The sequence below is a fragment of the Dasypus novemcinctus genome, chromosome 11 (assembly GCF_030445035.2).
Source record: "Dasypus novemcinctus isolate mDasNov1 chromosome 11, mDasNov1.1.hap2, whole genome shotgun sequence".
NCBI lineage: Eukaryota > Metazoa > Chordata > Mammalia > Cingulata > Dasypodidae > Dasypus > Dasypus novemcinctus.
In genome coordinates this window covers 88,731,707-88,803,795 of record NC_080683.1, presented here as the reverse complement: position 1 = coordinate 88,803,795, position 72,089 = coordinate 88,731,707, and the positions used below count along the sequence as shown (strand labels likewise).

The following is a 72,089-nucleotide window of genomic DNA, read 5'->3' as shown; positions in this document are numbered from 1 at the left end:
GGAAAATGTCATTATATATTAATAAAAGGGGCAATTGTTCAAGAAAAAATAACCATAATAAAATGTTATGCACCTAATCCAGGTGCCTCAACATACATGAAGCACACACTTGCAAAACTGAAGGGAGATTTAGACATCACTATAAAAAATAGTTGGAGACTTTAATACATCACTCTTGGCTTTGGATAGAACATCTGGACAAAGTATAAATAAGGAAACAGAGAGCTTGTATAGAATGATGAATGAAATAGACCAGCAGACATTTATAGAGCATTATGCCCCAAAAGAGCAGGATATATGTTCTTTTCAAGTGCTCATGGATCCTTGTAATATGTAATATGTTGCATTTTAAAAGATTGAAATTATACAAAGCACTTTCTTGATCATAATGGAATGAAGTTGGAAATGAGTAACAGATAGAAAAAGGAAAAATTCACAAATACGTGCAGAATAAATACTCTCTTTTTTTACTCAGTGGGTTAAAGAAGAAATTGCAAGAGAAATAAGCTAATAACTCTAGAGGAATGAAAACTAGAACACAACAAATAAAAAGCTATGGGATATAGCAAAGGCAGTCCTGAAAAGGAAATTTCTAGTCCCCTTCAATGTTTATATTAAAAAGAAGAAAGAGTTAAAATTGAAGATCCCTGCACACCTTGAAGGTCTAGAAATAAAACAGGAAACTAATACCAAACCCAAGCAGAAGGAAATAAAAATAAAGATCAGAGTCAAAATAAAGGAAATTGAGAACAACAACAACAAAACCAATAGAAAGAAACCACAAAACCAAAAGTTGATTCTTTGAGTAGGTCAAGAAAATTAACAAACCCTTAGCTAGACTGTCAATGAAGAAAATAGAGAATATACAAGTAAATAAAATCAGAAATGAGAAGTGGACATTACCACTAATCCTGCAGAAATAAGAGCAATCATAAAAGGATACTATGAAGAACTGTACACCAACAACTAGACAACTTAGAAACACACAAACAATATACATTGAAATATACACTGGCACTTAAAGAAATAAATGACCTCAATAAACCAATCACTAGTAAAGTACATGCAACCAATCATTCAAAGATGATCTAATACTAATCTTGCTCATGCTCTTCCAAAAAATTGAGCAGGAAGGAATGCTCTCCAAACTCATTTCATGAAACCACAATCACCCTAGTACAAAAACCAGATAAAGATATTATTAAAAAAGAAAATTACAGGTGAAATTCTCTAATGGATATCAAAGCAAAAATCCTGAACAAAATACTTGCAAACTGAATCCAAAAGCACATTAAAAGAATTATATGCCATGATCAAGTAGATTTTATCCCGGGTATGCAAGGGTGGTTCAACAAAAGAAAATCAGTTTGTGTAATAAACCACATTAATAAACTGAAGAAGAATAATTACATGATTCTCTCAATTGATGCAGAAAAGGCATTTGACAAAATGCATCATCCTTCCTGATTAAAAAACTACAGAAGGTAGGAATAGAAGGAAGATTTCTAAACATGGTAATATGCTTTTATATGAAACACTGACAGTTAACATTGTACTCAATGGTGAAAGACTGAACACTTTCTTACTGAGATTGAGAACAAGACAAGGAAGCCCACTATCACCACAGCTATTCAATATTGTGCTGGAAGTTCTAGCTAGAACAATTAGTCAAGAAAAAGAAGTAAAAGGTACCTAAATAGGAAAGGAATAAGTAAAACTTTCATTATTCACTGATGATATAATCCTACATCTAGAAAATTCACAACAAAGCTATTAGAACTAATAAGCAAGCTCAACAAAGTGCTGGGATACAAGATTACTATGCAAATATCAGTAGCATTTCTGTGCACTACTGATGAACAATCTGAGGAGGAAGTGAAAAAAAATTCCATTTATAACAGCCACTAAAACAATAAAATATTTCAGAATAAACTTAACCAAGGACATAAGGGCCTATATTGAGAAAATTATAATACAGTGCTAAAAGAAATCAATGAAAATATAAATAAATGGAATGACATTCCATGTTCATGGATTGGAAGACTAAATATCCTTAAGATGTCAATGCTACCCAAACTGCTTTACAGAGTCAATACAGTCCCAATAAAAACCACAACAGCCATTTTACAGAAATGGAAAAGCCAATTATCAAATTTATTTGGAAGGGTAGGGAGCTGCAAATAGCAAAGAAATGCCTTTTAAAAGAAGAACAAAGCTGTAGGACTCTCACTTCCTGACTTTAAAGCCTATTATTTAGCTCCAGTGGTTAAAAAAAATTTTTAATACAAATAAATAAATAAACCCACCTGGACCAGAATGCTCTATTCAACAAATGGTTCTGGGAGATCTGTATATCTATAGCCAAAAGAAATAAGTAAGACCCTTATCTCATACTTTATACAACAATTAATTCAATATGGATCAAGGAGCCAAATATAAAACCTACAACCTTAAAAGTCCTAGAAGGAAATATAGGGAAACATCTTCAAGAATCTTGTGGTAGACTGTAGTTTCTTAAAGCTTATACCACAAATATGATTAACAAAGAAAAAATAGATATAGGATCACATCAAAATTAAATACTTTTGTTCTTCAAAAAACATCATCAAGAAACTAAAAAGGTAGTCTACTCAATCAGGGAAAATATTTGGAAACCACATATCCAATAAGGGTTTTGATATCCATGTTATATAAAGAGATCATAACACTCAACAATAAAAAGACATGCAAACCAATTTTAAAATGGAAAAAAGACTTCAACAGACATATTTCCAAAGAGGAAATACAAATAACCAAAAAACACTTGAAAAACTGTTCATCACTACCATCTATTAGGGAAATTCAGACAAGAACCATAATGAGATAACATTTTACATCTTATAGGATGGTCATTATTAAAAAACAAACAGAAAAACACAAGTGCTGCAGAGGACGAGGAGAAATAGGAACACTCCTTCACTGTTGGTAGAAGAGAAAATGCTGCAGTCTCTGTAGAGGACAGTTTGGTGGTACCTCAAGAAGCTGATTATAGAACTACTATATGATACAGCAATCCCATTTCTAGTAATAAATTCAGAAGAACTGGAAGCAAGGATGAAAACCACCTTTTTCACACCATTGCTCATAGCAGCATTATTCACAATTGCTAAAATATGGAAAGAACTCAAGTGTCTATCAACTGATGAATGGATAAACAAAACGTGGTATATACATACACTGGAATACTATTCAGCTGTTAAGAAGACATGAAATCGGGATGAATATGACAAAATGGACGAACCTTGCGGACACTGTTTCGTGAAATAAGCCAGACACAAAGAGGGAAATAGTGTATGGTCTCACTAATATGAACCAAATACAATGAGTAAATTCAGGGAGGTAAACTCTAGTATATAGGTTCCTAGGAGATAGAATGTGGATTGAGAATGTGAGCTGTTCCTTAATGTCATAGGTTTTTAAAATAGTGTTTACTGTAAAAGTGTGGAAATAAATAAAGTTGATGGTAATGCATTATAATGAGTATAGTTAACACTGATGATTTATAAATGTGACTGTGGCTGAAGGAATATTCTAGGGACATAAATATCATTGAAAGAAGTGAGAGGATAATCTAGGGACTGTATAACGGTGGTTTCAGTGGTGGATGAAGATTGTGGTTAATAATATAAATATAAAAAGGTTCTTTTACCAAGTGTTAAGAAAATGGTAATATATGGGAAAATTACAACTATTATAAAGTATGGACAATAATTAGCAGTAATATTGTAATAATTGCAGCATTGGCAAAGAAGAATTTACATCAATTCTAAGAGACAAAAATCGGGGGGAATAAAGGGGTTATTTTTCCTTTTGGAGTAATGAAAATGTTCTGAAATTTACTGAAATGATGACAGCACAACTCTGTGATGAAAATGAAAGACACTGAGTATACACTTTGAATGGATTTTAAAAGGTATGGGTCTATATAAAATGAGGAATCCTGTAGTGGAAGATGGACTGTGGTTAACAGAACATATATAAGAACATTCTGTCATGAACTATAACAAATCTATAATACTAATATGGGGTTTTAATAATTGGATGGGCTGGGGGAAAAACACCAAATGTAAGATATGGGCTATAATTAGTAGTAATAACTTGGCAATATTCTTTCACAGTTTGTAGCAAACGTTTCCCAACAATGAAGGTGTTGGTCGTTGGGTGATGTATCAGAGCTCTGAAATATGATAGGCATATTTTTTTGTAAGGTCACCACTTTTACTATACACATATAGTTTATGTATGTTCCTGTTTGAATGATATACTTCAATACAATTTTAATGAAAAAAAAAATGGAATGAAAAATAAGTAGTGGTATATGGATGTAATAGTGCACTATTCAGTTTTACTCTTCAATGATACTCTTCAGTAGCGACTCTTAACTATGCACAATTTAGATAAATCTCCCAAATCTAATTCCAAGTGAAAGAAGTCAGATACAAAAGAGTAAATGATTTCATGTACATCAATTCTTGATTCTTTCTTGATTAGAGTGTTAGTTTACATGGATGTGCTCATTTTGGAAAAAAAATTCACCAAACTTTACACTTACAATTTATGCACTTCTCAGTATGCATGTTAGATTTCAATCTAAACCTTAAGAAAAAAAGCCTCTTCCACCTGCAGAGTACCTATATTCTTAGCAGAACATTTTAACACTTTGCTGAGTCATATTATATAACATCATCGCTATCCAAAAAAAAAAGGTGACCGTTCGTGCATATATATGTATGTTTGGGTGTGTAGTTGCCTTTTTGTGGGTCTCAGCATAAGCCACAAAGGAGCGATTATCCTCAATTCATATCGCTGATGCAAGTGAATCAAATATTTAAACTATTTTTATCTGCCTTCATTATATCTTCAGAGTTAAAAAGCTAACGTCATTGGCAAGTTAGTCTTTTTTTTTTTTTTTCCACTCTGCTATAACAGTTCTTCCACTTTACATTGACTTGATTTGAAACTTGGTGCAGAAAACCACTTTAGGATGTGAGTTTATAAAAACTAATATGGGGAAACGGACTTTGGCCCAGTGGTTAGGGCATCCGTCTACCATATGGGAGGTCCGCGGTTCAAACCCCGGGCCTCCTTGACCCGTGTGGAGCTGGCCATGCGCAAGCGCGCGAGGAGTGCCCTGCCACGCAAAGGTGTCCCCCGCGTGGGGGAGCCCCACTCGCAAGGAGTGCGCCCGTGAGGAAAGCCGCCCAGCCTGAAAAGAAAGAGCAGCCTGCCCAGGAATGGCGCCGCCCACACTTCCCATGCCGCTGACGACAACAGAAGCGGACAAAGAAACAAGACACAGCAAATAGACACCAAGAACAGACAACCAGGGGAGGGGGGGGGGGGGAAATTAAATAAATAAATAAATCTTTAAAAATAAATAAATAAATAAAATAAAAATAAAAACAAATATGTTTTTAAAGTCACAATATTTTCAAATTTGAGAAATTTAACCCTGGCCTTACATTTTTCCCATCCAGGAATCTTAGCAATGAATTTACTATTCCCTGACCACAACAATTTAGTCATTCATTTTCTGTTAAGATTTTCATACTTTAAATTACCTCTGTCCCATACACTTTTTAAACCTGCCCCAAAATAAGTAAAACTAATTCACAAGCTCTGATTATCATGAAAATTTCTGGAACTTTCTGAAAGGCAAGAGAGACTGTTGCCTCTAAGGAAGCATAGATTCCTGAGGAAACAAGGTGCATTTGTGCACCCTCCACAAAAGCTTAGCCAAAGTTCCCCAAGCCTGATCAAATTTGGTCAAGTTATATAAACTATGTGAGCTGTTCCATTTCTACACCATCTCCTCAGGGATAAATTGGCAATAATGGTACTCCTTTCAGCATAGCTCTTAGAATATAAATTAAGAGGCAAAGCTTCTTCCATTGAGTAAATGCTCCACAAATGACACCTATTACTTATCCACTAGAGTGTACACTCAAGGCAGGTACCATGCATTATTCTATTTTATCTTCAATGACTGAGAAAATTCCTGGCAATTGTAAGTTCTCAATAAATATTTTTAAATCAATAATTTACAGAGTTAATGAGTTCTTTAAAAATATTATCTTAATGGATGAAAAGTATTCCTTTTTTAAAAAAACCTAGTTAGTTTTAACATTCTCTACCAGAGTACACAGACGTACCCACATTATAAGCTCAGAGAGTTGTCTGCTCTGAGGCCAAATACCATGCTATGGGGCTTTCTAAAAAGGGTCATTTTATTATCTCCTGAGTGATGAGAGGGAGTCAGCTGTGTGAAGAAGAGTAAGATGAAGCCCTGATGAGAATGCACAGAGTGCGTTTGAGGAATTTCCTTTAGAACCTGCATTTTGCAGTGCACTCAGATTTTCCTAATACTAGAGAAATTATATCCCATCATCTTTGGTCCTCCTCCCTACATTTCCAACATACATACACCACAATTTAATATAACCATCCCTTAATTTGTGTCAATAAACTCCGTTATAAATGGCTGCAAACATTCACCTTATTTTCCTTGGCTCAGGTGGAGTTTATCCTAGTGATAATTCCTAACCCACTTTCTTCAGAGTCGCTGGGGATTCTTGCCTAAAATGCTACATTCCCATCCCCTATTTAGAACTAGTGAACCAGAGCCCTGTGCTTGGGGCCTGCAAATGTGTGGCAGCCTTCCCATGTAAGACTAATGCACACAGGGCAGAGAATCACCATGGTGAACCTCCTTGCCTGCATCCCTAACTTAGCATTCTGTGGTTAATGAAGCTGCAGCTTGCCAGCAAGTATATAAAATGTCACAATAACATTCAAATTCATCCAAAAATATCCCATTGGAGTGAAAAGCAATCAGTCTGTATGAAAATGTCCAAACAAAGGCAAAACACATGATTCATCTTGTCATTCTGTTTTCAAAGGGATAATATTAAAAATCACATTTACAACAATTACCTTTAGTCTAATTTCTTTCACTTAGTGTGTGTGTGTGTGTATATATATATATATATATATATATATTATCTTTAATGGAAGATTATTAATGTGTTATTATACACTACTGTCCAAATTTTGCTTTGGTTGTATTTTTGCCTGATAGTAAGGTCTTATAATATTGACATACATTTGCTCAGTTATAAAGAAAAATAGTGTTATATATGCAATATTACCCACATTCATACTTAACATGACATTTTGCTATGCATAGCCCCATGTTACATTTTTTAGCTTTTCTTCTAGTAATATGCATATCGTTTTACTCTATCAATGCAAAATATACATACAAATAAATAAGAAGAATGGAAACAAAATAGTATGACAGAGGTAATGTAGAAAGATTGTGAGGTGATTATTAAGTGGTAGAACTATTTTGTTTGTTTTTCAGTTATTATTATTATTAGAAAAATGTAAATGCTCTAATAATGATTGCAGTGATAAATTCACAACTATGTTATTATACCAGTTACCACTGATTATATACTCTGGATGGATCATATACTTTGGATGGTATATTAGTCAGCCAAAGGGGTGCTGATGCAAAATACCAGAAATCAGTTGGATTTTATAAAGAGTTTTTATTTGGGGTAAGAGCTTACAGTTACCAGGCGATAAATTATGTTCCTTCCCTCACCAAATCTTTTGCCTGTGTTGGAGCAATGTGTGCAAGGCTTTAGGCTTCCTGGGTTCCTTCTTCCTGGGTCTTGCTTCTCTTTCCTTTGTGTGCTTACTTCTTGGGGCTCCAGCTTAAAACTTCAGCATCAAACTAAAACATCAAAACTCCAATGTTAAAACCCTCAACTCTCTTCTTTTGCCATGTCTTTTATCTGTGAGTTCCCACCCACCAAGGGGTAGGGACTCAATACCCTATTGATATGACCCAATCAAATTCCTAATCATAATTTAATCATGCCCAGGTACAGACAAGTTTATAGACATAATCCAATATCTATTTTTGGAATTCATAACTATATCAAACTGCTACACTCCACCCTCTGAATTTCAAAAAGACATTATAGTATTCAAAAAAAAAAAAACACATTAAATCAGTAACAATGCAAGTACTAAATCATATCAATCAATTTAAAGAAATACAGTTTGTCTTGGTGCAAAGTCCTGTCTGTTATAGACCTCTGAAACTTACAAAACAATTTATCAGTTTCCAATATACAAATGGACAGGAAAAGGATAAAGATTTTCATTACAATAAGGAGAAATTGGGAGGGAAACATGAGTTATGGGTCCTCTACAGTTCAGTAAACCTGCAGGGCATCATCCATTTGATTTCAAATTCTGAGAGTCATTTCTAAGATGATGGTTTCTTCTCCTTGGTGCCTTATGGGAACCCACCCTTTCCACAGGCTTGCCCAATTGCCGTTTTCTTGGTTCCACCGTCATCCAGCATCTGGGTGTTGACCAAGCTCCAGATCTCACCCTCTGAGAGCACTGGGATGGTTGCCACACCTTACCTAATCTTCAGGTTAGAGTCTTAACCCCCCTAGTACAATGACATGAAGACAACATTCCCCCTAACCTTTGGCATACAGGCTCAACCCTCTCAGAGCAACAAGTTGACCACCTGGCCTTCCCTAATCCACGGGAAACAGGTCCACCCCTCTCAGAACTGTGGGGTGCTGACTTTAAATGCCCTAATCCTTGTGGAATGTGCTCTATCCTTTCTGTATCCTGGGGCAGCAAAACTCTCCCAGAACATTGGGTGGGAACATCCACCCTCTTCAAGTGCTGGGGTAAACTCACCCTCTCTGTACATGTGGGTAGGGTTCCTCTCAGCCCAAAGTGATGTCTTAATTCAATACCTCAGCTTCCATGATTTTCCCCTTGAAGTTGTTTCCCCTTCAGTCTCTCCTTTCCATGTCCCTTGTAGTCCAAGCTGGCAGTGGTTTTGTTCATACAGCTCTCTCAAAACGTCTGTTGGTTTAGCGTACAGGAAGCAGGGATCCAAGCCATCAGATAGTAATACTTTCCACAAGTCTTTCCTACATAACTGCATCTTCAATCCTGATTTACAAGTTCCAAATTTAGTTAAGTCCTCCAAGGGGGCACTTCCGTCTGGGAGCTTGATTTCCAGAGGCTTAGAATTTCCAAAATCAGTTTCTGTTTTCTTTGTGCCTGACAGTTCAGTCCTCTGTATATCACTCTCGTCTAGCATTTTTGCTACATGCTGCAAGCAGAAGTCAAGTCACATTCTCTGGGTTTACTTTGGAAATTTCTTCAGCTAAATGCCCAGGCTCACCATTTTCAAATTCTTCCTTCCATAAAACACCAAGAGTTAATCTTGCTAAGTTCTCTGCCACTTTAAAACATGGATCACCTTTCCTCCGGTTTCCAACAATAGTTTCATCATTTACTTCTAAGGCACCATAAAAAGTCTCTTTAACATCCATATTGCTATCAACAGTCTCCTTAAAGCACTGTAGGTCTTCTCTTTCAAGCATATCACAATTCCTCCAAAAAATACCCCTTACCCATTTATAAAACTTTTCCAGCATTTTGGCAATTGCAAAAGCACTTCCTGACTCCTTGGTACCAAATTCTGTATTAGATCGCCAAAGAGTTGCTGATGCAAAATAACAGAAATCAGTCGGTTTTTAGAAAGGGTATTTATCTATGGTAGGAACTTATAGTTGCCAGGCCATAAATCATGTTACTTCCCTCACCAAAGTCTTTTGCCTGTGTTGGAGGAAGATGGCTGTTGACGTCTACGAGGATTCAGTCTTCCTGGATACCTCTCCTTCTGGGTCTTGCTTCTCTTTCCTCTGTGTGCTTACTTTCCAGGTCTCCAGCTTAAGACATCAGCATCTAACTCCAACATCAAAACTCCAACACTTAAACTCTCAACTCCCTTCTTTTGCCATGTCTTTTATCTGTGAGTTCCCACCCACCAAGGGGTGGGGATTCAGTGACCTACTATGTGGTCCAATCAAAGCCTTAATGATAATTTAACCATGACCAGATACAGATCAGTTTACAAACATAATCAAAAATCTATTTTTGGAATTCTTAACTATATCAAATGGCTACAGATGGATTGTATGCTTTATTAATACGTATCAATAAAATTGATTTTAAAAATCACATTTACAAACTATGAAAGAGCATCTTCAAGTTTGTAACAACTATTTCACAATAATGCAAGGTGTTGGTGATGGAGTAATATATGGGAGACCTGTATGATGATATGCATGTTTGTTTCATAAGTTCAAAATTTATACTGTACACTTACTGTTTTTTGTTTTAAGATTTTTTAAAAATTTCTCCCCCCACCCATTGTCTGCTCTCTGTGTCCTTTCACTGTGTGTTCTTCTGCATCTGTTTGCATTATCTGGTGGCACTGGGAAACTGCGTCAATTTTTGTTGCATCATCTTGCTGTGTCAGCTCTCTGTGAGCGGTGCCACTCCTGGGCAGGCTGCACTTTTTTCTTGTGGGGCAGCTCTCCTTACAGGGCACACTCCTTGTGCATGGGGCACCCCTATGGGAGGGCGCCCCTGCATGGCATGGTAGTTCTTGCGCACGGCAGCACTACGCATGGACCAGCTCACCACACAGGTCAGGTGGCCCTGGGTATCAAACCTGGACCCTCCATATGGTAGGCAGACACGCTATCAGTTGAGCCACGCCTGCTTCCCATATACACTTATTGTTTATGGATGTTCATACATGAATAATAAACTTCAATAGAACAAAAACCCTTTTAAAAAAATCATATTTACAGCTCTCAACTTTACCAGCCACCCTGTAGTATGTTTCTCCCTCTAACCTACAGAGAAGAGTTGGGTGAATTTTTAATACAGTCTAACAAAATTTCTACTTTTTTGCGTCTGTGGGGCTGCTGATGAACTTCTAAGGATCTTTGATTAGAAAGAAACTCTGGTTGTCTCCATTTCTGAGCACTCTGCCTTTTCATTATTCCTATCTCCTGCACACTGCCTCTGTATATGGAGCAAAGTCATAGAAAATGACCTTCACACAAAAGTTCTTTTAAAAATTACCACATCTGATTTATATAAATATTTGGTGCTTTGAAATTATAATCTAATTATAATAATATATGTATATAATAATATACTCTATAGCACAGAATTCTTTTTATTCTTGCATTTTGCTTTAAGAACAAACCAAATAAATTACAATGCATGCAGAGGCAAAATTTTTTCAAAATATCTAAATTCAATCTTGTCAATCTTATTTGAGAGGCTTGTGTTAACCCTGTGTTTAATGATTTCAAAAATAACAAAATTGCTGGCAGTCCCATCAGAAATATTAAACAAACACAAAGAGAAAAGGCCTTCCCTAATTTCAAACTATAAATTAACATTCCAAATCAAGTAATTCAATTACGTATGTTAGAAGTATCATTTCTAACAATTTATATTAGTTTTGATATGCTAGAACACTGCTTTTCCTCCCAATTCATTTCAATTAATCCACATATATCACCCTTTTTAGCACATTTTCAAAAGAATATTCATTATTAAAAATTAATAAATAAAAAGGAACAGTCTGTACTAGTACTGGCATTTAGAATATTATTCCTCTTACTGTCATTTTTACCGATTGCACTTCCCATCTCATTTCATGGAAATATGCTCTCATTCCACAGTCCTCCAGAAGTTAATTGAGAGTGAGGTCAGTGGAGACAAAAATCACAGCAAAATTCCTGCTAGCTTTCCAAGACCTGACCAACTCTATGTGCCAGGTGATTTGGGTCTAATCAGAATTACGATATTTTTTGTAAACTCACATTCACGGTTTTTCTCACATTCTTGCATTTCACTGCCATGAGGCCCAGAATCTCCTACTCTTCTCTGAGAGAAAAGTCTCCCTAAGCCTCTCCTTATTGTCCTAACACTGATGAGCCATTGTCATTTCAGGCCTTGAGTTAGTCTTCCAGACCCTGGGTGTTACCAGAAAGACAGTAACCAGTACACCACGGACTAAAGCAATCAAGTGTGTACCATGTTACCCCCATAAACTGACCTAATCCCCACCTGTTTTGCACAATGAAGTCTTTGCAATTTCTTAAAATGTCCACTAGAGAGTGCACTTTCTCTCTGGTTTGTTAAGGATGATGCCCAAGGATATTAAAGGCAATCCCTTCCAACCCTCCTTTCCCAAATGCTCCACCTAAATTAAGTATTCAATTTCAGAGATTAACAAAAATATAAAGTCACATTTAATGAATCTACTGGACTAAAAAAGTAAGTAGCAGCAACTCTCCACCATTAGTTCAAGGGCAGGATAATTTTTTTTTTTTAAGATTTATTTTATTTATTTCTCCCCACCCCCTCATTGTTTGCTCTGTCCATTCATTGTGTGGTCATTTTCCTTTTAGGAGGGACCAGGAACCAAACTGGAGACCTCACAGGGTAATTTCCTAACCTGGGAATTTGAAACCTCAGGATGAATGTGGCTGGCACTGTAAGCATCATGAATTGTCTGTGCTACCTACATGTACACACACACAGTCCCCACTTTTGGCAAGATTCTTGCAGGAAAGTTAGAGGAGTAGAAATGAATTGCAGGGCAGTACTCAAATAGGATAGATATGACAACTGCAACAGCTCTGTTTGACCACAAGAACTCAGCCCTTTTTATGGTAGCCCTTCAGTCTCTTTACTCCTATATATCAGAGCAGGAAGCTTACTCCATGAGCTTGTTACTGCAAAAGCAATCTTCCTTGTCAAGGATGAATCAGTAGTGTAGGCTATTAACTGCTGTGTTTAGTGATTCAGACCACATGTCCATGCAGACTGTGATTTTAATGTTAGGAAATCAGAATGTCCATGACTCCATGCAAACTTTAATAAAGATAGCTGGGGAGGGACAAACTCCAGGGCTGGAGAACTGAGATCGTTGATACTTATTACTAAGAAATTACAATTAGAATTTTTACAATAGTAATTTTTTAATATATTTTCTCCCCTCCCCCACCCTGCTATTTTTGCTGTGTCCATTTACTGTGTGATCTTCTGTATCTGTTTTTCTTTTCTTGTCTTCTTGTTTTTCTCCTCTAGGATTCACCAAGATTTGATCCTGGGGACTTCTGAAGTGGAACGAGGTTCTCTATCAATTGTGCCACCTCACTTACTGGTCTTTGCTGAGCTTCACCTTGACTCTCCCCTTCGTCTCTCGTTTGTTGCATCATCATCTTGCTGTGTGACTCACTTGCATAGGCACTGGCTCACCGCATGGGCACTCGGCTTGCTGCGCAGGCTCTTGGCTCACCACACAGGCATTCATGCAGCACTCAGCTCACCACACAGGCGCTGGCTTGCTGTGCGGGCACTCACGTGGACACTTGACTCACCACATAGGCACTCAGTTTGCCACATAGACACCCACATGGGCACTCGTCTTACCACACAGGCACTTGGCTCACTGCATGGGCACTTGGCGTGCCACGTGGGCACTGGCTCACCACACAGACATGCTTTTTCTTCTTCTTTTTCACCAGGAGGCCCCAGAGATTGAACCCAGGTCCTCCCATATGGTAGGCAGAGGCCTCATCACTTGAGCCACATCCACTTCCCTGCAATAGTAATTTTAGTTTAAGGCTTATAATCTTGTTCAATCTGTATGTTACCTTTTCTTCAACTGAAAATTCATGTGTGTAATACAAATGACTTCCCATACTCTGTGAACACACTCCATGTAACCTATTTAAAAATATATGCATGTACATATATATATATATAAAATCACACACATATATATAATACATAATCACAAAACTAAGGCCCCTGTAGAAATACAACCTGTTTCACTTTATGATATTAATAGATTGTACTTGTCACCACTTGTTCTCCTTCATGGGCTGGTCTCTTGTTACCTCTCAATGCTACCCTAGAAATCTCTGAAAGTATATTACTCCCTATCAACTGAGATTTGCAGACTACTTTGCTTTTCCTTCCCCAGATGTAGTATCAGCCACCCTAGAAGAAAACTTGGTTCATTTTAGAAAAAGATAATACAAATTCCTGAAATCTGGGTCCTAAGCTGCATTTTATGTGACTTCACACCACCACTGACAATAAATTGCCTAATATTAGAAGAGGTAAAAATGATTTCAGTAACACAGGAGGAGACACCCCAAATCAGTATTTCAGGAAGCCAGTACTCCCCAGGATATTCATAGCATGGGTGATTACTAAAATGTACGCTGATCTCCAGTGAAGGGGCTCCCCTGAGTGGTAGTAAAGTGAGTTAAAATCAAAGAAATGAGTTCCATAAAATGGCAGAAAGCCATAATGTGTCAAGATCTACCCATGGTCCAAAATAAGTTTATTTCTAGTTAATTTTGACTATATTTTCAAGGACAAACAGAAAATTTTATTAACCCACCCTGACAAAATATCTTGGCTCTCAGTCTCAGTTAACAAAGAAGGAATCAATAAAATAAAGTCCATTAGTTTCACTGATTTACTAGTCCTGCTCTACAGGATATAACGCAAGTTCCGCACAGGTGGTCAATGTTTGCAAGGGTCCTAGGTATCCCCTGCTTTTCTCTTATTCCTAAATAGAAAAGTTTCTTGCCATTTCCTTATTTACATATTGATTATGCTGCTGGTAGTTACATATGTTACTTTATCCGGAGGTTGCAGAGAAACTTTTTTCTCATAAGTTAAGGTATTTGAGTTATTTCTTTTACTTCTTAGCAAAGTATCTTAATTTTTGAAGGTAGTCTCAAGTAATTACTTACTGTAAAATAAAATATCCTTGTCCTTTTAATAAAGGAAGATAATAGTTGGAGAAGCAGCTACTTTCTGACAAGAGTCTGTAAGAATCAAAATTCATTGACACATTTTCAGTGGGGTACATTGAACATTTTAATTAGTTTCCATGTTTGAGCATTCCCAAAAAGTAGAGAAGTCAAAGGTGGAAAGAGATTAGCCTCAGCTCTGCTCTTCATAGGTCTCTTAACTGAATTATTGATGATAGGAGGAAATCCAAAGTTTTCCCTTTACAGATTCAGTAAAAATAAGTAGATGATTTTATTAGGTAAGCTGGTTTCGGCCAGAAGGAAAGAAACTCAAATGAACTTGCTTTAACAAGAAGCTGAGATTATAGGAAGGACAGTGTGGTCTGTCATGGCAGAAGGAAGAAGCAAGCAAAGTCAGGAAGTAGCTGAGGCTTCTGGGACTTTACAAAATCTGTCTCCCACCTCTGACTCTCACTAAATGCTAATGTTATCTTTCTCACTTGCTGCTGATCAGACTTCTCCATATGTTGGATTTCATAGACATTGTCATCTACAAGGTTTACAATTTACAAATGCAACGAAGATCGAAGTAACCATGGTCTATGCCCAAGGGCTGGATTAACAGTTTGCCCTGTATTTTACAAAACTCTCATTAATTCTGAGACAATTATTTTTTACCATAGGTTTTCAATGTGTGACATATCCTATGCAAGTCTTATTAGGGTCTTTTTTGTTGCCAAGAAACTAAAATGCACTGTTCCCTCATGGAGAGTGGCATGTGTTGTGGAGCAATGGTGCTCAGCAGACATGTAGGTCCCTCCTACCCTTCTAGGGCATCAGCAAGGTCCTCCTTTTCCCAATGAAACATCCATGGGAAGCCAAATATTCTTTACAGATCTCAACCAAGGCAAAAAATTGCAACAGACTGAGCAGAAGCAGATGTGAGGATACTGTGGTTCTCTCTTAATCCAAGAATTAGAGGTTACAAACATGTAAAACAATGGAACTATTTTCACTATCTGCTTTTTGTTTTGGAAAATAAAGTAATTATTCATTTTAAACTATGTTATTTAATATGGAATTTTATTATTATATAAATATCAAATAAATATTTCAAGATTTGGTGTAAATTTTTATTATGGACGGGGGCATTAAAATAAAAAGAAAGTTTTGGTGTCTTCATTTTGAAGTTTGAAAATGGTCCTGAGACAAAATTTAAAACAATTGAGACCTGCTGTTGTGGGGATTTAACGCATGGAACTGGAGACAGCTACCAGGCAAAAACACAGTAAAAACTGTGGTCCAAACCTCATGAAGATGAGATTTAAGAGGTTATTCAGAATGGAGTGTATTCCAGGAGGAAGGGTTTATTGCTGGCTCCCTCAGCAATGGGAATTCTTTGACCTTTTTTGATCATTGTGGTTTAGCCCTTCTCCCTTATGACTGTTACTGTTCTTCTACTTCAATGTAGATACTATGCAATCTATTGTCAAAACTGAGACACTTTGGGGAATAAAAGGGAAGATATCAATAATTACAACAGGACAACATCCTTAAACTGGCAAACATCTTCCTTATTCTAACCAGTAATTACCTCCAAAAGTAGAATTGCTGAGTCAAAGTATATGAAAGCTGGTTTTGATTCTTTTTATGCATAAATACATCAGAGACATCTACAACAATGATACATTAGTCAAGATTTGATGAGGTTTCAACAGTACTTTCCTGTATCTGCAAGGTAAAAACATTTTGTTTTCTAGAGTTATGAAATTGGAGACTCTCATTCATAAGGTTTGTTAACTCAATGAGGAAAACTGTATTCTAAATTTTAAGTGTGCTTATTGCCACCATCATGTGCAAAATGAGTAGAGTCGATTATGTTTTTTTGCTTACATTTAGCACATTTAGTTACACATTACTTTAGGGTGGGGACTGTGACAAATTTTGGGTGTGGTCTGTGTGACTGGCACTTAAAAAGTCCAGTTCATCAGCTCAAGCTCATTCCTGCCAGGAGCAGTATCTGTGCCCCTGAATTTTTTTTTTTTTTTAAGATTTATTTTATTTATTTCTCTCCCCTTCTCCCGCCCCCCCCCACCCCCACCCCCCAGTTGTCTGCTCTCTGTGTCCATTTGCTGCATGTTCTTGTTTTTGTCCGCTTCTGTTGTTGTCAGCAGCACGGTAATCTGTGTTTCTTTTTCGTTGCGTCATCTTGCTGCATCAGCTCTCCGTGTATGAGGCACCATTCTTGAGCAGGCTGCACTTTCACGCTGGGTGGCTCTCCTTATGGGGTGCACTCCTTGCGTGTGAGGCTCCCCTACATGGGGGGCACCCCTGCATGGCATGGCACCGCTTGAGCACATCAGCTGTGCATGGCCAGCTCCACACGCATCAAGGCAACCCGAGGTTTGAACCGCAGACCTCCTATGTGGTAGACAGACGCCCTAATCACTGGGCCAAGTCCACTCCCCCCTGAATTCTGTGAGACCCAGCTCAGCTCAACTTCCACAGAGAGAAGCTATGGACAGCACAGACAAGACTTTAACTGGAAGTCTCCAGACAATATAAACGATGCTCCCTAAAAAAGACAATTTCCACTCTCCTAATATTCTTGTTTCAGGGAACTTAATGAGTCTTTAATAAGAAAACCATTTGGGTTTTCATATTAATTTCAGGTTTTTGACATTTGTATAAGTATTGTTAAATACTATTCATTTACAAGTTGAGGACATCTTAATACCGTAATTTTCATTGTTTCACTAACATTGACTTAAAGCATCCTTTTAAGTTTTATGTAGTTTTCCATTTAACACCTGCATAATATTGCATCATATTGACATAATTTAGTATTAAATTCATTTTTTTGACTAGAAATAATCTTGAAAAGAACATATTTCTTCATATGCATAATATTTTTCTGTTGTTGACTTATTATACTGAGTCAGAATTATGCTCCAATAAAATATGTTAATACTATGGTTTGAATAGGTGACAGCAATGATTACTTTATATTTTATTCACACTTCTCAAGTCTTAATGAGTATTCTAAGAATGTTGTACTTCATTTAATCTTTTATTTTAAAGATTTATTTATTTATTTATTTCTCTCCCCTCCCCACCCCCCACCCCAGTTGTCTGTTTGCTGAGTCTTCTTTTTCCGCTTCTGTTGTTGTCAGCTGCATGGGAATCTGTGTTTCTTTTTGTTGCATCATCTTGTTGTGTCAACTCTTCATGTGTGCAGCACCATTCCTGGGCAGGCTGCACTTTCTTTCATGCTGGGCGGCTCTCCTTACAGGGCACACTCCTTGCACGTGGGGCTCCCCTACTCGGGGACACCCCTGTGTGGCACGGCACTCTTTGCGCGTATCAGCACTGCACATGGGCCAGCTCCACACAGGTCAAGGAGGCCCGGGGTTTGAACTGCAGACCTCCCATGTGGTAGACGGACACCCTAACCATTGGGCCAAGTCCACCACCCTTCATTTAATCTTGAAGACATTTTGTCTATGCAGTTCGGTTTTGTAATAAGGAAATTATCTGTCATTTTACATAGGATTTTTATAATTTTCTCACAGATGTTGACTTTACTAATAATCTCTGTAAACCTGGTATCACTCTCACACATAAGCTACTGAAAGATTTAAATTATTTAATTTTCATATTGGATTTATTCACATTCTGGTTATTGAAGAACAGAAGGATCCAGATCACCTACAGAGACTAATAAAAGGCAATTTCACCTCGATTCTGTCTACTGCAGAGGCGTGACCTTCAGGACCAATGTCTAAAAGCAAGATGACACAAAATGCCATTTTTAGGGATTTTCCCCTCCAATTCTACTTCTCTTTCCTGGGCTCACACCGTCTCTTAATTGCATTGAAATATGAATACTAGAGAGAAGTTGACATTGACCTGCCCTCTGTGTCAAGGAGTAAGTAAGAAACCTCCTATGGAGGAATGACAATTCAAGCATTAACTCTTCTCATCATACAACATGGCGCCCTACTTGAGCTAAGTCTGCACTTAAGTGATGCAATACTGAGGTTCCAAGAGCATGTGACCCTGGATGCTGCCACTGCCAATCCCTTCCTTGTCCTCTCTGATGACCTAAGGGGCACCCAGTGTGGAAAGATCTGCCATGACCTACTGGAAAGTCCTGAGAGAGTCACCTTCATGGCTTGTATCCTGGGCTCCTCCCACTTCTCCTTTTTCTACCATTATTGCGAGGTAGAAGTGGGAGAAGGGAAGGATTGGACTTTTGGTGTCTGCAAGGAGTCTCTGAACAGAAAGAAGATCATTTTATCCTCTGAGCTTGGCTTCTGGGCCATCAGCATGACTAAAAATGCAATCTACCCTAGGTCCCTCTCATCCACTAGAATTTCTGCAAGCCTTGTGCTTGACTATGTGGGAATTTTCCTAGAAAATTGGAAAGAAAAAAAGTGGAGGAAATCAAGTTTTTTGATGTTTAAAATGATGCCCTCATCTTTACACAGAGGGACCTCTCCTCTTTAGAGCCTTTGCATTCTTCCTTCTATCCTGAACAGCCTGGAGACGGTGACAGAGTTGCACCCTTAAGCCTCTGCCCATGAGAATCTCAGCTCTTCATAGATGCTTTCCAGCAGATGAATAAAACTTTGGACCCTGAGAAACATTGCAGTGACTGAGGAAGAGACAACCTGCTACAGCAGAAAGATTTGATAGATTGAGGAGATTTTTGTAGCATTTGTAGACTTGGTAGCTAAATAATTTCAGGTTCTTAGGAGATGGTGTTTGTCTCTTTCTTTGCCTACAAATGGGAATATACAATCAGATAACTGATGATTACAGACACAACTGCACTTTTTTAGTAATTAGCAAGCAGGGATCATGAGGTTGTAAATTTATTAGATTATTAGAGTTTATGGATAGAAACAGTCATTTTAATAACTATATGCTTTTATATAGTATGATACTTTGATGATAGTTGAGAATTACCCTTTGTTCATTTCAATAATTGGCCTTATTGTGGTTGGCAAAGATGGTATAGAAATATAATGGGCAACAAAATTTCAATACACACAGTCAGAGAATGTCAAGTTTCTAGAATGGCTAAAGATCCTGAATGTTCTAGAGTTAGACACAGAAAATGGAAATGACTTCTATGAAGCATGGACCTTGGCCTGCCCATTAGATGCAGTTTTGGGTACAAACACTCCTGCACATTCTCCCTATGAGATATGAAGACAGCAAACTCATGCTTCAGATGACTGTGGAGATTTTTGTTTTATTTGGGTTTTGTTTGTTTTTCTGTTGTTGTTTTTTTTATTTTGACAAGGGAGTAAAGAGTTTATTAAGAAACAAGAAAGAGAAAATAGTACACAATCTGAGACATAGATTGCAGGTGTGCTGTAGGTTTGATGTACCTAACGTAGAATTCTGATTTGTAAGAATTATCAACCATATTAACGCTTCAGTGGGCATCCAGGTAAAATTGTTTTTGAGATTGCTTTTGAATTTCTTATTTTTTCTCTATAAAATGTTAAATTGACTTGCAATGAAATCTTTTGCTGTTTTCATGCTTAATTTATTCTGTTGGGTAGCATCCAATCTGATGCACATTTCCCCATCCCCAAAGGCCTGCCCTTCCTTCACAGGCCATCAGCATATTCCATTTGTCCCAGAAAGCGACTTCCCACACTCAAGTCTTATACACTGTCATGATGGCTCTTTTTCAGACTGTTCAGGGCCTTCTCAATTGTATTTATTCTGATTTGCTGAGTAAGCCACTTCTGGTTTGACATCTGCCTCACACGGGCTGAATTAGGTCATATTCTGAAATCTACCTCTGGCTTCCTTTCCAAAGAGACCCAAAAATGTCTTCTCCTTTCTCTTGAAATAATGCCTTTGTGGAGGAGGTATTGGCCCTCTTTTTCCTTATTCTCATTTGATCCCCAGTATGATTTCACTTCAGGGGGTTCTCCCATTTCTTAATACTAGCCTGTGTTGAGTCCAACCTGCTCTTCCTCAGTTCTTTCTAATGTCAAATATCATTGAGAGATGTTTAAAGAATCAGCCCCTCTCATCCTGAAATAGTTATATAATTTTTTATCTTTAACCAAAGAAATACATCTAACATTGCCATTAAGTACATAACGTGCATAAAAAGCAGAACTTTACCAAAACAGTACTTAAGCTTATAATGAATTAAATACTAAAAACTTTCATTTTATCATATTTCGTTAGAAAAAAATGCTCGTCTCTCACATTTACTTGATTTCACAGCTCACTAATAGGTTGCTCACCAACAGGGTGAGAACTGCCCTTTGAAAAACTGGGAAGGGGCCCCCTAGACTTCCATATCCCTTCTAAGATCTTTGAATTCTACAGGGAGATGCAGCTGCATTTTCCCTTGGAGGAAAAGTAATAACTCGCCCTTATTTAGATATTGAAACCTTTCTTCTAAGGTCTCTTTGTTTCAAGCAAATTCCTATTTCTTCCAGATGGAAATTTAAATCTCAAGCTTCCTTTCTCCCACTGAGGGACCTGAGGTTTCTTTCATTATACTCAAGGGGAATTTTCAGCAGCCAATCACTGGTCAGTTCCTTTCTGTTGCCAGATTTCGTCTCTGTGGCCAAAGGAATGGCAAATGGTGATGGCAGAAGCCCGGGCCACACGCTCACCAGCTGGTAGTTAACCTTAGTAAAATAATTCACCCGTCCAACTCATTAACATCTCCATTGCTACAAATCTAATCAAAGCCACTCTTGTGACCATCTGGACAAGTGCAACGGCTTCCTAACTCTGCCCGGCTCTACTCCAACCTTCACCCAAAAACCAGAATAATTCTTTTAAAATATCAGTAAGTTCAATCAGGCCATTCTTGTCTTAAATCCTACAAGAAGGAACAAGCCAATTCAGAGTAAATCCTGTTAGACAACAAATTCTTCACTTACCGTCCATTCTCCACATTACTCCTACTCAGACACACTAGCATTCTTTCGGTCAGACTGGAGAAGTCAGCTGCTTCCTGATGCTGACTTTTAGTTATGTGACCAGGGGCAAGTTATCTAACTTCTGTGTCCACCAATAAAGAGGGATGAATAGGAGTAATAAAGAACTTTAACTTTAAAATTGTTGTAAGCATTAAATGAAATGATTCACATTAATTGTTTAGCTCTAAGCCTTGCTCATAGAAAGTGCTAAATATTTTGTCAACTATTAATATCATCTACTACTGTTATTGCTTTTTGGTTAAGTATGAAGTTATCTATTAATTTAACATCTTTTTTAGTCCTAGTTTTAAAAGACTTCACACATATTTATGACAAGATATTGTATTTTCATTAGTTTGTTTTTTTAATAACAAAATAATTCCTTGGTGTTACTAATGGATTGATAGAAGAAAACATCACTCTCATCCCATGCTCCATCCAGCCATGCTAATTATATCTGTTCTGTCCTCCCTTTTCCCCAAATTGTAGGGGATGAACACAAAGAGATATTAGCTGGCAGTACAGGTGGAGTCATTTGGGGGAACAGAGTGGTTGCCTCAAAAGCATTATTAGTGGTAGTCAAAGACAGATCCATGGTGGATAAAAAGATTCCCAAACTTTGGGATTCCTATCAGTGATTAGCTGTGGCCACATGTGAAGACTTGTACCCTTCATTGAACAGTGTTCATGAAGCCTCATGAAATCCCAACTTAGCCTCAGGTTGTGACTCTCAAAAAAGGCTGCTAGTCCAATGCCTTTGAGATGGCTTTCTTTCCTGGACCTGCCCTACTAGGTAAGAGCTATACAGGCTAAGGAAGAGGAGGGCATGCTTGCAGGGAAGATAATTTGCAACAGCCAATTTACTTGGGTATCTCTAGAAGCTGCACCTCTTTGTCTTGTTTAGTTTTTAATCTTGTAGACACTATTATGCTCTATTTCATCAATGAAAAAAAATGCAGTAAATGGAATCTATACTGATTAACATTAGGCATGCACCTCTACCTTAAATTACTGCTGATTTTCGACTGGCATAAATCTTTATAATTAATTTAGGCACATTTTGAATTTTGTACCCTAAAATACAAACTAAGTTAACTTCTTTCTTGTGGCAGTCTAGTAATAAGCATTATGCACCTTCTTTATTCTTCAGAAGCCTAAAATTTCCAGGGCTTTTTTATGGGGTGTTGTTTTGTCCCCAGCATACCATTCAGGTGCTGTATCATTTTCCCGTTTCCTGTTGTAGAGTTACCAAACTGGATGTGATCCTCAGTTGAAGCACCAAGAATCATGGACAAAAGAACAAATATAAAGGAAATATTGGGATGAAGAAGCAGAAAGAACAGCACAGCAAACAATTTGTGTGTGAAGTTACATCCACTTCCACAGTAGTACAGACGAAGTTAGACAATGTAAGAAATTTGGGAAAATATTTTCCATGACTTCAGATGTTGTTTCCTCAAAAGATCACTTCTTGAATGTGGCTTTACTTTGAAATAATTTGCATTAGGCTAAACTAATTAAGAAGTAATATGTGTTAGGAAAAAAATAATAACTACAATGAGTTTTTTAAATTTTTGTTTTTAAAGCAGTTTTATCAAGATATAGTCACATATCATACAATCTATCCTTAATATACAATCAATGGCTTTTAGTACAATCACAGTGTTAGGCATGCATTACCACAAAAATTTTAGAACAATTTCATTACTCCAAAAAGAAAAACTCCAAATCCCTTAATGGTCACCTCTTAAGAGGTGACTATAATGAGTTTTGCCCTAGTTTTTCCCACGTAGTAGTCAGACCCTTCAAGTGTAATGAGTGTTGAAAGTCTTCTGTTGGAAAATCAAGCTCATGAAAGAACTGAGAATTAATAACTAGGAGAAACCATTTGTATGTAATGAATGTGGGAAATCTATTTTCACATCAAAGAAATAATGCAGGCGTAAATCCTGTGTATGTAAGGAAATGCTTCAGTCAGGCAATATCTCTTACATAAATTAGCATTAGTATGAACATCAGAATGCTTTCGTCTGAAGCAAAACACATGTAATATGAGAAAAATCATATGTTTTTTCTCTAGTATGAGTTTCCTGAATATAGTAAGTCTGTTCTTTACAGTCATCATTTATTCCACACTTGAAAAGTCATACTGGGGAACAACCACACAAAAGTAATAAATATGGCATATAAATGTAATAAAAGCGAGAAAGCATTCAACCGAAGAGAAAGCCTCTGTATTCATCAGAAAATTCATTCTGAAGAGAAATCATATCAATGTGGGAAAACTTTAATTCAAATGTCAAATGACACAAGAGATTCCATACTCGGAAGAAAACCTATGTATGTAAGCGATGTGAAAAAGCCTTTAGTCACAAATTACATCTCACAGAACCTGAAAATTTTCATAGTAAAAAGAAACAATATGAATATAAAGAATGTGGAAAAGCCTTCAACAAAAAAGTGATATCTCACTAAACATTAGAGTATTCATACAGGAGAAAATCCCTATATATGCAAGAAATGTGGAAACGACTTCAACCAGAAGAAAATTTCTTTATTCATCAGGTAATCCATACTGGAGAGAAACCTTATAAATATGATATATTTGGGAAAACTTTCATTCAGGAATCAAGACTCTTTACATTGCAGAGAAGACATAATGGAGAGAAATCTATATATATGTATAGAATGTGAGAAAGCCTTCTCTGGTCTCTTCCACCATCCTGCTGCCTCAATGCACAGCCTTCTCTCCTGGACAAGGAGGATGAGGGCTTGACAGAAAGGTGCTGGAAGGAGCCTGGATTTCGAGGGCCACGGTGCCATTAATCCTAGCCCTGGAATACTAACCTCTGATATCACTGATGTGACACAGAATTAAAGAGCATTCTTTTTTTTTTTTTTTAAAGCCAATGCGAACAATCTCATTCAATTCTTTTTTTTTTTTTTAAAGATTTATTTATTTATTTAATTTCCCCCCCTCCCCTGGTTGTCTGTTCTTGGTGTCTATTTGCTGCGTCTTGTTTCTTTGTCCGCTTCTGTTGTCGTCAGCGGCACGGGAAGTGTGGGCGGCGCCATTCCTGGGCAGGCTGCTCTTTCTTTTCACGCTGGGCGGCTCTCCTCACCGGCGCACTCCTTACGCGTGGGACTCCCCCACGCGGGGGACACCCTTGCGTGGCTTGCGTGGCACGGCACTCCTTGCGCGCATCAGTGCTGCACATGGCCAGCTCCACACGGATCAAGGAGGCCCGGGGTTTGAACCGTGGACCTCCCATATGGTAGACGGACGCCCTAACCACTGGGCCAAAGTCCGTTTCCCTTAAAGAGCATTCTGGTTTCAGCCACTACTATTTTGATTTTGTGTTTTACTTGCAGTCAACTCGATTTCAAACTTATATTGAGGTGTATGTATCAAAATGTCTGCAACCTGGTGGTTGATTCTTGTGGGTTCTATGGAAGAATCCCTTCCTCTCTTGTCCTTCTGAAAGACTTCTAGAACAGCCCCTACTGCTCTCATTTATTTTGCCTTGTCCTCATCATCTCTGAGCATTAAACATTAGCGGGTATCTTCCAGGATTTTGGACTCTCACAGCCTACCCTCAGCTTCCTTTCTGTGACCAGCTTCAAGAACTGAAATAGGAAGAGCCAATTGTGCTTCAGCAATTATTTATTTTTTTGGTTTCAAAATTGTGTTTTATAAATTAGTCTTAACCAGATGAATAAAAGTAAAATATAAACATAAAGGCAATTTAAATGCTGATAATTTATCTGAGTTAATTCAAGTCAGTGACTAGAGAGTTATATTTTAAAAACCTGAGATCAAAAAATCTTTAGGGGACATCCTTGTTTGTATACACGTACATTTGAAAATCAAGGGCTAAAACCCCATCTGGATGACTACTATTAAGTAAAGGATGTATAATATCCATCAGACATCCGCTTCAAAAACAGCATGCTTCTAAAATTTTACATTGCTTTACAAATAAACACTATAGTTTAAATAATTTATAGGGACACAACTGGAATGAGTCCCAAAACATGATAACTTTCATGAGGCATCCAGAATCATATCTAAGGCATTCATTTTAATCTTGAGGCTTTAAGAATATCTTCTTTGCTTTAACTTGTTTTATGCTTCCATTTTCATCTTCTTCATAATTAGCATGGTCTCTTTTCTTGGCAAACTTTTATTTTCCTATCAAGATCTAATGTCTTCTAGTCATTTCTTCATCAGACACATCGAGCTCCACTATTTCGTCTTCAGTGTCTTCTGTTTTGTTCTTAGCATTCACCTGAAGCATTCATTTCTCAACTTCAGGATTAAATTCTCTGAATGACATTCTTCCATAGAGAAGGTCTTCACATAGCATAAAACTCTGCTCTTCTCTTATGAAACTCTCTTTCTCTTTAAGTTCTTGCAAATCCAAGTACCAGACTCTTCACTAATGATTTTCTTCTCCTCTTCTTCTAGTTGTTTCTTGATTTCTGAGTCTAGTCCCTTTGCATGAACTTTCATGCACAGCAGTTTTTTTGACAACCTGGCCTTGAGCTCTGCTGACATGTTGCCTCTCACCCCACAACATGTTTGGGTCTCTTCAGCAATTTTTAATGGAAAATTTCAAACATATACACAAATAGAGAATAGTATAATGAATCCTTATGTACATGTCACTCAGCTTCAACAAATTATCAACTAAGGGTCAATCCCCCCTATTGAATTATTTAGGAACAAATCCCAGAATCATATCATTTCATCCATAATTGTTCAGGAAATAGATCTAAAGAGAAAGAACTTAAGAAATAGTAACTCAAACACTATCATCATACCTTAGAAAATGATGATTCTTTAATATCATAAAATTTCCTATAGTGTTCACAATTCTCCATATTGACTCAGCTTTAAGTGATTCACCTCAAGTAGCCCCAGCTATCCTGAGCTATCATCCAAAAGGTATACTTGCCTACTTTCTATAACCCTGGAAACATTGGTTTCTGTATCAAAGTCTCTAATTTGAAGAGAGAGACAAACTTTTTCCCAACCTACTTTTAGGTGCTTTAGAAACCAACCAGGGCTTTCCTCATCTCCCACCCTTCACCTCCAGCAAAGACACCCTCCTAGAGCTTGCATGGGGCACCTGGGCTTCCTACCTGAGTCCCTAACAGGTAGCTTGCTAGAAGGGAACCTGTTAGTGGTATGCTCTGGGTTCTAGGTTTCTCGGTTCTTGGCTTCACTGCAAAAAAGAATTCAGAGAGGTGTCAGGTTAATTAGGCCGGTTACAAGAGTTTATTAAGAAATGAGAAGAGGCCACCACCCCACGTTTTCCTGGAAAGAGATTTCAAACCTTGTACAGCCGAGGTGCAGTGGGCACATCCGCAGCCCTGGCCTCTGACTTTCTGCTTTCACTTGAGAAAAAAGAGCCAAACTTCTCAGAGGTCACGCCGTTCAACAAGTGGGACCCCAGGGCCTTCTGTATGTTCAGCAAAGAGAGCTTGCAGTGACCTCCCCAAGAGATGGTTCCATCTCCATTCTGGGTTCTGATGATGCCACTGTTTGTCACATTGTGGTCCTGAGGCACACAGGTAATGGGGCTACCTGCTTGACACATTGTGATGGAACCGACACCAAAGCTGAGGTCCCCTTGATCGTGAACTCCATAAAATCCTTTTCCAACCACTCTCAATATGGAAGTCTGGAATTACACCTTGTGGGAGGCTTCAGTGATGATAGGCAGTTGTCACAAAAACTTACTCATCAACTTCTTAGTGAATTTGACAGACAAGAAGATAATATTCACTTGATGACATTATGTGTGACAGAATTAAATGACCCAGAAGAGAATGAAAAACACTTTCCAATAATTTATGGCATTGCTGCCAACATTAAAACTGCAGATTTACAGAGCCTCCTTTCAAGATCGAGGTCCAGAGGAGGAGCTGCATGCTGCACAACTCTAACAGGAGGACCTATGATTAGCATATATGATGCAAAAACAGAACAACTTCGTATAGGACCATATCACTGGATGCCTAGTGGATTTCTGGTTGCAGCAAGATGAGAAGCAAATACTAGAGAACCTTTCCATGTCACCTCTGGCTGATGCCGCTCAGATCCACCTTGATGTTTTCAAAGAAATACCCATCTCCAATCAACACGCTGTTTCCTGGAAATAGAGCTCTACTCTATTTAAAAAATGAGGATGGCTTATGGGAAAAGATCTCTTTTCCAGGAAGCTAAAACTAGGAATTACCAAAGAAAGCAACTTTTTGGCATGACAAAGACCATTGACAGGGTTGGAAAGATTATGAATTTGTAATCTGCACCAGTTGAGTCTTAGGCCTCTTTACTTAGTGTCTTTCAAAATAAAATCTCATTTTGGTAAAAAAAAAAAAGAATTAAGAAAAGAGAAAGTACACACATAAGATGTGGGTGGAGGCATGCTGCAGAGGGAGACACATATGCGGGGCCCTGGGGTGGGCCTTTTTAAAGCCTTTTCTTCCACATTAAAGAGGGCTCCAGCTATTTGCTCTCCTGATTGGTTTCCTTTCTACCTGTTAGTTTTCAGGGAACCAGTAGGGAGGACTTACTGTTTGGAGCTATCCAGGACTCCTTTTAAGCCCAGGAGTTTCAAGCAGGAGCTCATGACCAGGGTCTTGGCAGGCTTTTCAGTTGTAATGGTTATGGCTTTAACCATTATGAGTAGCTACCTGCCCTTAGGGGTTTTCCGGCAGGGTCTCAAGGCTATGTTCTGAACAGGGGGTTCCCGGCTATTATGGCTTTATTCTGACCAGCCTCCTTCCCCTTGTTTCCTATAGTACCCTGCCTCAAACCCATGATCTGAAAGTCCCAAATTTTAGATTTGTATATGAGCAAGGCTTTTTTCACATTGTGATACTTGTTACTTTCTCACTCTTCACTAGGTGCTGGAGTAGTGTTACCTAAAAATGGTTTCTGTTTTCTTTATAACAGTTTCTTTGGTAATTAAAGAGTAATTTCTGGACTTAGTGGCCAGAACTACTCTTCATACAACTCTTGTCCTTCCAGTCTGGGCAGATCAGCCAAGATGATACCTTCTCCCTCAAGGGTGAAGCATTCCTCTTTATAAGAAACTGCTTCTGGGAACATAGGCTTGTGGATGGCTTTGGTATGAATAAATACAAATTAAATACATAAATTTTCCCTGGGGCAAAAAGGTAAAGAGACCCTCTACCCACAAACCCAAGCTCCATTTTTTTAGAAAACCTGTAATTGTAATTTTTTCTCTGCCTCCTTTGAGATGTATGTACATATTTAAAAATGATGGGAAGCAGACTTGGCCCAATGGATAGGGCATCCCCCTACTACACGGTAGGTCCGCGGTTCAAACCCCGGGCCTCCTTGACTCGTGTGGAGCTGGCTCATGTGCAGTGCTGATGCGCACAAGGAGTGCCATGCCACGCAAGGGTGTCCCCCACGTAGAGAAGCCCCACGTGCAAGGAGTGCGCCCCATAAGAAGAGGCACCCAGCACGAAAGTGCAGCCTGCCCAGGAATGGTGCCACACACATGGAGAGCTGACACAACAAGATGACGCAACAAAAAGAAACACAGATTCTCGGTGCCACTGATAAGGATAGAAGCGGTCACAGAAGAACACACAGCAAATGGACACAGAGAGCAGATACCTGGGGTGGGGGGGGAGAGAAGGGGAGAGAAATAAATAAAAAATAAATCTTTTTTTAAAAATGTGATTTAAAAAAAAATGAAATAAGACTTTTGCAAGCTTTGCAATCCAGGAATGCCTTACTCAAGGATCCGGATGCCATCTTATAAATGTGAGCATCAAGGAAGTTAGGACCCTCCTCTCCCCATCTCCATGGGAGTTTGACTCAGATGTCTGGCTCCACCTTGTAATTGTATTCTTGCCACCAAGATAGGAGAAGTTTTATCATTTCTTTCGATAGAAGCAATTAGCAAACACAAAGATGACCCCGTTACCAGGCGAATTTAGGATGAATTATATGTGAAAATGCTGCCAAGTCCTCTTAATTGAGGACTAATTATCATTTTCCTTGAGAATATGGATATAAGGGTTGTATCTTCTTGACCTTATAAAAGAGTGAGAGTTCTTTCTTTCTTTGCAATCTCCTCAGCAGATTGCCTGTGATGCCTCACATTCTGAATTAATGAATATTCAGTAATAAATTTTTTTTCTTTCTTCTACCTTGCTGGGGGTGTTTTCTGGTTTGGGAGAAGATTCTGTTTTTAGTTATATTTCCCCAACATTTTCCAACTCCATCCTTTCCTTAAGTTCTTGGATCAACAACCTAAAGTGCATGAGACCCACTCTCTTGCTGCTATGTCTGCCCTGCCCTGGACATAGCATGAAGGTTACAGTTAGTGTTGATGAAGTCCCAACACCTCTCCAGGGATAGAGGGGTTTCCCCGTCACTAGCAAACATAACAGGATGATACCCAGCCCCATTAAACATTCTAATAGCAATTCAATACTGATATTAGACGAGGCTAAAGGATCAAGAGAGAACCTCTTAGTTCTAGACAAAGGTTTCTCAAGCCCGTGTTGCAAGCATATTTAATGTTTCACTGTATCTCAGGCAGTTTCCCCAAATCTATCAGCAACTTTGTCCACTATTGTTCCCATCACAGGGACATTAACCACTACTTTTTTAAAAATTGTAATTTCTTAATTTCTGTTTTCCTTTGAATTAGAAAATGTGTAGGTTTATAGAAAACTCGTGTACTCTTGGGGAGGTGGGATGTAACTTGACTCATAATCTTTTCCTAATGCAGTCTTTCTGTTTCTTAATGTCCTAGGCTTCTTCTTGATAATATCTCCTTTAAATTTACTCTATCATCTATTACTCTTCTAGCTTCAGCTGAGGATCATATTCAGTTTGGTGACTTTACAAACAGTAAATGGGGTGTACCTAATGTTATGTTGGAACAAAACAATACCCAATAAATCAACCCAGGAAACTTCAGGCTTCGGAAGGATAAACAAGGTGCTGCTTCCAGAGATGCCCAGGGAAATTGGCTGCTGTGAATAATCTTTCCATGCCAACTCGTCCTCCTCTTCCTGACCTTGTGCAGCATTTAGGGTTAGTAGGTGCAGTCAGGGAAAGAAAGCCATCTCAACTGCATGGGACCAGCTTTCTTTGGGAGCCACAACCTGAGGCTAAACCTGATGTTTGTGACACTTCCTGGACAATGTTCCATGAAGGGATGCAATCCTTTCCAGGAGGCCACAGCTTATCACAAATAGGAATGCCAATGATCCAGAGCCATTTTTTCTGCCATGGGTCTAACGACCCATGTTTTTGTTTTTTGAGGCAACCAGAGTTCTGTCCTCAAAACTAACTCCACCTGTATGGCCAGTCAATAGCTCTCTGACCTCATCCACTACAATTTGGTGTGGAAGCAGGGAGAATCAGAAGACAGAACAGGATGTAATTATGACTGGAGAAAGGGTGCAAACATTGTCATACTTTCTTCTAGCAATCCATAAGTAAGACCAATCAATCATTTTGTTCCTTAATTAGTCAAAATGAAATCTCTTCTCATAAATAAGTGTAAACCATTTTAAGAACTTGGGCTAAAACATGTTTCTCACATGATAAAGAGTATGGTAAATTAATAGCCAACCTTACACTTAACCAAAAAAGCAATAACAATAATAGATGATGTTCATAACTGACAACAAATATTTAGTATAGTCTGTCTGTGAGCAAGGCTTAGAGCTAAATAATCAATGTGAATGATCTCATTTAATCCTCACAACAATAAAGGTAGGGCTTGTTACTAACCTTAACCATACCACTTTATTGATTAGGAAACTGGAAAACAGAAGTTAGATAACTTGCCCATGGTCCCAGAAATTAGATTTGAGCCCTGGGAATCTGGGTGCCCAGTCTGACAAAAAGAAAGCCAATGTGTCTAGATAGGAGCAACGGGGGAAGGGGGAGAGAGTGCAGAAGCTGCTGTCTGAGAGGATTTACTCTAATTGAGCTGTTCAGTCTTCGCAGAATTTAAGACAGAAATGACTTGATTGTTCTGATGGAAAGTTTAAAAGAATCATTCTGTTTGTTGGGTGGAAAAATGAACTGTGGGAGGTAGGAAGGCAACAGGGTAGTTAGCATGCTTTTGCACTTATTCACATGGGCCAAAGAGTGGCTCTGATTAGGTCTGTAGCAATGGAGATGTTAAGGAGTTGGATGTGTGAATTATCTTGCTAAGGATAACTATTTCCTGGTGAGCATATGGACAGGGTTTCTTTCTCATGACCATTCCCCATCCCCTTGGCCACAGAAACTGAATCAAGCAGCAGAAAGGGACTGACCAATCATTGGACATTAACATTTCCTCCTAGCATATGAGGAAAGAAACCTCAGGTCCCTCAGTGGGAGATAGGAAGCACGGGATTAAATTTCTTTCTTTTTTTTAATTTCTCTCTCTTTTCCCCTCCCCCCAGTTGTCTGCTCTCTGTGTCCATTTGCTATGTGTTCTTCTGTGACCGCTTCTATCCTTATCAGCGGCACTGGGAATCTGTGTCTCTTTTTGTTGCGTCATCTCGTTGTGTCAGTTCTTTGTGTGTATGGCATCATTCTTGGGCAGGCTGCACTTTCTTTCATGCTGGGTGGCTCTCCTTATGGGGTGCACTCCTTGCGTGTGGGGCTCCCTTACGGGGGGGACACCCCTGCGTGGCATGGCACTCCTTGCACTCAACAGCCCTGCGTGTGGGCCAGTTCCACACGGGATCAAGGAGGCCCGGGGTTTGAACCACAGACCTTCCATGTGGTAGGCGGACGCCCTATACATTGGGCCAAGTCCGCTTCCCAGGATTAAATTTCTATAAAGAAGACTTAAAATATCTTGAAACAAAGATCTTGGAGAAAGGTTTAAACACACAAATAAAGATAAGATTTTACCTTCCTCCCCAGGGAAACTGGAGCTGCTTCTGCCTTTAACTATGATGTAAACTGTAGTTCATGGTTAGCAGCAATGCTTAAATATGGGTTTATCAATTGTAACAAATGTACGTCAGTAATGAAGGATGTTATTAATGTAGGAAAGTTTGGGAGGGGGAGGGAGTGGGGCTTATAGGAATCCCTTATATATTTTATGTAACATTTATGTAATCTAAAGTTACTTTAAAAATAAATAAATATATGTATTTAAAAAAAAAAAAGAATTCAAAGATGCGGCAAGGGTTATGGCAGCCTAGGGACCTTCCCACTTCTTCAAACTGGAGTTGTCAACCTGTTGGTGAACAAACTATTGATGACATGTGAAATCAAATTAGTGTGTGAGGTCAGATTCTTCTCTAATGAAATTTAATAAAAAGATGACAGTATTTCAATCAACATAAGCATAAATATTCTTTGAGGAACTTTTGTTTCACATGCGTGTACACATTATATTGGATAATAACATAATATATATTTCTTATTGCGTTCAATATCAAAAAATTAAGTAACCATTTCAGGATGAAAAGGGCTAGTACTGCAAATATTTTGCAATGATATTTGAGATTTCAAAGACATGCTGAGCTGGATCAGGATGAACCAACACTGGTCTTGTGTTAGGGGAGAGCGGAGGCCCCTGATGTGAAATCATCTTGGGGATCAAAGGAGAACAAGGGGCGGAAAGTGGGCTCACCCTCCCTCATAATGGCATGGGAAATAGACCACAATTCTGGGTCTCTTTGGAAAGAAAGCCAGAGGCAGATTCCAGAACATGTCCCAACCCAGCCCTAGTGGGGCAGGTATCATCACAGAAGTGACTGACTTAGTAAATAAGAAAAAAAAAATGCAATCCTGAGAAGACTAAACAGGAGCCATCATTGCAGAGTGTAAGACTCTGAGTGGGAAACTGCAGTCTGGAAAAATGGGAATGTGTTGGGGAATGGGACAGGCCTGTTTTAGAGGGGCAGGAGAAATGCACTGATTGCCAAAAAAAAAACCAGAAAAATTAAACATGAAAATAGCAAATGTTTTATTGGAAAGCTTCTAAGAAGAGCTGAGTTTCTTATGGGCAGAGCCTCAAGGGGGCACCATTGTCACCTTCTCCAGGCTGCTCAAGATAGAAGAAAGGACGCAAAGGCTCCAAAGAGGAGAGGTAACTCTGCATGTAGATGAGGGCATCATTTCTAACATCAAAAAACTTAATCTCTCCCATCTCAACATCTAGGAATATTCCCACACGGTCAAGGTCAGGGATTCTAGGAAGGCTGGTCTGTGGGAAGGAGCTAGGGTAGATTGCATTTCCCTTCATGCTGATAACCCAGAAGCCAAGCTCAGAGGATAAAACGCTCTTCTCCTTTCTGTTCACAGACTCCTTGCAGACACCTAATGCCCACTCCTTCCCCTCCCCTACTTCTACCTCCCAATAATGGCGACCAGAGTGGAAGCAGGAGGAGCCCAGGACAGAGGTCATGTGAGTGAATCTCTCAGGACCTTCCAGCTGGTTGTGGCAGATCTTTCCACAGTGGACGGTCCTTAGGTCATCAGAGAGGACAAGGAAGGGGTTGGCAGTGGCAGCATCCAGGGTCATATGTTCTTGGAACCTTAGTATTGCATCACTTATGTGCAGACTTTGCTCCAGTAGGGGGCCATGTTGCATTATGAGAATACTTAATCCTTCCATTCGCCATTCTTCCTTAGGTGGTTGCTCATTTACTTCTCGACACAGGGGGCAGGTCAAATTTGTGAACCTCCTTTCTCGAAACCAATTTTTCATGCAATTAAAACAGAAGGTGTGCCCACAGGAGAGCAAAACGGGTTTGTAGAAAAACTCCAGGCAAACAGGACATTTTGCCTCCTCTTGTATACTTTCAGCCATTGGTCCAGAAGGTGAATGTTCAGCAGTGAACAGAAAGGAGCAGGAATCACCCTTTAAGAGTTTCTGTAAGTGAACGGGAGGCTTCTGTTCTTCAATAAACAGATGTGTCTAAACCTAATACAAAAATTAAATACTTTAAATCATTCTGTCATTTAAGCATGACAGTGACACCAATTCACCAGAGATTCTTAGTTAAAATCACCATCTGTGAGAAAATTATCAAAATCCTATGTAAAGTGACATAGACTTCCTAGTTGCAGAAGTCAACTGTTCAGACAAAATATCTTCCAGCTTAAATGAAGTACAAATTTTTAGAAGACTCGTAAAGACTTGGGAAGTTTGAATAATGTTATAATCATTTTATCACAATTATAATAGTATAAATATATTATAAATCAACAATAGAAAAATAGTACATATATGAAGAAATCTGTTCCATTTAATATTCCTAATTGAATAATAAGTGAGAAAAAATCAATATAGAAATTAGGAGTATGATTAAGATACTAATAATATATCAGTATGATGGCATAGTAAGCAAGAGTTATAGGTAAAAACTAAAAACCTAGATGGTTAACAGGTAATGTTAGGTAAGAAAATGAAAATTATCACATTAAAATTTTGTGGGTTTTTAAATTGATAGCATTTAAAAATATTTACAGGGCGGCGAACTTGGCCCAGTGGTTAGGGCGTCTGCCTACCACATGGGAGGTCCGTGGTTCAAACCCCGGGCCTCCTTGACCTGTGTGGAGCTGGCCCATGAGCAGTGCTGATGTGCACAAGGAGTGCCATGCCACGCAGGGGTGTCCCTGCGTAGGGGAGCCCCAGGTGCAAGGAGTGCACCCCGTAAGGAGAGCCACCCAGAGCAAAAGAAAGTGCAGCCTGCCCAGGAATGGCACTGCACACACAAAGAGCTGACACAGCAAGATGACGCAAGAAAAAGAAACACAGATTCCCATGCCGCTGGCAACAACAGAAGCGAACAAAGAAGATGCAGCAAATAGACACAGAGAACAGACAACCAGGGTGAGGGTGGAAGGGGAGAGAAATAAATTTTAAAAATTTTTAAATAAATAAATAAATAAAAATAAAAATATTCACACGTCTGTCAAAAGATGTAAATATGAAAACTCAAATATTTATCTTGAATAACCATCAAGTTCCCAGAGAAGAGGGTAATAGAACTATGGAAACTATCTTTTCCAGACATCACAGCTTCCCTTGTCTGGAGACTCTGAAGTGATGTCTGATATGTGTTGAACACAGCTTCTCTCTGGAAGCTGAGATGAAGAGGGTCTTTAAGAGAAACCAAGACCACTCCTTCCTTTGTATGTCATCTACCCTTCAGGGATCAAATATTTTCCAGGTCTAAATTCAGTCATAAAAATAAAGTTACTCCTGCTCTGGTCATCCCATAAAGGTGACTCTAAAGAACCTGAAGAACTTCAAAGAAAATTAAAATATGTAACTAATAAAACTAGCAAATACACTGCAGCACTCCTTAAAAAACATTCAAGTTTTACGTGTGTGTGACTAAATACGTATAGCTTCTTGCTTTCAGCTTCTCTGAGATAATCCTTTCTGAACGCAAGCCAAAATGGTATTCCTGACAAGGAAAATGCCCTCAAGCTACCAAAACTACTCAAAAGCTAGAGGACTTCTGCTGCACTGATAATGTGGGCTATGGGTGGAAGGCTCTTTGTCTCTTCAGAGATAACCTTAACCTAAACTGTCTGTCCTGACTTGCGGGTGTGGAAAGGTAAGAGGCTGCAGTCCTGCCTTTGGTGACCGTGGCAACGACTCCAGTCCGGGAGAAACAGTTTAGCAATGCAAACTCTATAAACTTTAAATATTCAGGGAAAATGCAAACCAAATGTGCTAAAAGCTTATCTAGAATGTATGAAGTCCATGCTAAAAGCTTACCTAGGATGTGGAAGATATATGCTATTTCAAGCCTATTGAGAACTGAAACAGAAAGACCATTTGACTCCTCATCCTGTATAAAAGGAACTTGAAAGTCTTGTTCAGGGCTCGGGTTTGAAACAGAAAGTTCCTGAGTCCGGCCGGCCGTCAATAAACCATTTTTCCTTCTCAAAATCATTCCTGAGTCCTAGCCTTTCTATATGCAAATAATTGAACTTCTCTCAAATTCTACAGCCTCCTTCTGAGCCTTCCTAAAATGACTGCCTTCCTTTGGATGAGCTGCCCCTGCCATGCTGGGCTCGTCTGATTTGACAGTCTGGGCCCATGACCAGTTCCTCAACGACATTCCAGTCTGATGGGGTCTGGTTGGGTGCCAGCAGAGAGGAATTTTTTCTTAAATCCAAAAATGAAGACATGAGAAAAATAAGTTGCCTCCAGAAAGAAGTAGAAAAATGGAATGTCCCAGATTAAAGAGCCAGTTTACCTTGAAGTAGAGACTTTCAGTTGAGTTCATGGAGGTCTGATGTCTCCACCTCTGTCTCTCTGGGCCTCTGCTCCTCATAGCAATGAATCTGAACTGATGCACTGGACTTTTTATGTGCCTGGGAGGCAGGCCACACCCCTATCAATGTCATAGACTCCACCCCAAGAAATATTTTAACTAAATGTAATCAAACAAACATAATCATCCCTACACTTTTTAGCTCATGATATTGGTATTAAAGCACACACAAAATTTCATACTGTAATTTTCCACTTTGAGTTAAACTAGCAAGCATGAATGTAAATGAAATTCTCTAATTTCAGAACTCAGTGTTAAAAACAAAAGGTTTTACTTGCAAATATGGAAAGACATCGTTAAAGCCTAATCAAATCAGGGCAAATACAATCATTAGTGTCTCTGATAAGATTATGCATAAACAGAACCTAAATCAGCTTTCATATCCTTTGACTCAGCGTTCTTCTCTTGGAGGTAGTTACTAGACAGGGTTAAAAAGATGTTAATATCTTAAAATCACAAAGACAACATGTGCATGATAATTTTTATTTAATTTTTAGAATAATTTTTAATTATCATTCATGCTTTTACAAGTTAAGATTAAATCAGGGATTAAGCTTGTTTCCATGGTTTCCTGGCAAAAAAGGAATCAAGTTTCACACGTGCTAGTTAGGTAAGATAGTGGAGGATGGGGGGGTTTATAATCAACTCTCTCAACTACTAGAGTCCCTACAAGGGGATGATGTGTTTGCTCAAAACACAGTTTGCATTTTTAAAAGGCAGCAGCTGTAGTGAGGCAGCTTTTCACAATTAGTTGCCATCTCCCAAATCGGTTGGCAACCTCTTCTCTCCATCCCACATTATCTCCACCCCTTGTCCTCTCCTCCCTCTGCTGCCCTGTTTTTAATATACTAAAAGGAGAGAATGAAGACACTACGCTGAGTTATCACCAGCAAAGCTGCTAAAGGATTTCCCAGTCACTCCACTTCAAAAGGAGCCATGTTATGAAGATCTGGCAAGTTCATGAAATGAATTTTTTTTTAAATTTAGCATGTGTAGAATGTTCCACTTCTACTGTAATTATTTTATAGGGCTGACTCAAAGTCCTGGATATTCAATTATATATTTAATAATCTGTAATCCTGGGTTATTCTGTGATACTCCATAATAAATGTCTTTCCCATGTTATTCCTCTGAATCATATTTTGTCAAAACTACTGAGGAAAAAACACTAACAAATGTTTGTATTTTATACGCAAGGTATGTTCATACCCATATTAGAAATGGCAACACATTTCCCTTTCTGAAACATTACATGTAAAAATAACAATTGCTAACTTGAACCTTAAAGTAAATTTCAATGATTTTAGGCCACTAAGAAGGCAAAAATGAGTTCCCAATCACCCCACTGGGCTGCCCTTCTTTCACCAGCAGTGAGTGTCCAGGAACAAGGACGTACACATGATCCTGACCCCGCAGATTTGCATATTTCTGTGGTTTCTAAGCATTTTCAGTTTATACCTGTGTCTTCTTTTCTGGCATAGGGATGTCTATTTTTGTGCTGGTGAGGAAGTTTGAGTGAAAATAAATTTCCTTTCCACTGAATTATCTGACGTTCAACGATCATTGAACATAGACTGTAAATCTCTTAAACTACTTGCGCTCCGCCCCCACACTGGGCAGGGGCTCAAGGCAGCTGCCAATGGTTCCATGGAAGGCTGATTAGCCCCCTAAAGGTCGCGAACGGCCGAGCTCACACAGGCAACCAGGCGGCGATTCAGCTTTGTAAACTCCCATCTCCTCAGTGGCTGCTCAGGACTCTTCAGATAAACACCCAAACCTCTCTCATGTCCTCCAGGCACCTACCCCCTCTCCAGCCCCTTCTTCTGAAATCCAGACACAAAGTTTGCGCTCTTTCCTTCATGCTCCCTCCCAATTCAGAACAGGGTGGTGTCTCTGACACCTACTCACATTTCAGAAGCAGCTGGGTGTTGGAAACTGAGGCACAGTGGCCTCACAAGGAGAGATGCGCTGTCTCCATGGCTACACTTGCAACCTAAGGAATGCGATAATTAAGAGTTCCCGGCAAATAGGATGAAGCTGGCAAAGGCTAAAAGGAAAGATGAGCACATATCTTTTTATTTTTTTTAATTATCTTTTTTTAAAGGATGCATAGATCACACAAAATGCTACATTAAAAAATATAAGCAGTTCCCATATACCCCATTCCTCACACCTCCCACTTTTCCCACATTAACAACTTCTTTCATTATTTTTTTTCTTTTTTTTTCCCAAATTCTACTCAATTTATTCATTTTTTTAAAAGATATTACATTAAAAAAATATGAGGTCCCCATTCGCTCCCACCACCCCCACCCCACCACTCCCCCCCAATAACACTCTCCCCCATCATCATGCCACATCCATTGCATCTGGTGAGTACATCTCCGGGCATCGCTGCACCCCATGTCCCGTGTTCTACACCATAGCCCACGCTTTCCCACGTTCCATCCAGTGGGCCATGGGAGGACATACAACATCCGGCAATTGTCCCTGGGGCACCACCCAGGACAACTCCAAGTCCCAAGAATGCCTCCACATCTCTTCTCTTCCTCCCCTTTCCCGCACCCAGCAGCCACCATGGCCACTTTTTCCACATCAATGCCACATTTTCTCGATTATTAACCACAATAGTTCATGAATAGAATATCATTAAGTCCACCCTGATCCTTACTGTATTCCTCCTTCCTGTGGACCTTCGCTTGGTTGTGTCCATTCCACATCTATGTCAAGAGGGGGTTTAGATTCCACATGGATATTGGATGCAATCCTCCTGCTTTCAGTTGTAGGCACTCTAGGCTCCATGGTGTGGTGGTTGACATTCTTCAACTCCATGTTAGCTGAGTGGAGTAAGTCCAATAAATCAGAGTGTAGGAGCTGAAGTCTGTGGAGGTCAGGGCCTGGCTATCGTATTGTCAGTCCAGAGATTCAAATCCCCAAGATTAAGCCCCAGCACCAACTACAATTCCAATAAAGTAGCATGAAAGGTTTGTGAAAAGAGATCCCATCTGAGTCCAGCTCCATCATGCATCACACCCTCATTTCTTCCTGAGCCTTACCGTTGCACCTGGGGAACTGCCACTGCTTCCCTAGGGACCACGACAGAGCCCCCCCCCCCCGGCCAGTAACCCAGTACCCCCCCAGCTGTTGTTTTTAATTGTTTCTACTATGAGTATATCCAAACATTTCCATGCCCCCTGGACATATGCCCTATATAACTCCCTGTCAACCATATATTGCCTGTCCATAACATCCCATACCAGTATTCCTCCGCTGCCATTGTTGAACCACTCTGTGATCCAAAACTTCCTGAAAAGTGAAACCCAATATAATGTCAGGTTCCCTTACTAGTAAAATGGAATATAGTGATGAATTTAAAGGTTAGATATAGAATATGTATTGATTTGGAAAAATTCTACATCCTATGTTTTTCTTTTCTTTTTTCCTAATTATTGAGCTTCTCTTCACAGGAGCCCTAGATCACAGTGATTCATATATACAATATACAGTACTTCCACACATCCACCATAAAACCTTTCCCCTTCCACAGCGATAATTTTTTAACTTATTCATATCATATTTACTGAAACTGATGTACAGACTCTGAAACAATAGCTTTCAAACAAGTTGACATCTGTGCTTACAATGTAGTCCATACTTTAGGATATACAGTTTTCTAAATTTTTTAGTTATCCTATGTTTTACATTATGGTTTACATTATTAGTCTATTGTCCCCTATATGTTTTTGGTGTAATATTACATGTTTTATATTCATCCTTGTGTATTCTCGCAAAACTCCTCTCTTGCCCCCACATTTACCTTGGTTCCATCCATTCAACATCCATTTTCTCCTCCCCTTGGAGCCCACAGTGACAGCCAATCTCCATTTCCCGAGGAGCCACGTCCAGAGATACTTGGAACAGTGTTCAGGGCCTGACTTGCTCAACTGCCCTAAAGCCCTGGGAGCCACCCTTTCTCTCGAGAGATACAGTTCCCTCTATTTGATGGCATTCGGCCTCCCCAGGATGTGGGTCCACCCCCACTCTCACTACTTGGGTCTCTATCCAATGGTACAACCCACCCTGGCAAAATGAGCATTCAGACATTCCCCAGGAGTCCGTCCCGTGTCAGACCATCCCCTAGGAGCATCCTAAACAGATAACCCTCCTAATTATATTTTGATATGGATTTCTCAGCATTTTACTCTCAACCAACACCTGACACTCTCCTATGTTTGTATGTTGCCCCTCCCTTTCCACAATTTTTTGGGCAATATTACACCTCCGCCCATCCCCAGCCCCCCTCAAACCTGCAAAGTCCCACCCAAAGGCAACCCCTTGCCCCCATTTTCTCTCTTCTTTGTGCTCATACTTACCACCAGCTCATCATAGATTCCACCCCTGCAGATGTCAGCTCACATCCTTCCTCCACCCCCCGATTTCCTGTAAGCCTTTCTTCCAGTCTCTAGCTCTCTGAGGCAGCTTGCTTATTTCATATCATTGAGGTCATGTAGTATTTGTCCTTCAATGCCTGGGTTGCTTCACTCAACATAAGGATCTCAAGATTCATCCATGTTATCACGTGTCTTTGTACTGTATTTGTTCTTAAAGCCGAGTAGTATTCCGTTGTATGTATATACCACATTTTATTGGTCCACTCATCTGTTGATGGGCATTTGGGTTGATTCCAACTTTTGGCGATAGTGAACAATGCTGCAATGAACATTGGTGTACATATATCGGTTTGTGTCCTTGTTTTCAGTTCTGCTGAGTATATACCCAGCAGTGGAATTGCTGGGTCATATGGCAAATCTATGGTTAGTTTTTTGAGAAACTGTCAAACTGTCCTCCAGAATGGTTGGATCCTTCTGCATTCCCACCAGCAGTGGATGAGAGTTCCCATTTCTTCACATCCTCTCCAGCATTTGTATTCTTCTGTTTTTTTCATAGCTGCCAATCTCATGGGAGTAAGGTGGTATCGCATTGTAGTTTTGATTTGCATTTCCCTGATAGCTAGAGATTTGGAGCATTTTTTCATGTGCTTTTTAGCCATTTGTATGTCTTCTTTGGAGAAGTGTCTGTTTAAATCTTTTTCCCATTTTTTAAATGGGTTGTTTATCTTTTTATTTTCAAGATATAGGAGTTCTTTATATATGCAAGTTATAAGTCTCTTATCAGATATATGGTTACCAAATATTTTCTCCCATTGTGTGGGCTCCCTTTTTACTTTCTTGACAAACTCCTTTGAGGTGCAGAAGGCTTTAATTTTGAGGAAGTCCCATTTATCTATTTGTTCTTTTGCTACTCGTGCTTTTGGTGTGATATTCATGAAGCCATTTCCTATTACAAGGTCCTGTAGATGTTTCCCTACACTGCTTTCCAAGGTCTTTATGATCTTGGGTCTTATATTTAGGTCTTTGATCCATCTTGAGTTGATCTTGTATAAGGTGTGAGATGGTAATCCTCTTTCATTCTTCTATATATGGCTATCCAGTTCTCCAGGCACCATTTGTTGAATAGGCCATTCTCTCCCAGTTGAGAGGGTTTGGTGGCTTTATCGAATATTATATGGCTATATATATGAGGTTCTATATCAGAACTTTCAATTCGATTCCATTGGTCTGTGTGTCTCTCCTTATGCCAATACCATGCTGTTTTCACTACTGTAGCTTTGTAGTATGTTTTGAAGTCAGGTAGTGTGATTCCTCCAATTTCATTTTTCTTTTTCAATATGTCTTTGGCTATTCGGGGTCTCTTTCCTTTCCAAATAAATTTCATAGTTAGTTTTTCTAGTTCCTTAAAGAAGGCTGTGTTGATTTTTATTGGGATTGCATTGAATATGTAGATCAGTTTTGGTAGGATAGACATCTTAATAATATTTATTCTTCCTATCCATGAACAGGGAATTTTCTTCCATTTATTTAGGTCTTCTTTGATTTCCTTGAACAGTCTTGTATAGTTCTCAGTGTACAAGTTTTTTACATCTTTAGTTAAATTTATTCCTAAATATTTGATTTTTTTATTTACTATTGTAAATGGTATTTGTTTCTTGATTTCCTCCTGATCTTGCTCATTATTGGTGTACAGTAATGCTACTGATTTTCACACATTGATCTTATAACCTGTGACTTTACTAAACTCATTTATGAGTTCTAGAAGCTTTGTTGTAGATCTCTCAGGGTTTTCTATGTATAGGATCATGTCATCTGCAAATAATGAAATTTTGACTTCTTCCTTTCCAATTTAAATGCCTTTTATATCTGGTTCTTGCCTCAGTGCTCAAACAAGTACTTCTAAGACAATGTTAATAGAAGGGGAGACAGTGGGCATCCTTGTCTTGTTCCTGATTTTAGAGGGAAGGATTTTAGGATTTCTCCATTGTAAACAATGTTGACTGTGGGTTTTTCATATATACTCTTTATCATGTTCAAAAAATTTCCTTGTATTCCAATCTTTTGGAGTGTTTTTATCAAGAAAGGGTGCTGTGTTTTGTCAAATGCTTTTTCTGCATCTATAGATATAATCATGTGATTTTTTTCCTTCAATCTGCTTATATGGTGTATTACATTGATTGATTTTCTTATGTTGAACCATCCTTGCATACCTGGAATGAATCCCACTTGGTCATGGTGTATAATTCATTTAATGTGTTGTTGAATACGATTAGCAAGTATTTTGTTAAGTATTTTTGCGTCTAAGTTCATTAGAGAAATTAGTCTGTAATTTTCCTTTCTTGTGGTGTCTTTGTTTGGCTTTGGTACTAGGGTAATGTTGGCATCATAGAAGGAGTTAGGCAATGTTCCTTCTGCTTCAGTTTTTTGGAATAGTTTCAGCAGGATTGGTGTTAGCTCTTTCCGGAATGTTTTGTAGAATTCACCTGTGAAGCTGTATGGCCCTGGGCTCTTCTTAGTTGGGAGGTTTTTAATGACTGATTCTATCTCTTTACTTATGATTGGTTTGTTGAGGTCATCAATTTCTTCTTTCATCAATATGGGCTGCTTATGTGTTTCTAGGAATTTGTCCATTTCCTCCGAATTATCATTTTTGTTGAAATATAGTTTTTCAAAGTATCCTCTTATGATAGTCTTTATTTCTGTGGGGTCAGTGGTGATATCTCCTTTCTCATTTCTTATTTTGTGTATTTACATATTCTCTCTTTTTCTCTTTGTTAGTCTCACTAAAGATTTGTCAATTTTGTTGATCTTCTCAAAAAACCAGCTCTTGCTCTTGTTTATCTTTTCAAGTGCTTTCTTATTTTCTATTTCATTTAGTTCTGCTCTTATCTTTGTTATTTCCTTCCTTCTTCTTCCTGTTGGATTACTTTGTTGTTTTTTTTTCTAATTCCTCCAAATGTGTGGTTAGTTCTTCAATTTTTGCTCTTTCTTCTTTTTTGATATATGAATTTATGGCTATAAGTTTCCCTCTCAGTACTGCTTTTGCTGCATCCCATAAATTTTGGTATGTTGTGTTATCATTATCATTTGTTTCAAGGTAGTCATTGATTTCTTTTTAGATTTCCTCTTTGACCCACTGTTTTTCTAAGAATGTGCTGTTTAATTTCCAAATCATGGTGTGAAATCTGGGCCTCTGGCCCTTGCAAATTTCCTGCTTCACTCCACTGTGGTCAGAGATATTATTCTGTATGATTTTGATCTTTCTGAATTTATTAAGCCTTTCTTTGTGGCCTAGCATATGGTCTATCTTGGAGAATGATCCATGTGCACTTGAGAAAAATGTATATCCTGCTGTGTTTGGGTGTAATGATCTACATATGTTTATTAGATCCAGCTCCTTTAATATACTGTTCAAATATTTTGTTTCTTTAGTGATTCTCTTTTGAGATGTTCTGTCCAGAGTTGATAGTGGTATATTAAAATCCCCCACTATAATTGTAGATGCATCTATTCTTTCACTTAGTTTTTCCAGTGTTTGCCTCACGTATTTAGAGGCGCCCTTGTTAGGAGCATAAATATTTATGATTGTTTGAGCTTCTTGACAGATTGTCCCTTTCACTAATATGTAGTATTCTTCTTTGTCTCTCACAATTGTTTCGTGTTTAAAATCTATTTTGTCTGATATTAATATAGCTACTCCTGTCTTTTTTTGGTTATTGTTTGCTTTTAAGATTGTTTTCCAACCATTCACTTTCAGCCTCCATGAGTCTCTGGGTCTAAGATAGTCTCTTGTAGACAGCATATAGATGGGTCATATTTTCTTATCCATTGTCCCAGTCTGAATCTTTTGATAGGTGAGTTTAATCCATTGACATTCAGTGTTATTACTTTCAAGGAATTATTTGTGTTAGCCATATTTTGATTGGTCTTGTGTTTGTCATATTTTTTTCCCTTCCCTTTTTGTCTTTTTTGTTGCTCTCACACTTTCCTCCAATTTTGCCTGTCCTGTTTTTTCCTTTCTTCCTGCAGAACTCCCTTTAGAATTTCTTGAAGGGGAGGTTTCTTGTTGGCATACTCTTTCAATTTCTGTTTAACTGTGAATATTTTGAACTCTCCATCATTTTTGAATGCTAGTTTAGCTGGATAGAGTATTCTTGGTTGGAATTTTTTGTCTTTTAGTACCTTGACTATATCATACCACTGCCTTCTTGCCTCCATGGTTTCAGATGAGAAATCAGCACTTAATCTTATGGAGCTTCCCTTGTATGTGATGGTTTTCTTTTCTCTTGCTGCTTTTAGAATTTTCTCTTTGTCTTGAGCATTGGATAATTTGACAAGTATATGTTTTGGGGTGGGCCTGTTGGGGTTTATGACGATTGGGGTGTGCTGTGCTTCTTGGATATGTACATCTGCCTCTTTCAGTAGATTTGGGAAGTTTTCAGCCATTATTTCCTGCAACACTCCTTCTGAACCCTTTCCCTTCTCTTCTCCTTCTGGGATGCCTATAATATGTATGTTTGAGCATTTTGCATTGTCATTCAGGTCCCTAAGTCCTAGCTGGATTTTTTCTGTCTTTTTATCAACCAATTCTACTATCTGTTTGATTTCCGATGTACTGTCTTCCACATCACTAATTCTCTGCTCTGCCTCTTCTAGTCTGCTGATATTTGCTGCAAGTGTATTTTTGATTTCTTGAACTGTGGTGTTCATTCCCATCATATCTGTTATCTTTTTGCGTATGTCTGCAATTTCCCCTCCAAGTGTTGTCTTCATGTTGTTAACCTCTTCCTTTACTTCATTAAATTTGTCAGTGATAAATGTTCCAAAATCTTTAATTACTTGTGTGAAGTTCTGCTCCCCTTCCTGGTTTTTAGTTTGTTGATTGGATTCAGCCATGTTTTCCTGATTACTGGTTTGGTTTGTAGATTTTTGTTGCTGTCTGGTCATCATTTTATCTTGACAGGTTTAATCAATTCCTTAGCTTCTTTGTCTAGTCTTGGGGATTAATTAGCTGTTGTTTTTGCGTAAGTGTTATATCTTCTCTTTGTCACTTTGTTCTTCTTATTCTAATTTCTTATTGCTGGCTGAGTTCACTTTAAAGGAAAGTATTAGGGCCAGGGAAAGGAAATTGTGTAAGCAAGGAAAAAGTGTAAAGTAGTATTGGTGATAAATGTTAACAGAGCAACAATATGAGATCTGGGAGGATGGATATTAGATTCATGTAAGTTGTATAGAGTTATAGCAGTAGGTAGAGTACTTATAATGAGGTAGTCGACTGAATATGGGAGGAATATGGTATGAATTAAAAAGCTATTGTTTTTGTGAGAGAGGGAAAGAGAAAAGAAAGGCAATAGTTTCAAGAGTGGATAAAAGACAGAAAACAAAACAAAAGTATTAGAAATTAAGAGTTAGACACTTTGGGGATCAAAGAAAGGGAGGTGAGATATAGGAGAGACAGTAGATGATGGGGGATATCAAGATGTAGGGGAAAGGGGATAGTGTAGGTATCCAAAATCAATTCACACAGAAATAGGCAGCGGAGGATGAGGAAACCCAGCAAATGTGAGGTGTTCCCTGTAGCGCCTATTGTATAATTAAGATAAAATAAAATAAGAAGAAAATGAGGGACAAGAGAGAGAAGAAGAAAAAAAAAAGAGAAGAAAGGAAGAAAGAAAAAGGAGGTGCGTAAACAGAGGGGAACAAGTAGGAAAAGAAAAAGAAGATATATAACAACTACAACAGCAACAACAAACAAAGAAAAAAATACCCTAAATAACTGAAAAAAAACAAACAAAAAAAGACTTTGGGGAATACACTGGGAGAAAAGACTAGGAGATAATGCAATGTTAGCAATCAGGACATTAAAGAAACTAAAAGAAAAAGAAAAAGAAAAAAGAAAAAATGCCAACGTTGAGGGCTAGGACATTCAAGGACCTCAGATGGACCTCAGGGCATGATGGATTCAGGGATGGAAAGTCTGAGATATTGAAGACTCAGAGGTGTGAGTCTCTGGGGTGTGGGCCACCAGGGTTTAGGGGACTCAGACCTGGCAACCTCAAATGCGGTTAACAGGGAGCCTGGGAGCACTGCAGTGCAACACAGCCTTCAGGGATCCCCGCAGCTGGGTGCCAGCCCTATGGGTGAAGTCACATCCACAAACTCTCTTATGTGTCTGAACCCCGCAATTCACTCACTCACTGGGTTCTATTCTGTGGATGTATCACCAATTCGACTTCAGGACACCTCCCACCCTGTAAGCCCCCGGAACAGCCACCTGGGGGCGCCTCTACACTGCAGCCAATTTAATGACACAGATCAGTAGCCAGGCCCGGGGGTGGGGTTCCAGCCAGAAACGCTGATAACAGAGTCCAAAACCGAAATTCCCACGCTTCGCAAAATATTCCCCTAATCAGCTTCCAGACGTCTCCCACCCTGCCAGACCCTGAGACAGCCTCCTGATGACGTCTCTTTATTGCTAGCAATTTAAGTCCACTGTAGATTGGCAGCAGGGCTTGGGGGGGCGGGGCTCTAGGCGGAAGTGCTATTATTTGTGTCCGCAATCAAAAATTCCTTGCTCGCAATAAAACTCCCGTTTGTCTCCCCAAATCGGTCTGCAAAGGCCTCCTGTCCTGTTAACCCCCCAATAGCCCACTCAGGGCTTATGAATTCCCCAGTACCACAGAGCCTCCAGAAATCACTGCTGCAGTGCCGGTGCCGCGGCTCCACCTATCCCAGGAGGGAGCGTCCCACACGCAGCTCCCACCTCCATGTAATAGAGTCTCAATTATATCTTATAGATGAATTTTCTCTGTTACCTTCCCACCAAATCGATGTCCAGACACCTCCTGCCCTGCAAAAATCCCGAAACAGCCTGGTCCCAAAGAACCTCCAATGCTGCCCAGCCGCTTCTTTGCAGGAGAGATTATCAGGTAAGCTCACTCAGCCACCATCTTGCCCCGTCCCCCCCACATAGCTCTTAGAGTAAATAGAAAACTTAGACTTTGTACCTTGAGATAAGATTTTTTAAAAATTCCTTATACTATGGGTAATGCTGATAGTTAACTATATGTTGCTGCTTATTGTCAAGTAGGCTACGTGTTCCTGCTTGTTGTCACGTAGACTGGGGTATACAGAGAGCCCCTTGTAAACAATAAAGTTGTCTGATGAGTCTCTACTCGCAGACCCCCTGATCCCAGCTCTCTTGTTTGTCCTTCCTTCCTTCCTTCCTTCCTTCCTTCCTTCCTTCCTTCCTTCCTTCCTTCCTTCCTTCCTTCCTTTCTCTTTCTTTCACTCTCCTTTTTCTCTTTCTTTCATTCCTGATACCTTTTGGGTCCAAATCTCCAACAGCTGGGGTGCCAAGTCCTCTGGAAAACATTCCCTGAGTCTACAGACTAGGTCAAAAACCTTACATCCCCTCACATCGTGGTCGTAACCTTCCTCCATGTGAGCTAGCACGGTGGTCATGATACGTTCATGAATGTGATCACTTGATTAATCTGTGGCTGATACATGTTAATAAATAACATTTATTGAGCACTAAATATACACCAGTAGTTTTCTAAGTCTGTCACATGTTTTATATAATTGAATCTTTATAGCTCTATGAAGTAGGTGCTGCTATCACCTCAACCTCTCAGATGATGAATTTAAGGCCCAGAGAGGTCTAGTAACTCACTGAGGTCACAGAGCTAGAAAGTTGTAGAACCAGGATTCAAACTCAAACAGCCTGAATCTAGAGCTCACACTCCTAATCTAACACTTAGATCAGGTACACTGGCTGTCTTGTTTGGCATGCTATCCTCAGTCCCTGGGAACAGTAGGCCCTCATTAAAAATTTATTGCACTAATTCAGTAAATATTTTGGGGGTACATTTCATTTCTACTCTGACCTTCAAGAGGGCTTCTCTCTGCCATGGTTACCTTAAGTTCTCTCTCTAAGCTTAATATGGACTTTCACCATGTGGTTCTTCTCTCCAGAAGCTGATACTTGTTCCTACCACTCACATCTGCAAAGGCCTGGAAATTAAGAGAGGGCCCAGGGGTTCATCAGTGATACCAATACAGAAATCACCTCATTAGGCCCCTCCTGACTGGTGTAACCTGAGAAATGAAGTTAACACAACAGAAAATTTGGGCTCCACAGAAAGATTTACCACAGTTACTGACGCTGACAAGTATTGTAATCATGGTGCCTTTGTGTTATAGACACTGGTTGCTTACAGAAATTCTTTCATTCCCCTACTCCCTCTTTTTTCTGAAGAAGTAGATGAACTCTGTGGCAGAGATTTCTCATTGCCTACTAGAATAGCCAATCCTTCTTTCTTCCCAGTAATAGAAATCCAAATTTTAAGTAGGTACTTGGCCATTTAGAATAAGAGCCTACATTTCTAGGCCTCATCAGCACTTAGATGTGTCCATGTATCTAAATTTTAGCGAATGACATATATTTAGAATTCTAGTGTGGAAATTCTGGTCAAGCTGCTTAAAAAGTGATGATTCACCCATGAGTGCTTCTTTATTATTATTGTTGGTGTTGTTATCATTATTATTATTTCTGATTTTCTCCTTCTCCTAGCCTACAATTTATGCTTAATGGCTGGAGGTCCTACAGCTGTTTGGACTATAAAATGACTCTGGCTAAGCATCCATATTGGAAAGGAAGAAGCAAAGCTTTCTCTATTTGCAGATGGCATGATCCTATATACAGACTCTGGAAAATCCACAACAAAACTCCTAGAGCTAACTAATGAATTCAGCAATGAGGCAAGGTACAAGATCAACACGCAACAATCAGCAGATTTTCTGTACACTAGTAATGTACAATTGGAAGAAGAAATCGAGAATAAATTCCATTTACAATAGCACCTGAAGTCAAATATCTAAGAATAAATCTATCCAAGTATGCAAAGGACTTGTACCCAGAAAACTATAAAGTATTGCTAAAAGAAGCTAAAGGAGATCTAAGCAAATGGCAGGACTTTCAGTGTTCATGGATTAGAAGACTAAATATTGTCAAGATGTCAATTCTACCCAAAGCCATTTACAAATTCAATGTAGTCACAATCAGAATTTCAACAACTTTCTTTACAGAAATGGAAAAGTCACTCATCAAATTCATATGGAAGGATAAAGAAGCCCTGAATAACCAAAGCCATCTCAAAAGAAAAAGAACAAATTTGTAGGACTCATCACCCTTTCCTATGTTAAAAATTGTTACAAAGTCACAGTAATTGAAACAATATGGTACTGGCACAAAGACAGACATATAGACCAAAGGAATTGAATTGAGAGTTCAGAAATCAGCCATCACATTTATTGCCAACAGTTTTTGACAAATGGCAAAGACCATTCAACTGGAAAGAATAATCTCTTCAACAAATGGTGGTGGGAAAATTGAATCTCAATTTCAAACAAATGAAAGTGGACCACCTACCATACACCATATACAAAAGTCAATTCAAAATGGATCAAACACCTTAAATATAAGAGCCCATTCTATAAAATTCCTAGAAGAAAATGTTGGGAAGCAGGTTTAGAAATTTGTGTTAGGTGATATTTTCTTAGACTTTACACCCAAATCACAAGCAACAAAAGAATAAACTAGATAAATAAGACATTATCAAAATTAAAATCTTTTGTACCTCAAAGGACTTTATCATAAAGGAAAAAGACATGTACTCAATGGAAGAAAATATTTGGAAACCACATATCAAAACAGGGTTTAATGTCAAGACCATAAAGAAATCCTTCAACAAAATAATTGAAAGACAGAATACTTATTCACTTTTGGTGGCAATGGTACAGCCACTGTGGAGGACTGTTTGGCAGTTCCTAAGGAAGTTGAATATAAATTTGCCACAGAACCCAGCAATACTATTGCTAGGTATATACCTAGAAGAACTAAGAGCAGTGACACAAATAGATATCTATACACCAATGTTCACAGCAGCATTATTCACAATAGTCAAAAGTTGGAATCAACCCAGGTGTCCATCAACTGATGAATGGATAAACAAATTGTGGTGTATACGCATGATGAAATATTATGCAGTGGTAAGAAGAAATTAAGTTGTGAAATATATAACAGCACAGATGAACCTGGAGGACATTATATTGAGTGAAGCAAGCCAAACACAAAAGGACAAATACTGTATGATTGTATTATTATGAACTAAATATATTATGTGAAATACAGAGATATTTGTGAAATAGGAATATGGGTAAAATTACATATATAAGACCATTTTGAAGCTGAAAAAATGTAGGTTAATACTACAAAATGTTAATATCAGACCAAAAAAAAAAAGAAGTTACTAAGTGAAAGAGATGAGGCACAGAGTACTACATGTTGTTTGACTCCATTTATATAAAATTTAAATAAAAATCTATTTATAAAGATGAAATTAGATTAGTGCTTATATAAAGTAGGGAAGGACTTCTAAGGGGCGTGGAGTCTTTCTTTCTTTGAGTCATAAAATTGTTCTAAAATTTTGAGATGCTGAATGTACAACATTGTGATTATACTAAAAGTCATTGATTATACACTTTGGATAGACCATATGGTATGTGAATATATCTCAATAAAACTGCTTAATAAATAAATAATTAGATAATTGTACAAGAATTGCCAGAAATAACAGCTATGTACAACAGGGGAACATAGAGAGATTGAGAGGTGGGGAATTTTGTTTGTTTCTCTGTTTTTTATTAATTATTATTATTATTATTGAAGTAATGAAAATGCTTTAACAGTAATTGATAGAAGTGATATTTATCATATAGAAGTGATAAATGCACAACTATGTGATTATACCAAATACCATTTATTGTACACTTTGAATGAATTGTTTGCTTTATTAATATATATCAATTAAAATGATTTGTTTTTTAAAAGACAGAATAACAAATTAAAAATGACAAAAGACTTGATTAGATATTTCTCCAAAGAAGATAAACAAATGTCCAAAAAGCATATTAAAAGATGGTCAACATCATTAGCCACTAAGGAAATGCGAATCAAACCTACCATGAAGTAAAAGAAAAAATTTGAAAAACTACAGTGAGACACCATTTTACAACCACTAAATGACTACTAGTTAAAAAAATATTAATAAAATTACAAATGTTGGAGAGGATATGGAGAGATATGAACATAATTCGTTGTTGGTGGAAATGTAAAATGGTGCAGCCACAGTGGAGACAGTTTGGTAGTTCCTCAGAACATTAAGTATATAATTAGCATCTATCTGTTTGAGCCCTGTTTTAAATTATTTTGGATGTACACAGGTATTTGTACACCAGTGCTCATAGTGGCATTATTCACAATATGCAGTATGAGTCCTCTCATGTCATCTTAAAGCCAGTATAATAAGTGAAAGTTTCTCCTTATAGATGACATTTATAAGGTTTCTCTCAAGTGTGAGTTCTCTCATAATGGACAAAGGAAGAACAATGAGTGAAGATTTTCCTACCTCAATGGCATCCATAGGATTTCTTTCCATAGGGTTCTCCCATGTGTAAACAGAACACTGTGTGAAGCCTTTCCCACACAAAGGATATTGATGATTTCTCACCAGTGTGAATTCTCTCATGTTTAAAATATGTACTGAAGGCTTTCCTGCATTGAGAACATTTGTATGGTTCCTCTCCAGTATGAATCCTTTCATGACTTTCAAGGTGAGAACAATGAGTGAAGGCTTTGCCACATGGATGACATTTATATGTTTTCTCTCCACTGTGAATTTTCTCATGTTGTTTAATGTAAAATGCTGCACTGAAGATTTTCCCATATAGAGGGCATTGATAATAGAGTCTCTTTAGAGTGAAATCTTTCATCTTCTTTTAAGGTTAAAACAAGCACCAAAAAAATTTTTAAAGGACAAAACAAAAAATAAAACAAAACAAAACAAAACAAACAGGTGCTGAAGTCTTTCCCACACTGATGACATTTATATGGTTTCTCAACAGTGTGAATTCTCTCATGTCATTTATGGATAGAACAATGAGTGTAGTCTTTCCCACATAGGTGATACTAATAATTTCCCTTGAATGTCACTTCTATTATACTCTCTAAGATCAGAATGTTAAATAAAGTCCTTACTACCTCCATGATATTTATATGATTTACTTCTAGTATGAACTTGTTTGTGTTGAATGAAAAATGACTGGTCTTTGAGGGCTTTTTCAAATACTTTGCTGAAATAGTGTTTCTTTCCCTGATATCTCACTGAGACAAGATGATTGATAATATCCAACATCATATCTCTGAACAGCTTTCTATGGGACATGTCCAGGACAACCCTTTTTTCCTGGTGGAAATCTATAACTATATTGAAGGCCACTGACTCCAGCAGTTGTATTGTCAATAGTTCAGTTGAGTTTAAATTCACAAACAGAAAAACTGTAGGTAGGCAAAGTGAGGACATGGCCCAAGCTAGCCCAGAGAACTGGGCAGCTCCTTCAAAGGTTATTATGGGTGGCCCTAACTGGTGATAATAAGAATGTTTGAACTCTTAGTTCCCTCTCAATTTGTGCTTCTTTTCCTTTGTAAGTCTGGATAAACCTGAACCTCACATTTGTAAGTTTGGTGATAACTGGAAAGACTGTTGTACTAACTAAGCCATAGGCAGTTCTGTGAGAAATTATCATGAAAAATGGATGGAAAGAATTAAAGGGAAAATACAATTCTTTGACTTGTTATTTTCTTCAATATTATTCTCTAGGTTATGACAAAATTATTACAGTATGTAATTATATGCACCATGATGTATAAGATATTTTACTCATCAAATACTAACTCCACTATTATTAAGCTAAAAAATATTAGAAATATGTGGTCCCTTTGGGTCATCACATATCATCCTCATACTGAACTGAACATGTGAACCTTAATCTTCCAAAATATATAGCTCTTTTTCTCCCGTGATTAGTTTCTCTTTTAAGTATTTCTGTGCAACATAGTCATTATTAGTTTTTCTGGACCCATTCTTCTCAATTTAGCAATGGTTAACTTCCAGCTAATTCCTATTAAGGTATCTATTCTTTTTAAAAGAGTAAATGGTTTGAAAAACCATTTCCACAATTTATATATTCATAAATGAAATCCAACTATTCTTAAAATGAGACTTTTAATTATTTCTCTGAGTGACCATTTCATTTCTTACTACTTCCTCCTTAACCCATGTTCTTATTCTTGATCCTTTAAATTAATATTCTGGTCAGAATTGGCTGTAACATGAAGAAGTAGTGCATATCCTTCCTCCTTAACTAGTCTTCCCTCTCAGACACACTGGCATCTGGATGCTACCTTTTTGTCCTAGTATTTTTATCTGACTATCCAAAGTTGATTATTGTGAAGGTAATTAGTATCTGCCTTATGGTTGAACTCTCAGAGCTCAGATTTCTTTGACTTTTACTTCCCAATAACAAATTGCATTACAGATTACTGGCTAGGAGTACATTCTTTGGAAACTGTGAGGTCTAGGATATCCTCTCTTGGCTTCAGTTTTCTCTTCTGGAAAATGTAAATTATTACACCATAGAGTTGCTTTGAAATCTGAAAGGAACAATATATTTAAAACTTCTAACTCAATATCTGTAGCATAAGATTCAATAAATGTAAATGATTAATATTTTTTTAAAACCTACCCTGAATTTAACTAACATTAGACTATACATAGTCTATATGCCAGTTGTACATATTTCTGTGTTTTGTTTCAGAAATATTAATGTTTGCTTACAGTACTTCACTAGAGATGAGAGATAATTTGTAGTGTCTTAGTTTGCGAAGATGGGCTATGACAAATGCCACACAATGGGTTGGCTTAAATGACTACAGTTTTGGAGGCCAGATGTCCAAAATCAAAGTCTTGACAAGTCCTGCTTTCTCTTAGAGTCTTTGGTATTCTGATGCTGACTTGCATCAATCTTTGGGGTTCCTAGGCTTACATTTATGCTCTGTGTTCTTTTCTAAACCTTAAAAAGGCTAAATTCTGAAACACATCTAGTCCCAAGTGTTTTGGTTGAAGATTGTGGACCTGGAGAATTATTAGGATATGGGTAATGCCAATGGGAAAAAGGAAAAGTGGAGCTGGGTGAGGGAAATTAGAAATCCAAGGTGGCGAAGAGGTTTTAACACTGATGCAGTGTTAAATAGGATGACCAGGCTAAGCTTGTTTGGGAAAGAGAGCTTTAAACACCTTTGTTTACAAGAGGAGTTTAACAAGCAGATATTGAAGCCAAGTGTGTTTCAAGTAGCAGAAACAGTAAAACAAAGGCTGGAAAGCCAGAGAACATCTGGTACATTTGAAGACCTATAGTGAGACTTTGTGGCTGCAAATGAGTGAACAAGGAGGAGCAAAACAGAAAGGAAAGTCAGAGAAGTGAAAGATGGTCAAATCATGTAAAAATCTGCAAACCATGCAGGGTTTTGAGTATTGATGTGATCTGACTCTATTTTAAAGGCATCATTCTGACTATTCTGTTGAAAACAGAGTAAGGACAGAGTCATTGAGACCTATTAAGAGGACACCTGGATAATCCATATGTGAATGATGGTGGCTCAGACCAAGGTGGTGGTAGTGACAATGGTGAAACATAGCCATATTCTGAATATATTTTGAAGATAGACGCAAGCAGGATTTTTTAACAAATTGGATGTAGGAAATAAGAGAGAGAGTTCATAGGTGGCTCAAAGATTTGGGACCAGAACAATTGGAAAAAGGAGCCACAACTATCTGAAATGGGACTAAACGTGCCTCAGGTTTGGAAAGAGAAATCAGGAATGGCTTTGCTTACTTTGAAACAGCTATCAGACTTCCAAAAGGTAATGTAGAGTAGGCAGTTGGACATGCAAATCTGAAGTTCAGAAGAGAAATCAAGTCTGAACATGAATTTGGGAATTATTAGCATGGAGTCAGGATAAGTGATGTGACTGAATGTGAACTCTAAGGAAGAAGACATGGTTAGAGAAGAGAAGAGATGTTCAAGGATTGAGCCCTAAGAAAGGCAGAAGAAATATACAGGAAACAAAAATACAAATAAGGAAGTTACATGTATGTAATCCTGGACTTGATTATTCACCCCTACTTCCAGTCACCCTAAAAGGTATATGGAACACAATATAGTAAGATGGAGTCCAATAACCTCTAGCTACAGGTTTCGAGGGGAGAGAAAATAAGATACCTCAGAAAGTTAAACATTTCCTGGTCTTTAACGTATTGACTGGGAATGGAAAAAAGAACTTACTAGAGTAATGCAACTCTTCAATGCCTAATATATTTGTGGCAAGATTCAAATCAATATTAAAAGCATGTCATTCAGACCTAATTTTTATTCCCACAGAGCTGGAAGAATGTAATAAATGCTTTCTGTTACAGTGATAATAAATGCCAATTAAGCTAACAACTGTGTTTGCTGCTGTGGTGGTAGTTAATGCACAGCCTTTATACATATTAACTCATTATTGCTCACAAGCCTATGAGATAGCACTATAAATGGAGTGTTTAATAAGAGGTATTGCCCAATGTTGTAGCCATGAGTGACAGAAAATTGAATTTGAACTTGAGCATTTTGACTCCAGAGTCATTTTGCTTCATCATTATGCTAAACCTTTTCTTAGTATAAGCCCTCACTACTTGTTATCAGGTTGCAATAATATATTCTAGAAGTGAATTTATTTCTTAAGGGTGATATAATGTTAAACCAAGCAACCAACAGAATACCTGGGACTGGGGTCAATGAACACAGATTCAAGTTTATGCTCTTCTGCTCTCCAGCCACATGCCCCTGAGTATGCTTTACCATTTCACAGATTCCTCCTGTGCAGACTAGGATGGCAGTAGCCTTTGCCTCGGCCTAGTTCCATGGTTTTAGGTCAACAATATAAATACATTTCATTGCGGCCTCTGTAAGTTGTAAAACACAAGTCCAAGTTATTTTCCAGCATCTGACATATGGGAGGAAACTCTTTGAGAAGAAGTTTTATTTTGTTACAATAACATTGGTTCCAGCCCTACAAAGGGACAAGGAGCCACAACCAGTCCTAGAGTGGGGAAAATTGCATTGTTATATAGTTCTCCTGAAAGGTCAGATTGGTCCTATTCTCATCTCTCCCCATTCTTGGTTTCTTTCACTCCTGTAATTTCATACTCTAAACTGCCCACTTACTCTTTCATTCTGACACACAGTCAGATGGCATTGATGACAGTCTATGAGTTGGAACCTTTGGAAATCTTAGTGTTAAGCTGCTGGCTCAGTTTATGTGTTTTAAAGTCTTCTAGGGAAGCAGTAACACAATTATTTTTGAGAAAGTGAAACTGTGACAAAAAGCTCCCTTGACATAGCTATCGTTATAAAATTAATTTTGGACGTCAAGGAATTTCTTCTTCCTTGAAACTTTCATTTGAAGACACCTCCCTGTTTGTACTGGTTACAAGGTAATTGAGGAAGAAGCATGACTGCTTCAAGGTATGGGCTGGGATGCAAAAATTTCCTCCCATCAAGGGCCAAGCTGTTTAACCAAGAGCATTAACCAGCCACTGTGTTAAGTTAAAACTATAAAATTTACTTAGACTTATGGCTACTGATTACACTCTCATTCTCTACTTTGATAGGAATTGTGTCATTTTTTACAATATTAGCAAGGGATAAAATCTTTAGGATAGAAGTTCAAATCAACCAGCATTGCTTAAATATAGGATCTGTCAACCCTGCATCCTTTGCAAATAATGTCCTTTTTTCCCAATCTGATACCATGACCCTGAATTCTGCATTGTTTTCTACATGGGATCCCTTTGGGAAAACTCTCAGATACAGTAATGATGGAATATGGAACCATGAGTGAAGCCACAGAGTCCCTGCTGCTGAAGCCAATAATTGCTTCTGGTTTTTTCCAAGACCATATTCAACATGTGAATGATGAAATCATCACCTTTGACAGGAGTATCTGTTTCAGGTCTCATTCCTCCAAAGCCAGGTAGAGATTAATTCATGCATTTCTGAAGAACAATCCAGAATAATAGAAGGAAAAATACAGGAAAGAAACACAATTTTTATTTCTAAAATTCATTAGAAAAAATAAAATTGAAAGTAGATTTTTTTCCTGCTCATAGTGCTTTTTGGCAGGCTAGTATATTGAAGGGCTCTTGTTTCAGAAAAGCACCTAAATATTGTCTTTGAGAGAAACAAATGATCCAATTATCTCAACCAGAGCTTTAAGATACCATCTGGCTCAGTTGGTAGGTAAGACATTGAAGAATGCCACGCAAAAGGTGGTTTTGATAAAATGCAGTCCTATGGAGAGTAATGTGAACTGCATAAACTCCTGCTTTCCCTATTTATGAATACTAAAGGAATCAAATCATAAATAACCTTTAAAATGTTCCTCAGAGATCCAATTTCCAACCTTGCCACCAGGCACCAAATACATTCTTCCTCAAACACAAACTCAGAGTGTGCTTTTCATTACCCAATAATAAGCAGAGCACTCTCCAAAATTATATCAGTAAGAGCAAGGCGATTTTAAGAAAACAATCGGAGATTTTAATATCCATTTAGGGCCTCCTCTGTTTCTAGTTATGTTTCATTATGTGTACAAACTTGTATCTTTAAAGGAATTTAGTAATAATCTCTACCCTCCCTATCCCCACCATTCACCCCCACTTGCATTTGTAACTTTACACAGAAGTATATGGTGATCCTCTTATAAGCCAAAATTGGATCAAGAAAATCTTAAATTCTGCTCTTTCTTTTCAACTTTTCTAACAGATTCATTGATATATATTTGGCCTACAATAAACTGCACATATTTAAAATATTTTGGTAAGTTTTTACATGTGTGCACTAATAGAACCAATTACTAAAATCAATATAATAAACACATCCGGGAAGCAGACTTGGCCCAGTGGTTAGGGCGTCCGTCTACCACATAGGAGGTCCACAGTTCAAACCCCGGGCCTCCTTGACCCATGTGCAGCTGGCCCATGCGCAGTGCTGATGCATGCAAGGAGTGCCATGCCACGCAGGGGTGTCTCCCGCATAGGGGAGCCCCACATGCAAGGAGTGTGCCCCATAAGGAGAGCTGCCCAGCGTGAAAGAAAGTGCAGCCTGCCCAGGAATGGCACCACACACACGGAGAGCTGACACACAGAGGTGATGTAACAAAAAGAGACACAGATTCCCGTGCCGCTGACGACAACAGAAGCGGACAAAGAACACGCAGCAAATGGACACAGAGAACAGACAATCATTGTGGGAGGGGAGGGGGGAGGGGGGGAGGGGGGAGGGGGAGGGGAGAGGGGAGAAATAAATAAATAAATAAAAGAAATAAAATAAAATAAATCTTTAAAAAAAACAAAACAAAAAACATATCCATCACACGACCACATTTCCTCATGTTTTTTTCCAATCCCTTCCTTTCTCCTTACTTTGTCCCTCCACACCCCAAATAGCCACTGATCTACCTTGTGTCATTATAGACTAGTTTGCAATATCTAGAATTTAATATAAATGGAATCATACAGCATGTACTCCATTTTTTCTGGCTTCTTCCACACAGCATAATTATTCTTTCAATTTTTATTGTTGAGTAGTATTCTGACATTTAGGTATGCCATGATTTGTTTATCTATTCATGTATTTCTGGACATTTGGGGTTTTTCCAGTTTGTGACTATCTGAAATAAAGCTATAAACACACACATGTGGAACTGCTGGACCATATGATGGATCTCTCTTTAGATTTTTAAGAGACTGGCAAGCTGTTTACCAAAGACAGTGTACCTTTCTACATTTGCACCAGTAGTATATGGGTATATGGGAGTTTCAGCTCCTCCACATTATCACCAACCCTTGGTATGCTCAACATTTTTCACATTAGCCTTCCAATATGTGTCTACTGGGGTCTCCTTATGTTGGCATGTGACTATGGTATGCCACCAGACCTACAATGGAGTCATCATTGAGTTGGCAGACATCATCCATGCCAGGGCTCTGAACTCTCGTGGTGGCCTCAAGGGTTGGTCCTTCTGCTGTAAACCCCCCTGCAAGCTTCTCACTTCTCACAACATGCTTATCCCTACATCTCAGCTGCTGCTCCCTTTATCCTATCAGTATTTTCTCTCTTGCAAATGGGAAAATGCTTTTTATTTGAAATTTTCGGGGTTATACTTCTGTATCAGCACATATAGATATACCCACCCTTTTTAAAGGGTTGTAATATTTCACTGTCTGGAGGACCTTAAATGAATTTAACCACTACCTATGAATGGGCATTTAAATTGTTTTCAGATTTTTGCTATTGTACAAACCTCGTGCATGTGCCTTTACATACATGCAAATCCCTGCTGGTAAATCTCTTCCTGCTTATGCTTGGTACTGTTGCTGTGTTTCCCTCCCAATTCTTGCTTCCCCAGCCTGTCATTCCACTTATGTTCCCCACTCGTGTTGAAGGCTAACATCCCACTTAGTGAAGACAAGAAGGAGCCCCCCAAGAGGCAATGAGAAATGCCTGAGGTCCTTCAGCACAACCTTGAGAAACAGTGTGGTTTGGTGGGAATGGCTTCTAGTCAGATCTAGGTTTAAAATTTAGCTCTGCCTCTAAATATCTTTCCCCATTATAATATATTATATAATATAATATCTATTATATATTATATAATATTATATAATATAATATTATAATGACTATATATTATATATATATATATAATATGCCTAGCTTTGCATATTATATGTATGAAATGGGATAATCAGGATGATTTTCAGAATAAGGACTATCCAGTATGGTCCAGGCATGGACCAATCACAAGGCATGCTAACCTTGGTGCTGGGACAAGGACAGGAAGTACTCAACGAGCCAGGCATTTGCCCTTCAGGTCAAGCATCATGGGTAGTTGGGAGGATAGCCCTGAAGAGTGTTTAAGAGGCTAAGTAGAAGTATATTTCCAGGTTCCTCCGGGCTGCAGTTAAGCCCAACTGGACACAAAATTTTATAGATTTTAACTCCACACTCCGCCCCCACTCAGATGACTCCCTTGTCTATTTGCTCATTGTTTTTGATAGTTGTTTGTGTTCATTGTCTGCTCATTTTTTTGTTCATTTACTCATTGTCTGTTTGTTTGTTTTTCTTTAGGAACCAAACCCAGGACCTCCCACGTGGGAGGTGGGTACTCAACTGCTTGAGTCACATCCATCCACTCCCTACTTATTTTTGCTCATTGTCTGTTCATTGTCTTGCTTGTTGTTTTTGCTCATTGTTTGTTGTTTTTTCTCATTGTCTGCTCATTGTTTTTTGGGTTTTTTGCTTGATGTCTGCTAGTTGTCTGCTTATTGCTTGTTTGTTTTCTTTACAAGGCACCAGGAACCAAACCCAGGACCTCCCATGTGGGAGGTGGACACTCAAATGCTAGAGCCACATCCACACCCCACCAGAATTATATTTTAATCAAAACCATATGCAGAGGAAGAACATCAGTGCAAATCCCTGTACATGAAATTTGGTAGGAGTTTAATAAGCATCGTTTTGTCCCTATAAAAGTATACTCTAAAACCCATTACTTTTGTATTTCCATCAGGGATTGTTCTGTGTCCTAGACACAAATTTCATTGTGTCCTATATCTAATACAGAAGAATCATGTCCTATAGAAAGTATTCTAATTTCTTTCTGCCAAAAATATCATTAGCATTGTACATATTTTTTAAAAAACTCGATTACTCCTTATAGAGCCATTTTCTCCCTCTAAATCTATCATTAGTACTACTAATGAATAAATATGTGGAGCCTTGTAGTAAGCCTGGTGTGGTGCGCGGGGGGAAAATGAGGGAAGTGTTTTAGACTTTCAGCTGTGGGTTAAGATAGAAGCACTGGATATCCTCATGTCCTCATGTGAGAGGAACAGAGGCTAAAGCAAGAAGGGAGGCCACCCTGAAGTGTGAAGAAGGTCCTTGGGTTTAGTTCAGTGAAAATGAAGACATGTCCATCTCTGCAGTGCACAGTACTGGGTCTAGCTGGGGGAGCATTAGAGAAAAGGCTTGTGGAAATGAAATGAACTTGTGAATAAATCCTGATAGAGCAAAGACACTTGTTGGAATGTCATCTCCTGTTCCTGTTTTTTTCTCTCTTTTAAAAGGAGGTGCCAGGAAAACCTGGAAAAAGAGTAGGACAGAGAAGAGCAGTATCAGAAGCTTAGGGATGAGCTAACTAAGACACAAATAGAAAATCATCATTCTGCACTACAAAAAGAATTTACACAACAACCCCTGAGGGCAGATAGCCTAGTTTAAAATCTACTGGTACCAACAAATCCACATTCATACTCCCTCTCTTTCACTGACTATGTCTTTATAAAGTTAGATCAATGCACCCACTCCACAGCCCCGCAGATGCCCCTGAAGCTCTCGGGACAGGGCTGCCCCACTCCTCATTATTTTCACAGGGACAGGCAAGAGCAGGGTGTCTGCGTGGAAACAAAGTGGGTGGTTTTCTTTATCCAACTAAGCACTAGTGATGTTTTTATTAAGATTGAGCTACCCTTGCAGAGTATCCTGGTACACTGCTTTTAGCAGCTCTTGCTTCCCTAATTAGGCATGTTTCTTTAATTTAGGGCTATGGGTGGCTTTCCATTGTCTCAGCTAATAGATTTTTCATATTTTAAATTCTCAGCTAGGTTTGTTTTCCTTGGCCTGGTTCCACTAAAACTAATCTTTCCCCATGATATGTTTCTTGTGGTGGTGAAGGGTGAGGAGGCAAGACCAGATCGCTAAACTCAGAAGAGACGGCTCAGGGAAGTGGCCTGTGGCCAAACGAGTCCAGGTGTTTTTCATTAGAAATGGAATGAACGTGTTCCTGGCCTGGGATTCTCACATCACAATGAGCTTTGGGTACGGAGAAATGCCTGTCCAACAAGGTTAACTGAGCGGGTTCCGCCTCTGAGATCACTTTGCCTGATGAGAGAGCCCCTCAAGGCCACACATACAAATAACCTGATGCTTATCATGTTCACCTCTGTGAATGTGATCCTCCAGACACCTTTCCCTCAGCCCTTTTTCTAGTCAATTCAAGTGACCCAAAGGATGGGAATTTACTATAAATTGGGCTGCTCTCTAGACATCCCATAGTCCAAGAAAGGAATGAAAATTTCCCAGGCACCTGGAGATGTGAAATGTGGATTTAACTTGTCTTGGATGGTAACAGCACCTTCAGTATGAGAAGAGCCATTTTCCTAACTGTACCTTTATATCCATTTCATAGATAAGAAGGCTGAGACTTGAATGATCAAGTGGTTTCTCCAAAGACAGATGTTAATTGACAGATATCCTGATTGCAAGACTGTATTCTCTCATCTTATTATTTCCCCATCATTATCTTTAAAAACACTTTCAATTTCTGTATTCCTTAATTCTGAAAACATTATCAATAGGAACTTTAAAATCACCATAATTTCCTTGTAACAATTCTATGTATAAGCTTTTACAAAACTCTCACTATTTATAGCACATAAGCAGTTATATTAAAATTTTCAGCAAGGCTAAAGGTAAATCTGATGCACACCAAAGTATGGGCAGCAGATCACCTTTATACACAAATCATATAACTGTGTATGTTATTCAAGGCTTACAGTTGTAGTTTGCCAGAGTTGCTATGATAAATACCACACAATGGGTTGGCTTAAACAAAATGAATTTATTGTCTCATTGTTTTGGAGGCTGGAAGCTCAAAATCAAGATCTTAGCAGCCCAGGCTTTCGCCCAGTAATTGTCGTGTTCTGGTGCTGGCTGCCATAATCCTTGGGGTTCCGTGGCTTGTAGCTCTGCCTTCATGTGTGTTTTTCACTTCTGCTCAGTCGTCTGTGTCTCTGCCTGAATTTCCTACCCTTAAAGGGACTTCAGTCATATGGATTATGATTCAATTTGGTTACATTTAAATAGGCTCTTCAAAGAACCTCTTCCCAAATGAGTTCATACCTTAATAATAATATCCTCAAAGGTCCTATTTACAAGTGGATTCACATGTATAGAAAGGCAGTTTAAGACTTGAATGTGTCTTATGAAGCCATGTATCAATCCACAATGGTCACCATCTCACAGGTATTGTTCTTATGGATTCACTTATTCTTACTTGCTCACTCATCAAACAACACTGTGGAGGAGGTACCGTTACTATCTGTTTACATTATACCACTAGTTAGTGGTAGAGCTGGGACTTGCACCAGGCAGACACAGGCCAAATATTTATCTTAAGCAGGGTCTTAAAATGTAGTAATAAAATTAAAGCCTTCTGCACCTCAAAGGAGTTTGTCAAGAAAGTGAAAAGAGAGCCTACACAATGGGAGAAAATATTTGTTAACCATATATCTGATAGGAGACTTATATCTTGCATTATATAAAGAACTCCTATATCTTGAAAATAAAAAGACAAACAGCCCATTTAAAAAATGGGGAAAAGATTTGAACAGACACTCTCCAAAGATGATGTACAAATGGCTAAAAAACACATGAAAAAATGCTCAAAATCCCTAGCTATTAGGGAAATGCAAATCAAAACAACAATGAGATACCATCTAACTCCCATAAGACTGGCAGCCATCAAAAAATCAGAAGACTACAATTGTTGGGGGGATGTGGAGGAAGGGGAACACTCATCCTCTGCTGGTGGGAATGCAGAAGGATCCAGCCATTCAGATGACAGTTTGGCAGTTTCTCAAAAAACTAGCTATAGATTTGCCATATTACCCAACAACTCCACTGCTGGGTATATACCCAGAAGATCTGAAAACAATGACACAAACTGATATATGCACACCAATGTTCATAGCAGCACTATTCACTATTGCCAAAAGTTGGAATCAACCCAAATGCCCATCAACAGAAGAATGGATAAATAAAATGTGGTATATACATACATGGAATACTACTCAGCTATAAGAACAAATACAATACAAACACATGTGATAACATGGATGAATCTTGAGAACCTTATGTTGAGTGAAGCAACCAAGGCATTGAAGGACAAATACTACATGACCTCTCTGATATGAAATAAGTAAACCAAGCTGTCTCAGAGACATAGAGATGGGATGACAAACTTAAAGGTAGTTGAGGGTAGAGGAAGATTGTGAGCTGCCAGCTACTTACTTGGGTGAAATCTATGATAAGCTGGAGGTAAGTCTTTATTTATTTATTTTTTCCAAATTCTACTCAATTTATTCATTTTTTAAAAAGATATTACATTAAAAAAATATGAGGTCCTCATTCGCCCCTACCGCCCCCCCCCCCACCACTCCCCCCCCCAATAACACTCTCTCCCATCAATAACACTCTCCCCCATCATCATGTCACATCCATTGCGTCTGGTGAGTACATCTCCAGGCATCACTGCACCCCATGTCCCATGTTCCACACCATAGCCCACACTTTCCTACGTTCCATCCAGTGGGCCATGGGAGGACATACAACATCCGGCAATTGTCGCTGGGGCACCATGCAGAACAACTCCAAGTCCCAAGAATGCCTCCACATCTCTTCTCTTCCTCCCCTTCCCCACACCCAGCAGCCACCATGACCACTTTTTCCACATCAATGCCACATTTTCTCCATTTGGAGGTAAGTATTTATACAGGGAAGGGATAATATGGGGGCATACGGATAACTTTGGGTGGGGCTGTGTGGGCTTGAGGGGCGCTAGGGATGGGAGGATTGGTCAGATTGCCCAAGAAATTGGGGAGAGGGTGGGGGGAACATTCAATCATAGGAGATTGTCAGGTATGTGGTTGAAATTGTGGTGCAGAGAAAACTCTTTAGAGAATGTAATATGGAAGGTTGCCTGTTTGGGATGCTTAAGGCCGGGGTGGGGGAGGGGGCATCTGACACAGGGTAAGCTTCTGGGGAGTGTATGAGTGCTCATTTTGTCATTGTGGATTATATCATTGGGTGGAGACACATACAATGAGACTGAAGGTATATCCACATCCTGGGGAGGACTGATGTTCTCAAACAGAGGGAATTGTATCTCTTGAGAGAATTGGTGGCTCCCAATGAGTTAGGGCAGTCAAGTATGTCAAGCCCTGAACATTTTTGCATGGATCTCTCAATATGGTCCCTCAAGTAATGAAGATTGATTGTCATGGTGGGCCCTGAGAGGAGGGGGAAAGAGGTGTTGAATATATGAATACATTGTCCCACAGACAATGGAAGTGTTCCACAAGATCATGCCATGATGGATATAGGTCATGTTAAATTACACCAAAACTGTATAAAAGCCTATAGCTAAAATGTTAACCATAATGTAAAACATAAGATAACTAAAAATTTAGAAAATTGTGTAGTCTAAAATATATATCATAATGTAAACCCAATGGAACCATGTTTGAAAGCTATCATTTCAGTATCTGTACATTAGCTGCAGCAAATATAATATGAACATGTAAAAAGATCACTGTTGGGGAAGGGACAAAGGGTTTGATGTTTGATATGTGCAAGTACCATATATTGTATATATGAATTACTATGACCTAAAACTTATGTCAAGAGAAACTTAATAATCAGGAGAAAAAAAAAAAAAAAAGAAAGGAGCTAGATACTGAGGAAGAAATGGAAGAAATTGCCTTGCCACTGTATATACAGGGCAGCACCCGTAGCAGTGATGAAAGGCAAAATGTTAAAAACAAAACTTTTTCATTTTTTGATTTTTTTGATACCCCAATTTATTTTTCCTTTATTTAAGTTTTCTAAATTTCTATGTATTCTATATCTAAACTTTAAACCCATCACTATATTCCATTTTTCTATTAATGGAACCTGACAATATATTGGGTTTCCTTTTCGAAGAAGTTTTAGACTACAGAGAGGTTCAACTATGGTGGGGGAGGAGCACTTGTGTAGGGTGTCATTGGTGGGGGGCACATGGTTGGGAGGGAGTTCTCCAGGGCATGTATCAGGGTACATAGAAAGGTTTGGATAGTTTTATAGTGGTTTTAGTTGGAAACGACATGAGAGAGTGCTGAGATCCTGACCAGGGGAGCTCTATCACATTCCCCAATGGAACAACAACAATCCCCCAAGTGCAATGGCAAAGACCAGTAAAGATGGATGGTCCAACAATGAGTGCTTGACACTGATGGCTATGATTATGAGCCTGTGTGCCTGAAATATGAACTAAACCTATAGCTGTGGGGTGCCTAAGAGTTGCGTCCTGAGAGCCTCCATGTTGCTCAAATGTGGCCACTCTCTAAGCCAAGCTCAGCATGTAGATGCATTGCCTTCCCCCCTATGTAGGACATGACTCCCAGGGATGAGCCTCCCTGGCACTAACAGATTACTACCAAGCACCAGCTGATGATATAACTACAAAAAGACCTTGAACAAAGAGGTCAACTCAGATCAGCAGACTATCTCAGCCTACATGTAATATCGGGTGTTAAAAACTGCTTTTTGACTTTGGATAAAAGTGGGAAATGGAAAGGACAAGTGAGTTTATATGGCTATGAGTCTCCAAAAAAGAGTCGGGTGGTCATCAGAGGGTGATGCTTATGCACGCCTCAGCAGGGTACCAGAGACAGCCAAGGTAGATGGAAACCCAGGCGCTGGTTCTCCTGAGGGCTGCAGAGACCCATAGGTTCTATGGTCAAGGCAGATGGCTCTGGAGTTCAGGGCCATGTCAGTCAGCCCTATTTTGGAGTCTGTGTTCCTGAGTGTGATGGAGTTGGACTCAGATATAACCTTTCTAAACATGACTCTTCTGTTACTTTTACCAGACCTGTGGTTGGCATTTGGGTTGATATAATCTCAGGAGACTTGAATCTCTGAACTGTCCATGTGACAGCCAGGCCCTGGGCCTCAGTAGACTTGCAGCTTCTACCCTCTGGTTTCTTGGACTTACCCTGGCCAGTTGTCAGGGAGGTGAAGAGGGTCAACCACCACACCAGGGAGCCAAGAGTGCCTACAGCTGCAAGCAGGAGAATTGCATCCATCATCCATGTGGAATCTAAACCCCCTCTTGATGTAGAAGGGGACTGGACATAGCCATCCCAGGTCCACAAGATAGAGGAATAGAGTATGGATTAGATTGGACTTACTGGTGTTCTGCTGGGGAAGTATTGTGATTAGTAAGGGAAGAAATTGTAGTGATGTGAAGAGGGTGGCCACGGTGGCTGCTGATGGTCAGGAGAGGGAAGAAGAGATAAGGTGTGGGGGCATTTTCAGGATTTGGAGTTGTCCTAGGTGGTGCTGCAGGGATGGATGCTAGACGTTGTGTGTCCTGTCATGGCCCACTGGGAAGACTGGGGGAGAGTGTGGACTACAATGTGGACCACTGTCCATGTGCTGCAGTGGTGCTCCAGAATATATTCGCCGGGTGCAGTGGATGTGCCACAATGATGGAAGAGGTTGTTGATGTGGGAGGGGTGGTGTGGGTGGAGTGGGGGTATATGGGGACCTCATATTTTTTTAATGTAACATTTAAAAGGAAATAAAGAAGAAAAAAATGTAGTAATAAAAATAGGCATTTGTTTCTCTTACCCAGAACACATTTTTTTCTTTTTATCCATCCAAAATTTTATTAAGATAAAAATATAAAATTTTATATATGAGGGAAGTAGATGTAGCTCAAGCAGTTGAATGCCTGCTTCCCACAGGGGAGGTCCTGGGTTTGGTTCCCAGTGCCTCCTAAAAACAAAAAAACAGACAACAAGCAAACAAATGAAAAAACCAACTCAGGGGAGCTGATGTGACTCAGTGGTTGAGTGCTGGCTTCCCACATACGAGGTCCTGGGTTCAATCCCTGGCCCCATACCTAAACAAACAAACAAACAACAAAAGCAGCACAACTTCATATATGAGATTCATTCTGAAACTCCACTCAAAGTCTGTCTATAAACATATATATATAAATTGAAATTTGATTTGAACCACAGCTGTGGTCAGCTTTAGCTGAATTTCTTGAATAAAATAGAAAATATTGCAGAGATCTCAGCAATTCCATGTTGTTAAGTTATCACAAACATTTTAAAAAATTGTTCTCATCCTTTACTAAACTAATTCTCAATTTATTGATTGATTAACATAAAGAATTTAATATAAAGAATTTAACCTGACTTAAATTTTAGCCTAAATTGTTGGTTTTCACATTGGGAGCAAGCAGTGATTATTTCTATATCCCATCACTGCATTAAACAAATCACTGAAAAGAATCAAGTATGGATTATAAAGTTTGGAAAATTACCTCCTACTCCCCAAAAAAGTTTGTTTAGCCTTTTGTGGTTAAATGATTCCATTACAGAATGACCCAAAAAAAAACATTTTCTATACTCTCAGTTATTCTATTACTTAAAATAAAACCCACAATGTCTTAGAAGAACAGAACTATGATTGTGCTCTCATGTTTCCAGATTATAACTATGGTGGTTTAAGGAAAAGTCTTCTAGGTCTCATGGAAACCTAAAAATAAAAATAAGATTCACTTTTCAATCATTCCTACCACTGGCCAGCATCCCATCTCAGTTTCATTACACGGTTATCAGTGACAATGACTGAGGTTCATAAAAAGAGAAAATAATGTTCTAATTTGCAATTTAATTGTTTTCCAGAAAACCAATATTTCTCTTGGAAAATTTGAAACCATTTCCTATTATTCTTTGGTATCTTAGCAATCTACTTATAATGAACTTCTGGAGAAGTTGGTTTGTAAATCTACCTTAATTTTAATGATTATAGTGAATTTTGAAACAATAACAGCAATAAATGATTGAAAGAACAAAGCTATTGTTCTACTTGTCAATTATCTGGACCTGTTTTACCATGTCTACAGAAAATTCATCTGTTCCCTGTATGTATATAAATCAAGAATCTATACAAGCAATATAAACCATGGATTTTTTATATTATTTTCTTTTTATGATATTTTTATTAAACAAGTAAATCTGCATAGACATATTAGAGTTCAAAATCAGTTTCTCTTGAGAAAGATGATGTTTAGAGATGTCTCTTAAAACACAATTATACTCCTAGTCTCAAAATTATATGAGCCATAACTTTTCATAGTGGAAAGAATAAGGCCTTATGAGGTTCAGACCTGCTTGGGCTTTGCAACTTCCTAGCTGCGTGACTTCTAACAAAGAACCAAACCTTTCTGAGCCTCAGTTCCTGTGCTGGAAACCATCTATTTGTCCCCCAAGGTGCAACTCTTCACCCTTCTCTACTCTGTCAGAAAAGGCTGACCTTCAAAATTACAAACCAATGTCACTAATGAAATTAGAGGCAAAAATCCTTAACAAAATACCTGCAAATCAAATACACCCTAACGTCAAATGTATTACACATCATGATCAAGTGAGTTTCATCCCAGGTATGCAAGGACGACTCAACATAAGAAAATCAAATTAATGTACTACTCTATATCAACGATTTCAAAGAAGAAAAATTACATGATCATCTCTATCAATGCAGGAAAGTTTTCAGACAAAATTCACCATTCTTTCTTGATTAAACCACTTCAAAAGATAGAAATGGAAGGAAGCTTCCTCTACATGATAAAGGGCATATATGAAAAACCTACAGTGAACATAATACTTTATGGTGAAAGGTTACAGACTTTTCCTCTATGGTGTCACCACTGTCACCACTCTTATTCAACATTGTGTTAGAATTTCTTGCTAAAGTATTTAGGCAAGAAAAAGAAATAAAAGGAGTCTAAATTGAAAAGGAAGAAGTAAAAATTTCACTATTTGCAGATAACATGATCCTATATAAAATATATAATAATATATAAAATAAGGCTACTAGAGCTGATAAGTGAGTTCAGTAAAAGTGATGGGATATAAGATCAACATGCAAAAATTAGTACTGTTTGTTTACAGTAATAATGAGTGGTCTGAGGAGAAAATCAAGAAAAAATTCCATGTACAATGGCAACTAAAAGAATAAAATATGTAGAAATAAATTTAACTAAAGGTGTAAAGGATTGTACACAGAAAACTACAAAACATTGCTAAAAGAAATCAAAGATCTAAAGAAGGGGAGTGGACTTGGCCCAGTTGATAGGGTGACCATCTACCACATGGGAGGTCCACGGTTCAAACCCTGGGCCTCCTTGACCCGAGCTGGCCCATGCGCAGTGCTGATGTGCACAAGGTGTGCCATGCCACACAGGGGTGTCCCTGCATAGGGGAGCCCCATGCACAAGAAGTGTGCCCCGTAAGGAGAGCTGCCCAGCGCAAAAGAAAGTTCAGCCTGCCCAGGAATGGCGCTGCACACACGGAGAGCTGACACACAAGATGACACAACAAAAAGAAACACAGATTCCTATGCCGCTGACAACAACAGAAGTGGACAAAGAAGAACATGCAGCAAATGGACACAAAGCAGACAACGGGGGGGGATAAATAAATTAATTAACTTTACTTACATTTTAAAAAGATCTAAATAAATGGACAGACAGTCTATGTTTATGGATTGGAAGACTAAACATCATTAAGATGTCAATCTACATAAATTGATTTACAATAAAAATTCCAACAGCATTTTTTTCAAAATTGGAAAAGCCAATTATTAAATTTATTTGGAAGTTAGGGGCCCAAAATAGCCAATAATATCTTGAAAAAGAAAAATGAAATTGGGGAACTCATGCTACCTGACTTTAAAACATACTACAGAGCTACAGTGGTCAAAACTGCATGGTGTGGGCATTA

The 72,089-nt window shown here is 38.6% G+C and overlaps 1 protein-coding gene and 2 pseudogenes across 1 annotated transcript; 1 reads left to right on the top strand and 2 right to left on the bottom strand.

Annotated features, from left to right (window-relative positions):
- The first annotated feature begins 21,102 nt into the window (after positions 1-21,102).
- On the top strand, positions 21,103-27,935 carry LOC101444837 (protein N-terminal asparagine amidohydrolase-like; annotated as a pseudogene).
- LOC101444371 (M-phase phosphoprotein 6 pseudogene) lies at positions 25,786-26,261 on the bottom strand (annotated as a pseudogene).
- Positions 27,936-33,720: 5,785 nt separating the features above from the next.
- LOC101447946 (ret finger protein-like 4B) lies at positions 33,721-34,533 on the bottom strand. The gene has a single exon (XM_004455857.1). The coding sequence runs from the start codon at positions 34,531-34,533 to the stop codon at positions 33,721-33,723; it is 813 nt and encodes a 270-aa protein (XP_004455914.1).
- Between the last annotated feature and the right edge of the window lie 37,556 nt (positions 34,534-72,089).

Excerpts from the sequence above, each read along its gene's own strand:
- LOC101447946 (XM_004455857.1), bottom strand. The coding sequence starts at position 34,533 with ATGGCTGAAAGTATACAAGAGGAGGCAAAATGTCCTGTTTGCCTGGAG.